This window comes from Diprion similis, chromosome 8, assembly GCF_021155765.1.
Source record: "Diprion similis isolate iyDipSimi1 chromosome 8, iyDipSimi1.1, whole genome shotgun sequence".
Classification (NCBI taxonomy): Eukaryota; Metazoa; Arthropoda; class Insecta; order Hymenoptera; family Diprionidae; genus Diprion; species Diprion similis.
Genome location: NC_060112.1, coordinates 27,462,534 through 27,532,057, shown reverse-complemented (window position 1 = coordinate 27,532,057; position 69,524 = coordinate 27,462,534). Strand labels below are relative to the sequence as shown.

The 69,524-nt window shown below is 55.0% G+C and overlaps 4 protein-coding genes across 4 annotated transcripts; 3 read left to right on the top strand and 1 right to left on the bottom strand.

Moving 5' to 3' along the window:
* The first annotated feature begins 21,936 nt into the window (after positions 1-21,936).
* Positions 21,937-30,157, top strand: LOC124409153. Its single transcript, XM_046886569.1, has 4 exons — positions 21,937-24,304; positions 24,375-24,909; positions 27,588-28,219; positions 28,401-30,157. Exons 1-4 carry the CDS (start codon positions 21,937-21,939, stop codon positions 30,155-30,157), a joined length of 5,292 nt encoding a protein of 1,763 aa, XP_046742525.1.
* Positions 30,158-31,712: 1,555 nt separating this feature from the next.
* LOC124409152 lies at positions 31,713-38,313 on the top strand. The gene is made up of 8 exons (XM_046886568.1): positions 31,713-33,128; positions 33,179-36,540; positions 36,589-36,978; positions 37,116-37,149; positions 37,192-37,202; positions 37,306-37,357; positions 37,629-37,702; positions 37,746-38,313. Exons 1-8 carry the CDS (start codon positions 31,713-31,715, stop codon positions 38,311-38,313), a joined length of 5,907 nt encoding a protein of 1,968 aa, XP_046742524.1.
* A 9,631-nt stretch (positions 38,314-47,944) lies between these two features.
* LOC124409151 lies at positions 47,945-54,493 on the top strand. The gene is made up of 6 exons (XM_046886567.1): positions 47,945-48,015; positions 48,285-48,351; positions 48,468-48,617; positions 48,735-48,820; positions 48,978-51,075; positions 51,158-54,493. Exons 1-6 carry the CDS (start codon positions 47,945-47,947, stop codon positions 54,491-54,493), a joined length of 5,808 nt encoding a protein of 1,935 aa, XP_046742523.1.
* Positions 54,494-54,502: 9 nt separating this feature from the next.
* On the bottom strand, positions 54,503-55,126 carry LOC124409150 (basic salivary proline-rich protein 1-like). Its single transcript, XM_046886566.1, has 3 exons — positions 55,003-55,126; positions 54,784-54,935; positions 54,503-54,739 (listed from the first exon to the last, which is right to left on the bottom strand). Exons 1-3 carry the CDS (start codon positions 55,124-55,126, stop codon positions 54,503-54,505), a joined length of 513 nt encoding a protein of 170 aa, XP_046742522.1.
* Between the last annotated feature and the right edge of the window lie 14,398 nt (positions 55,127-69,524).

Below are 69,524 nucleotides of genomic sequence, written 5' to 3'. Positions count from 1 at the left end.
AGAGACACCTCGAGGAAACCACAGGGCTGAGCGACAGACAGTATGGCTTTCGGGCAGGAAGGTCCACGCTGGATGCCATCACTGAGCTGCAAACCATAGCTAGAGACCAGCTTGAGAAGAAGGGAATGTGCCTGGCGATAAGTTTGGACATTAAGAACGCGTTTAACACGGCGGGCTGGCCGGAAATAATCCTGGCACTGAAGGCGAAGAGGGTACCCGACTACCTTATTCAGACTGTGGAGGATTACCTCACAGAACGCAGCTTGGCATACGCAACACCTGACGGGAACGAAACAATAACTGTCAGCAGAGGTGTGCCACAGGGGTCGGTGCTAGGGCCGCTCCTGTGGAACATTATGTTCGACGACACCCTCCAGCCAGGCGGGGGCATGCCAGAGGGAACGCAGACCATATGCTACGCTGACGATACACTGATCATCACAACAGGTACCGCAGTCAAGGACATGGAGGAAAGAGCCAATCAGGCCGCAGACACAGTGGTGCAAAGGATACAAGGTAAAGGGCTCACTGTGGCACACCAGAAGACGGTGGCAATTCTGTTCGCCAAGCGGAGGAGAAAGAAACCACCCAGGCTGCGCGTCATGGGTGAGACGGTGAGGTTAAGCAACACAATGCGATACCTCGGGGTCGAGATCGACGGGGCGCTGACGCACGGGACGCACGTACGAATGGCAGCTGAGAAGGCGGCATCAGTGGTGACGAGGCTAGGGCAATTAATGCCGAACGTCGGTGGACCCAAACAGGTGCGACGAAAGCTATTGGCGACGGTTGCTATCTCGGTAGCGCTGTACGGAGTACCGGTATGGGCAGGCGCAATGAAGAGGGCAGTCCACGCTGACACGCTTAACCGCGCCCTGAGAACGGCAGCAATGAGGACGATCAGCGCCTACCTCACAACCTCACTGGAGGCAGTACAAGTTATTGCGGGGATCCCCCCCGCAGAGCTACTGGCAATAGAGCGCAGCAACCACTGGACCCAGGCCAAAGAGACACAGAAGGCGCAGGGCGGCGCGTCTCTGAACAATCGCGACAAAAGAAGAATACGTAAACAGCACCAGGATACGACATTGGAGAAGTGGCAAGAAAGATGGGAGAAAACAAGCAAAGCGGAATGGAGTAGGCGGCTCATTCCCAACATCCGAGAATGGACAGAGAGGAAACACGGGAGCGTCACGTATCACCTCACACAAGCATTGAGCGGACACGGATGCTTCAACGCATACCTGTACCGATTCAAAAGAAGAACAAACCCTAATTGCGACCACTGTGACAGTGAGAAGGACGACGTTGAGCACACGGTGTTTGAATGCCCGAAATGGAGTGCAGCGCGAAAAAACGGATTGACGGCACGAGGCGTACAACTTACACCCGACACCCTTGTTCCCGAGATGCTCAAGGGCAAAGAACAATGGAAGAGGATCGCTGACACGATCACGCTGATAATGAGAGAGAAAGAGGAAGTGGAAAGACGTACCCAAACGGAAAACCGTCAACAGGACACGATACAGAACCGAACAGGAGAGGGGGTTAGTACATAGCACTTAGCACTTAGTACACACACATAGATACACATAGAGATAGACAAATCGAGACAGAAAGTACGATGGATAGACAGAAGCGTGACAGACGGAAACGAGATAGACAGTAATGAGATAGAGAGCAGAACCCAGCGTCTAACACCTAACGCCCCGGGGTAAGTGCCTTCCTCTTGTCCCCAGAGCCAGGTAACTGCCTCGGGTCGCAGCCGTAGCCCGTCCCAAGCACTGATCTCTACTATAGACTGGATAGGGTATAGGCCGAATTTCGTGTGAGCATTAGAAGACATTTGTTTGAAGGCTGAGTGACACCTTCTGGCGCAAAATTTAAACGGGTCCGTGGACAGACAGATCGAAAGCGTTCACCATTGACGTTGCCTTGGCGTATCTGGCGACCGATTAATTTTCGTCCCAGCAATAATTAATAATTCTTTCAATAAAATGGTGAACAAATGTTGCTACTGTGGAAAACAGGCAAACAAAGATGCATCTAACAGAACATTTCACGTGTAAGTATTAAACTCAAATATATTGTTGTGTAATTATATTGCTTCTGTCATTTCTGGGAAAAATAGGTTATGTCAAATTGGCTTGCTTCAAATTATGCTGCTTGAGATTTGTTTCAAAGTACTATTTTCATGTATCCGTTCACTAGTAGCATGATGTATACATTCAATCTTTTCATATTATGGTATAACATGATTCAAACATTAAATGTGGAGGTTAAGAGGCCACCTCTTTTGTGACAAAATTATGATAGTTGCTTAAATAAAGTTTTCACTATAGATTTCCATTAAATCAACCGGAACTGCTGCAATCTTGGTTGCAAAATATGGATATGGGCTGCAACTTCAGACCAACAAAAGGCATGAAACTGTGCTCTGATCATTTTTCTAACGAATGCTTGCGAAAAGCAGGAGTTAATGTAACCTTAGTTGACGGAAGTGTTCCAACTCTGTTTGGAAGTTACAAATCAGTATGTGCCTATTGTTCCGTAAAAAGAAGACATGGAGATCATCGTTCTTTTCACAAGTAATTCTCATTTTACATTAATTCCATTAAGTACTATAGAGATCAGGCAATATGGATTTTTTCTTATCAGTACCTCAGATACATTTCGTAATAATTCTAATCAAATAAGAACATATTATTTCAAATTTTGTTTGCTTTCAGATTTCCTCTACGCAGTCCTGTACTTCTACAAAAATGGTTGGAAGGTATGGGAATGAAGAATTATCTCCCTAGCGAAGCCAGTTTGCTTTGTTCCGATCACTTCGAGCAGACTTGTTTTAGGCCTTCAGGAAATGGAAATTGCCTGCGTTTGAGAAATAGTGCAATTCCTACAATATTTGTACCCATGATACCTGAAGGTTAGACATGATTCAATGTCTGTGTCGGTTTAGTATTTGTAATTGATATATTTTCAAAAGACTGAAGGAATTAATTCATATAACAGTAGTTTATAACAGCATGCATGGCGGAAAAAACATTTTTTATGAATACCTACCCTTTTTAATCTGCTAAGTTTCATTATATCTTACAGAAACGCATGTGGTAACAGCGAAAAGAAAGCCTGATTTATTGCATGAATCACCTGCGGCTAAACGCTGCCGACTGGACACTCAATGTGAACCAGCAGTACAACCAGCGGAAAGTTGTTCCCTTCCAAACACTCCAAGACATAACAGGCAGCCGGCAACACCTACAACTGTGCGGCATATTACTCGGATAACCAAGCATGATCACCAATACGATAATTCACCTAATACCACGAAAAAGAAACTGATGTTATCAAGTAAAAAAATTAAGCAATTGCAGGAAGAACTTAGGACTCATAAGCAACGGATTAAGAGATTGAACAACAAGATTTCATCGTTGAAAGATATCGTAAGTGAACTGCGCAGGTCTCGAGCACTACCAGAAGCAGGACTTGCTTGCTTAGATTCAATCGCTGAAGATGATGTATCTCAATTCCTAAAGCGTTATATGCGAAATCAAAAAAATATAAAACATGACGAACCATCTGCTAAAAAGCGACAATGGAGGTGCAAACGTAGAAATCCAGGATTAGGCATATCAAGAGAAAAATACCCACCGGCCCTGAGGAGTTTTGCTATGACTCTACATTTCTATTCGCCTGAGTGCTATGGGTTTGTACGTAGAAAGTTTTGTAATGCTCTGCCAGATCCTGCCACCTTGAGGTCGTGGTATTCTACAATTAATGGTGAACCAGGTTACACATCTGAAAGCTTTGAAGCTTTGAAACTCAAAGTCACTGAAGCAAAAAAAGCTGATAGAGAAGTTTTGGTAGCATTCATGTTAGATGAAATGGGGATAAAAAAGGGTATGCAAACTACTTCCAACGGAACAGTCAGAGGGTATGTAGACTTAGGGACTGATATGGAAACATCAGGCTTAGTACCTTTAGCTAAAGATGCGTTGGTAATGATGGTGGTTTCGATAGATGGGAAGTGGAAAATTTCCATAGGTTATTTTTTTATTACTGGGATCGATTCGGTAACACATTCAGGACTTATTACTGACGGCTTAATTCGTCTCCATGAAATTGGAGTTAAAGTAGTCTCGATAACCTTAGATGGCCCATCACAACATTTCGCAACTATGCGTTTGCTCGGGGCTAATTTTGACATGCCCAACCCAAAACCTTTTTTCTCGCATCCCTCCACCGGTGACAAAGTCTTTGTCATTTTTGATGCTTGTCACATGCTGAAGCTTATAAGAAACTGTCTCGGTGATCTAAAAATTTTGAAAGACTGCGAGGGAAATTTGATTGAATGGCGGTTTGTGGAGGCTTTAGCTTCTTTGCAAGAACAGGAAGGACTGCGTGCTGGAAACAGACTTAAAACGGCTCATGTTCGGTATCACACAATGAAAATGAAAGTAGCTTTGGCTGCTCAAACTTTAAGCAGCAGTGTGGCAGATTCAATTTCATTTTGCGATAACTACTTAGGTTTGCCAGAATTCAAGGGGAGTAAAGCCACTGTAAGATTTATACAATGCATTGATAGATTGTTTGACTTTTTAAACTCACGAAATCCTTTGGCTAATGGTTACAAAGCTCCTCTACGTCCGAGTAATGAGATTTTTTGGAGGCCACGAATCACAGAGGAATTGACTTACTTGAAACAAATGACAGACATTACTGGTAAGGCTATGTGGAAAACACCGAGATATGTTCCATTCATAGGGTTTGTTACTGCAGTAATGTCTGTGATTGAAATATTTGATCTCTATGTCAAATCAGAGGGCTCACAATTGAAATATTTATTAACATATAAGTTGAGTCAGGACCACATCAAACTTTTTTTTTGTGCCATCAGAAGTTGTGGTGGGTGGTGTCCAAACCCCACTTGTATGCAATTCGTGTCAGCGTATAAGAGATTGCTGGTACATCACGAAGTCACTGCTACGAACGGTAACGCTGAAGCGATGGATAACACTAGGGTCCTCACTGTATCTTCTGGTGCTTCAAAGCGTAAATCAGTAGACCAGTATGATGTAAGTGTGTATGACAGGGTAAATAATATCAGGGTTGCAAAAAAATATGGCCTCGATGTTGAATCTGAGCATGATAGTGAACCGGATGAATTCCTCAGTGAATTTCTTCAATTTCATAATAAACTACCAGATAGTCTTTCAAATTTTTCAAAAGCATGTGTGGCAAACATAGGTGGTTGGGTAGTTAAAAAACTAGTCGATGAACGCAAACCTATCGTCAAATGTGAAAAGTGCCGAGACGCGCTTTTTCAAAAGTCACAGATCGTCGCAGAGTTCAGTGATAATGCTCTTGTACAAGCAAAAACTAGAGGGGGCTTATTATTTCCTAGTGAATCTGTCGTGTCCATATGTCAGCACTCTGAACAATTATTACGAATAGGTTTAAATGAAAATAGATGTATGACGCCTAGAGAGTCAAATTTTCCAGCCTTACTTTGTGCAAAAGTCATGCAAGATCTACTCCAAATACCTGGACAATTATTTCCATCACTGAATAATCATGTTTTTGATGACACACTTGAAGAGCTATCAAATCATATATATTTATTGACGAAGCAGGTGTGCAAGACATATATCAAGTTACGACTTTTTGCCGCAACCAACTTAGCCTCAGAGGCTGCAGTTGGAGCAAAGCTCCGTCATCACATGACTCGCCAAATAGTTTGGAAGAGTCAGTAAACAATTTAGTAGTGTATATATGACTGTGCAATAACTTATAATTTTAAAAATGAAGAACTATTACGTACTATGACGAGAAATACTTTGTAACAAGTAGATTTAAGAAGCCGTCTGATATTAATCAATCTAATGATAATTATACCTGTGATAGTAATAAAAAACTGCGAACAGAATTTATAAAATGACTCGGTAGAGGGGAAAACATTATAAAATGTCACTAAACATGAATAGTAAAACGCAATGCAATTAGACATTAATATCGGTAGTTTATATTGTCAATCCTAATTATAAACCGTATATATAATGTTAAATTGCATTACGTTTTACTATTCATTTTCAATAACATTTTATAATGTTCTACTCTCTACCGAGCTCGGGATGTAGTAATTCTGTTATGCATTCAAACTTGTTCTTTTACAGATCACAAAATTCGGGCTACAGTTCCATCTGACATCTTTAGAAGACAACGAGGACAATGTCGAGCAGAATCAATCAGGGATATCGATATTAGCCGAATATAACAAAAGTTAATAATATACAATCATACAATCAATTTTTTAATTCAAATCATACATCAAATTTTCAAATCAATTTGTAATATAATCATTCCGTTATGCTGTACAAGAATTTGCAAATTTAAAAAATTAATTCATACATCAAGTTTTCAAATCAATTCGTCATATAATCATTCCATTATGCTTTACAAGAATTTGACAAATTTCAACAATTTATTCATATATCAAATTTTCAAATCAATTTGTCATATAATCATTCCATTATGCTTTACAAGAATTTTACAAATTTCAACAATTTATTCATACATCAAATTTGACGTCATATAATAAATAAATTGATGAAAAAATGACTAAATGAACAAATAAATGAATGTAGAAATATCAATATATGAATTGAACAATCAATTATTCACTCACACGTTTAAATCGTACACTCAACATAATTATCTATAAATTAAACAATGAATTATTCTCTCACATTTCTATTATGCAATCAATATATTATTATACAATTTCTACAAATTGTGCTAATTGACAATCATATGATGAATTTTATAACCAAGATATACGTGAATAAATATATGTAAAATAAGTTGAATTCTATATTTAATCATGCAAGTAAATTATTCAATTGATTTGAAAACGGATAATTTTAGTCGTATTTAAAGAGAAATATGTTTATCATTTCGATGGTAATTCTGCTCAAAACTTAAACAAATACATTATAGGGCAAAAATAGAACATCCTGACTGATGTATTTGGTAGACGGTTTTTGTATTTTTTTATAACAATATTAATGTCCAAGAAATGAAAATTCATAAATCAAAGTTAGCCACGGGGATTACCAATTATATCACTATATTCAGTACATTTTTGCTACTTTTTTGGCTATTAATATTGACTATGTGTCTGTAAGGTTTCATTTCCTTGATTATTCGTCGTATGCGACTGAAGATAGTTCAAGATAATCACACAATATTTTTATGGTATACGTGTATTAACCTGATGTTTCGTATAACGTTTAGTAGACCCGTTTAAATTCACCGCCAGAAAGTGTCACTCTGCCTTCAAACAAATGGCTTCTAATCCTCACAGCCAATTGTAGCTGAGAAGCCGTGCATACCCTATCCAGTGTATAGTAGAGATCAGTGGTCCCAAGCCGTGGTTGTGAAATGCAGAGGGGCCTAGCCTGCCTAACCTTTTCCCCCTCCCAGCCCGGCAAAGTGGTGTCCGGACGAATGCCGAGAAGGCGATACCCGGGCACCACGCTAGGTGCACTCCAAGCCTAGTGGGTCATGGGATCAAAAAAAAAAAAAGGTTAGGTTAGGTTAGGTTCCCCACGAGGCTGTTTCCTTGTCGTGGTGTGGGGCTTAAGCCTTTCCGTGCTGATCCTGTGGAGCAATGCTGGCGAGGTTCAACCAAGCTAGTCTGGTCCACGGGGGAGCGGGGGGCGACTGAACGACAGCCAAAAGTGTGAATGAGTGCGCGCATGGTGATGAGTGAATGAGACGCGGTCGTGCCTTCGGCGGATATTCCTCGGAGACTAACCAAGGAAGGAGTAGTAGCCGACTGACCGGGGCCGGAAGTGAAGTTTGTACCTTTACCGGGCTGCGGTGGCGTACTGCCACGGGCCCAAAGTGGGAAAACCGCTCCTCGAAGCTGCTGGAGCCTAGCCGGGGGTTGAACCTGGGGGCGCGGGCGTGTGTGTGGAGGATTACTTGGTCCGTATTTCCTCATACCCGAAGTCCGGTAGGGTAAATCCGGCAAAGTCTGAACCGGCCGGTGGCCTAACCTGTTTCGGATTAGCAGGGGAATCCCCGGTCGGAGGACCGAATGTGTCAGGGACAGGGGGGATCGCATGGATAGGACCGACCAACCGACAAGCCGACAGCGGCTTCTATGCGGAGGGGGCTAGGGTAACTTCAGGCGGGGATAGACGCTGCACCGAGGTGTAGCTGCCATGATGGCCGAACCGTCTTAAGCTTTAAAATCAAATAATATGGATAATAACAAAACAAACACAAACGTAGGAGAAAGGCAGATGGAGGAGTTTGCTGGAGATCCCTTCGCAAGAAGGGCTAGCATCGGGAGGTCACCGCCGTCAACACCTACGGCGGACCTGGTTTCCTTCGCTGAAGCGGTAGTCCCGAGGGCCATGCCGAGTAAGGGAGCAATCCCAAAAGCAAGGTCGGAGGGAAAGATTCACTGGGGTGGGCCGTTCGCAGGAATGGCGATGACCCTCAGCTTAGGGAGGGCGTCCGAGAAGTCCCCGGCCTCTGCAGAAGGAGACGAGCAGAGGAAGGCACGTGAGGCTGTCGCTGCTCTTGCCAGGGCGATTGAGGAGATGTGCCGCTTTACCAGGGAGCAAAAGAACGCTCATGCTTCCCTGAAGGAAGGACTTAGCAAGGCGGCACTGCTGGTGAGGCAGGTGGAGAGAGGGTGGCGCTGGGCGGAGAAGGAGCTCAGCAGATCCGGGGACACCGCCGAACGAGCAACGGCGTCGACGTCCACTCAGACGGAGGCAGAACTGGAAGGTGCTCTTCCGCAATCGGCCCGGGAAACGGATAGATCAACCGGCGGGGCGAAGAGGAAGCAGACCTCCCCATGTACCGGCGCAACAGAAAAGCGCCCATGTCCGGAGGCAGCCTTGATGGAGGAGGGGGCAGCTGAGGCGGCTCGCCCGACTGAGAACGGGGTGGGCTGGACGGTAGCGGCCAAGAGAGTCCGGCCTAAGAGGAAAGGAGGGGTTTCCGCACCGCAGAGGCAGAAGCCGCAACAACAACAGCAGCAGCAGCAGGCACAGCAGAGCAAGGGCCAGCAGGGTGTGCTAAAGATCGGCGGCCGGCGGCAGGTGAGGCCGGATGCGGTCCTCATTAAGACGACGGGTGGCGCGGCCAACTACGCCGAGGTCCTCAAGAAGATCAAGCGGCAGGTGGACCCTGAAAAAACCGGGGCCCAGATTGCCGCGGTAAAAAAGACCAGGGGGGGAGACGTCCTGGTCGAGCTGAAGCGGGGCAGCAGTGGAGTCCAGGCCCTGAGGGACGCAGTGGCGGGGGCACTAGGGCAAGGCAGCAAGGTGGCAGCCCTTGAGCCTATGCTCACAGTTGAGGTCAGAGATCTCGACGATGTCACCGAGGCTGGCGAAGTGAAGGAGGCGCTGACCAGCACCCTACGAGTCGAATGTGCTGGAGAAGTGAGGATAAGGAGAGGGTACAATGGGACCCAGGTCGCATTAATACGGCTCCCGGAGCGAACGGCCAGAAGGATCCTGGCCGTTGGTAAGGTCAAGGTAGGCTGGTGTAGCGGTAGGATACGCGAACGAGTCACCGTGGACAAGTGCTTCCGGTGCCAAGGATACGGCCACCGGAGCGGGGAGTGCGTGGGCGTGGACTGCTCCAACGCGTGCAGGAGATGCGGTAAGGCGGGTCACAAGGAAAAGGACTGCCAGGACAGCCCAAGCTGCGTACTGTGCAGCAGGAATAACTGGAGGGCCGACCACTTTACAGGGAGTGGAAGATGCAGGGCGTTCAGGGAAGAACTGACGAAAGCGAAGGTGAGGCACAACAGGAACTCGGCCCTGGAGACCCGGAGGACTGGTGGCAGGGAAGATACTGGGCAGGAAGCAGCGCTTCTTTCTCCCAGCAACCGCGAGGTGGAGTTCCGAAGGAGGGTCGGATCAGTGTGGGCACAATGCCTCGCGTAATAGACAGCTCCGCACGTAGCAGGACGCCTGGTGCACGCATACTCCAGGTCAACCTGAACAGGAGTCGAGCCGCCCAGGACCTTCTCGCGCAGACCGCGGCGGCTTTGGGGGTAAGCATCCTGCTGGTATCCGAGCCTAGCAGCACGGGCAAGGCAGGACTGTGGATGCCCGACCGTAAGGGGGACGCGGCGATTGCAGCAACGCGAAACTTCACTGGCAACATAACACCGGGTGGAAAAGGTGAGGGCTTTGTATGGGCTGAAATTAACCAGACCTATGTTTTCAGCTGCTATTTTTCGCCCAACGCGAGGATCGAGGACTTTGAGAGGCAACTTGACGAGCTGGAGGCGCAGGCCAGAGCAGTGGGTAACATAATCCTCATAGCGGGCGACTTCAACGCGAAGTCACCTTTGTGGGGGTCTGAGAGATGGGACGACAGGGGCCGAATCGTGGCGGACTTTCTAGCCAGGCTTGACCTCTTCCCAATCAACACGGGGGAAGCTCCGACCTGGAAGAGAGCGGCTACTGGCTCGAAGTCTGTCATTGACATCACGGTTGGCAGCCCTAGCGTGGCAGCCGAGATGCGCGAATGGAGAGTCCTGGAGGAAGAGAGCTTGAGCGACCACAGCTACATCTACATGGAGTGGGCGCTCAGCCCGGGCAACCGGACGCAGCGAGGAAGCGGAGGCTATCTAGGGACAACAGGCTGGGTCTCCAGGAAGCTCGACAAGGCGGCCATGGTGACCTGCCTCGCCGAGGAGAAGCGGAAACGCGGGAGCCGTCCAACAGATTCCGGCGACTCGGAGGTCGATGCGCTGATGAATACCATCACTAGGGCATGCGACGCAGGTATGCCAAGAAGGAAGCCCCCTCGAGGCAAGCTCGCCGCGTACTGGTGGACCGATCGGATCGCCCAGCTGCGACGGGAATGCGTAAGCGCCAGGAGACGAGCTCAGCGCGCCAGAGCTAAAGGCGGGGTTGCGGACGCCAGCATGGCAGCTTACCGGACGGCGAAGCGGGACCTCAGAGACGAGATCAAAGCCAGCAAGGCCAGGTGCTGGGAGGAGCTCTTGCAGGCGGTGGATGAGGACCCGTGGGGGCTGCCGTACAAACTGGTCACCAAGAAGCTGGGAGTGCTTCGGCAGCCGGTCGACCCGGTGACCGTTGAAAACATATTAACCGAGTTGTTTCCGGTCCACAGGCAGTCGGAGAGGAGCTCCCTCGGGACGGCCGTAGCTGGCCCCCACCCCGAGCCCTTCTCCTTGACGGAGCTGTACCACGCAGCTAGGAGGATCAGCGGAGGCAAGGCACCTTGCCCCGACGGCGTACCTGGGGAAGCCCTGGCAGTGGTCGCGGAGAACTACCCGGAGGCACTGCTCAGGGCGTTCAACGAGTGCCTACAACAGGGGATTTTTCACCCGAGGTGGAAGCGGCAGAGGCTGGTCCTGCTACCGAAGGGACAGGCCAAAGAGGGAAGCGAGCAAAAATACCGGCCCATCAGCCTGAACGATGTGACGGGGAAGCTGCTTGAGAGGCTTCCGCATGCCAGGCTGGAGGCCGCCCTCAACGCGTCAGGGGGCTTAGTTGACAACCAGTACGGCTTCCGAAGGGGCAGGTCCACGACCCACGCCATCGACGAGGTTGTTGACATCGCGAGGAGGGCTAACGAGCGTAAAGGTCGCTTCGCTACCCCCTGCTTGATGGTGCTTTTGGACGTCAAAAACGCCTTCAATGCAGTGGGGCACCAAGTCATACTGGACGCGCTGGAAAGGAGGAATGGCATGCCGGCGTACCTCGTCGGGATGGTCGGGAGCTACCTGGAAGACAGGCTGCTTCTGTACCGTACCAGCGAGGGAGAAAAAACCCGTCGGCTTTCAGCGGGTGTGCCGCAGGGGTCGGTCCTCGGGCCGCTGCTGTGGAACGTGGCGTACGACGACCTTCTCCGCATGAAAATGCCGGATGGAGTAACCACCGTGGGCTTCGCAGACGACGTGGCGCTGGAGGTGACGGCAAGGACGACTGGCCTCCTGGAGGCCAAGACCACGGAAGCAGTCAACAGTGCCTGGGCATGGCTGACTGAGAGAGGACTGGACCTAGCAGAAAAGAAGACGGAGATAGTGGTGCTCACGCGGCGGAACACGCTGAAGGTCAACCCTATTTCGGTCAAGGGGCACGAGGTCGCGCCTACGGGTAGCGCCAAATACCTTGGAGTGACCATCGATGCTAGGTTGAACTTCGCTGAGCACGTGCAACAGGCTGCCAGCAAGGCAATGGGTGTGGCCGCGGCCATCGGAAGGCTTATGCCCAACATCGGGGGCCCGGCTAGCGGCAGAAGAAGGCTCCTGGCGAGCGTCACCTACTTCGTGGCGCTGTACGGAGCTCCGGTGTGGGCCGACGCCCTGAACGTGCAAAGTAACAGGAGCAGATTGGAGGCTGCAGGGAGGGCCTGCGCCCTCCGGGTGGTATCAGCGTACCGCACGGTCTCGACGCCGGCTGCCATGGTGCTAGCGGGACTAATTCCGCTCCACCTCCTGGCTGCTGAGCGCAAAAGAATATCAGACGCGGAGACGGGAGGCGGGAGGCTGAGTAAGCTGGCTAGAGCCAGGCTCAGACGCGACGAACGGGAGCAGACGGTCAAGAAATGGGACGAGGAATGGAGCGCGGAGGACAAGGGGGCATGGACGAGGGTCGCAATACCCTCTGTCATGCCCTGGTTTGACAGGGGACACGGCCGGATGAATTTCCACCTCACACAGGGGTTAACTGGCCATGGATGCTTCGGTGCGTACCTACATCGCATTGGAAGGGAAGAGACAGCAAAGTGCCACCACTGCGGCGAGGCCTTGGACGACGCAAACCATACCTGGTTTGTATGTAAAGCCTGGAACATGCAGAGGGAAGATATGTGGAGGGCCACGGGACGCGTCCAGGGTATCCAGGACCTAGTGAAGGCGATGCTCGAAGGCCCAGTGAAGTGGAAAGCCGCGGCTGACTTCACCGAAGCAGTGCTGCGCGCGAAGGAAGAGGCTGAGCGAAGGAGAAGAAGGGAAGGCCGGACAGTGGGTCAGCAGGCTAACGGCGCGGCCTTGCCTCAATCGCAAAGAATGTGCAGCACGAGCACCTGGGGAGCAAGCCCGGGTGACCCAGAACATCCGGAGACATCGCCGGCGCTGGCCACTGGCCGACGGACTCGACCTGGAATGCGCTGAGCCAGCAATTGCGCCAGCATAGCTGACAGCGAGGGCACAGAAGTGCAATGTAGGCAAGTAAATTAACAAAGCGAGTGAATAACCTTTGTTTCTGTATTTAGGACGATGGAGCGTATCGCTGACGATAATGCAACTCCAAGAAGAAGGTGGCAGTACCGCCAAGGCGAGCAGCGCAGCACAGCGCAAAAATGGCCGACAGCGCACGACAGTGATGGCCGACAGCGGACGGCAGCGATGGCCGAAGAAGCGAGGCAACGCCCCAACGTCGGGCGGAGCGGCCAGCCGCTGACCGGCTACCGAGCGCCGACCAAGGCGGCACGGGGGCAGCACCTCACGGGTGACCGAGGCAGCGCTAGGCGACTGACGTCACGCGCAAGCGGGGCCCGGGCTGCCGAGGCGACGCCGCCGCTGGAATGCGCCGAGTCAGCGGAAACCGCGTGGGCAGCGCAGTGCAACACGCGGCGCGACTAAGATATAACGCAAGGGGACAGGTGTAATTAAATGCAATTAAGAGCGATTTAATTAACTAACTCACGGAGTAACAATCTGTGAGGTGTTTGGAGGGTTAGATTTAACATAACGGGACAGGTGTAATTAAAAATTAACTAATTAGTACTTGACAAAGCAGCAATCTGCGAGGCGAAGTGAGCATTAGCTATAACGTGAAGGGACAGGTGTAATTAAACACCAATTATAATTCACAGAGCAGCGATCTGTGAGGTGTAGCAAGTGACAGTCATTAGTGAGCGCCAGTATAACGCGCATGGACAGGTGTAATTAAACTGTAATTAAACAGTAATTGAGTAATTAATTCACAGAGCGGCAATCTGTGAGCTGTATTGTGGGTTAGATTTACTGAGTGACAGTATAGCGAGCACGCCAAATAAGTATGGCTTAACGATTGGTGAAATTAGTAGAAGAGACAAGTGGTGAAAATACGTGCACAACGTATTAAGCCGCGGATTGACGAGCGGCTCAACTGCCGGCGAACCGACGACGCGCGCGAAGGAATGTGCGGAGTCAGCGGTCAGTGACCGGAGTCCGGCCGACTAACTGATCGCCTGACCCACATCCGGCGTAAACAATGACAACAAGGTTGCGTAAGCACGTGGACACGGAGGAAGCATGGGCACGCGAGTAGCGGCATAACAAGGCGTAGGTGAAGAGGCTGGATGAGGACCAGGGGGAGGAACCAGAGCATACTACGGGCCACGTGTAAGTGTAGCATAGTATACCGGGACCATCTCTAGAAACTATACAGCAACTGCGCATGCGCGAGTTTAAATCCGCCGTCCGTGCAGTCTGGCCACCCCGAATTTCAGCTGTCAACCTTTGTTTTTGTCGGCCATGTAGTTCATACGCTATTTTGAGGTTAGAGTGTCAAATAATCGAGGTAGTGACTCGCAAAGGCTTGGGAAGTATTTGTCATTGCGCCAGAAAGTTGATTCTTGAAAGAACGGTCGGAATTTAATGCTAATGCTCTTTTACAATTCGTCTTAATCGAGTGAAACAAGAAATCTGTTTAAATGTTTGGTGCTTGGAAGAAACAAAGCAGGTAAGTAGGGACAATTTATTCAATCATTTTCATTACTTCATACATTAAGAATAAAAATGACATTTTTTTCTATCAACAGACAATGCAGTAAGAATAATTGCATCTCTGCTATTCGCTGATATCTGCTCCCCCTATTCAATTCATGACACATGCAAACATTATCACTTCTTTTGTTGGTTGTTGGAAGAAGTTGTGGGTCTTACAGTTTCTTTTAATTTCATATCGCGTGCAACATATCTTTTAATCAACTTTGTCACTCTCTGGTAATTTCAGAAGGTAACATTAGATTTGATGATTCTTGATTGTTCAAGAAATTGGAATATCTTACCGTTAATAACACAACTGTGAATCTCTTTTTCTAGAATTTAGTTCAACAAAATTGTTGTTACGACTACAGAAAATTACCCAATAATTATTCGAGTTCATTTTGTGAATTTTCAGCAATGTTCGATTAAATAAATGAAAGGAACCTAATACTAAAATCAAAATATTTCATTTACTGGAATAATTTCTGAATTTCATGTTGGTGCAGTTCGAAACAAAGAAAATCTATTCCGAAGAGTAAAACTGAGGAACATTCTGTGACCCAATTTGAAAATAGACATTTTCAAAATGTACCTCAGTATCACAATTACCTTTCAGGATAACCATGTTTTAAAGAAATGTTCAGATCAATAATATGAAGATATTAACTTATCAAATTCAAGATTCTAGCCCTTGTTCCTTTGAAACAAATGAATACCTAATTTTGAACGAAGTTCATGAAAACATTTTCTCAAATAATCTCCTACTTGCTGTTATTTAAGAACAATAGACTCAAACCTAAATCCAATAAAGTATCTTCTTCATAGTGCTCGGAACATCATCCGGTAACATGAATATGCGGAAGGAATTCCTATGTCGCTGAAACCGTTATAAAATTCCTTGTTTTCAACTTGTGCCACTAGATAACTTTTGCGTTGCGAGTTCCATTTCCAATCTCAGGATGAGATTTTTTTGTTTCGGACAGTGTTAATATGGGATGCAGAAGTAATTGTAATAAATGTAGATTCACAAACTTTCAGTCTAAGTGAAGGACCATGGTAAGAGTGTAAAATTGAATCTGGTTTCAAGCTATCGAGAAGTTACCGGATAACTCCCTGATAGAGATTCATAATAAAAAAGTTAGCCAGCAAGTAAATCCTACTGTAGACCAAGTGATCATTTGTAACGTGTACTAGTAAGTGAATGCATTCTGTAGACGTTGCTGGAGTTGAACGAGACTGAAGCATGGATGATAGCTGCAACTAGCTAGTCAGATGATACCGTCAATTAATATTGGCTTCAAAGATATTTTCTACTGAAGTTATCCAACATTGTTAGATTGAGATTGGTTCAATTTACCTATCAAAACTCATTCGTAGAATCTGATTCAAGACTTGAAACACTATTCATCTGAATTGAATACCAAGAGAGTAAGAAATAAAATATCAAAACTAAAAAGAATAAAATTTGAAAAGAAATGCGAGCTAATAATACCGCTTGGATTACAATGGTGCACGGAATGATTCCTCGGCAAAATTAATTAGTAGCAACTGTTGAAAAACAAACTTATTACTATTGGCTCGATCAATCTAAAATGATCGAATATTTAGAAATCATGATCTGTGGCGTGTCGTGCTCTTTAGTTTTGTCTCAACTGATGTTCAGAAGGTGGCGACGACCTGAAGAAATTCCCTTGGGTATCTGTTGCCTGATGAAACAACGGAACAATCAGGGTCGATGGTTGGAATGGTGGCACCAATCGAGAAATCAGGGTCCTTGCCATCAACGTTTGGACCATTAGGTAAGGTATGATTTTCCTCCCATTAACCACACTTGAAACTTTGAGCCTACCAAAAAAGACGAATTTTATCATTAAATACACGTGAAAATATTGTCATATGCAAAGATCACAGAATCAGAAATTTACTTACACGCTTCGATGCCTGACAACTTTAGTCCCACTTCGATGATGGATTGTTTCCTATCTGAAAATATTAGAAGGTATCATGATCAGTTAGGAGCTTCTAATATTTTTGGACACAACTGATTTGTAAAAAATTGCATGAAAAATGAACGTTATTGTAACTCATTGCCATGTGACATCAACTGACTCCACGTTCGAAAATTACAATCACGAGTTACCGATCGTTGGATATCGTTTCAGGTGATGCGTTTGTAAGTTCCATTTATTGACTTTGAATTGTTAATTTTTCTTATAGTCCATATTTTCCCGAAATCAACAAAATTCATCGAATCGCGAATGTCACATCATGCTCGCGAGGTTATCAAAATTTGTTTATCCGAACCGCTGAACACGCGGTAATTAAACGTCGCCGTTCTCATCGCGGAACCATTTCCATGTTTTCCCACGTAATGATAAGGAAGGATATCGATTTCTTAAACTGAAAGTCAGAAACAGATCACCACGTGGTATTTAGCCAGACAATAGTACGTATCATAATTCTGTGCATACTGAAAAACACCCGCGAGGGCGCGAAAATCACGCAGCTACCACAATCTGATTGGATGAGACCAACGTCGCGACCGATATCAGCCAATCAAATCATCTATCTGTAAAGTTTCCCAACTTCTCCACCCGCGAATATAAACTCTCCCGCGCGCGTAAACTGGCCACTTTGCAAAAAGATTGCACGTGGTGAACCTCGTGTTTGATAAGTATCGTAATCCTTTTGTGAAGTTTTTTACAGGTTGAAAATGCCTAATTACAAGTTTTCTGTTCAAGAAAAAGTGGAGCTGGTGAAGCATCACCATCAAGGACTGACGTACCGGGAAAATAGAGATCATTTCGCGGCTGCCCACCCGGATCGACCGATACCGTCCATCGCGACAATCAGGAACATGGTCCTGAAGTTTGAGCAAACTGGGAGTGTCGACGAGAGGACGAAGAAAGTGGTCCAGCCAAACCGGCAACTAAGTTGGGATACCAAGCTGGACATCTGCTTGACCATCGAAGAGGATCCCTTCAAGCCAACCAGCCATGTTGCACAGGAGCTTGAGATTTCCAAGGCGTCGGTCAGAAGAGTGCTGCGTGAAGCTAAGTACAAATCGTACAAGTTTCAAGTACATCACGAACTCTTGGTTGGTGATGGCGATAATCGTCTTCGCTTCAGCCAAGAGATGATGGAACGTCTGAATGCAGATGAGGGCTTGTTGAGTCGCATTTGTTTCTCCGATGAAAGTACGGTGATACTTCTCGGAAAACCCAACAGGCAGAACACCAGAGCCTGGTGCCGAAGCAACCCTCGTCTGTTCATTCAGGCCGGCACGCAGTACCCGTTGAAGCTCAACGTCTGGCTCGGCGCCATTGGTAATCGGCTGATCGGGCCATTTTTCATCGATGGGAACCTCAACGGTGAAAAGTATCTTCGGTTACTTAGGGACCACATCGTACCAGCTCTTAGGCTGATTGAAGAAATCGTGAGTGTACCTTATCGTGTGAGGGGGGCCTTTTTATTAGCAGACTCCCTGTGATTTTGAAATAAATACTTGTTATGCTTACTAAAAGTAACGTGTCTTTTTCTGTATTTTAGGGCGAACCTGTTTGGTTTCAGCAGGATGGAGCCCCGGCTCACTTTACACGAGCCGTCCGGGATTACCTCGACCAAGAGTTCCCTGGACGTTGGATCGGTAGAGGAAGCCCGGAGGTGGAATGGCCAGCTCGTTCCCCTGATCTCGCCCCTCTGGACTATGGCTTGTGGGGCCATTTGAAAAATGTTCTCTATGCACAAGGTAGAATTGAAGGCCTTGCAGCACTGCAAGCCAGAATTTTGGACATTCTGCAGAACCTGTCGCCAGATGTTATATCGAACACAACAAATGCATTTTACGATCGGCTCGGTTACTGCGCTGCAGCTGCTGGAGGGCATTTTGAGCATTTATTGAAAGGGAACCAGTGGCCAGATGATCATGGGTGATCAGTAGGGAAGTTGAGATTGGTCTCCTTGAGTTGTAGGACGATTGTCCGGTAAGTTATCGTTTTGTTTACTTTTTCCTTCAATAATACGAGTTAGACTGTAAAATTGACTGCTGTTCTTTTTCTGTTTTTGGATGTCTGGTCAACCCTTCTTTGTTAACTGAACATCGACTGTGGTACATTGGAGTTGCGTAAACTTTGTCAACTATTCAACGGAGTCAGCGAGGATTTTTTTAGGGTATTGCATCAGGTACGTCTACTGTGACTTGCTACTTTTTGTACTCCTAAGCTTTGTGTTCAAGATACCCAATTTTTTTTTATTTCTCGTTACTGATTTTATTTATTTATTTCATGTTTATCGGTACGGATTACTGGCTTCGGGACCACTGCACTGTAACAAATCTACTCCGGAGGCACCTTCTACTGAGATTCAACGATCCATTTATTTTTATCACGGAAGTGAAGATTGGTCTCCTTGAGCTATGGGATGATTGTCCTGTACGTTATTGCGTTGTTTCCTAATTTTTCTTTAGTAACATGAGTTACACTGTGAAATTAACTGTTGTCCTTTTTATCTTTTCGTACTTGGATGTCTGGTGAACTCTTCTTTGTTAACGGAACATCGACTGTTGTACAATGGACTTGCATAAACTTTGTCAACTATTCAACGGAGTCTTTGAGGGTTTTTGAGGGTATTAGGACATTTGTCAAGTACGTTTGCTGTGATCGCTAACTTTTTGTGCTCCTAAACTTTGTGTTTACAATCAATAATTAATTTTTATTCCTTGTTACTGATTTAATTACTCATTTCATGTTCATCGGCACTGATAACTGGTTTCTGGAGTACTGCACTGTAAGAAATCTACTCCGGAGCTACCTTCTACTGGGTTTCAACAATGTACTTATTATTAATTTTATGTGAATAAAGAATCTTTTTGAGATAAACAATATTTTCACTTACCTGCCTCAGTTTGTCTAGACTCCCACTCGTTGATGACGTTTCACATTTTATTTCAGATTTCTTCAATAAATAACTAACCCAATTTCTGCAGCTTTTGATATTTGTTTCTCCATTCGAGCCTTTATTATGTCGATTGAATATCTTCGAATATCGACGACGGTATTGTTGAATGACACTATTCTTAGACAATTCTCGCGAAATAGGAATAAATATTAACATAACCTCAATCCGCTACTTTAGGCGCGAGAGATTCACAGCCTTGTCATATTTTTTGTATGTTGGTCCCCTTGGTTTGCTGACGAAAATTACGCCGCGGGGCAATTTCGCTGACCAATGAGATTGAATTATTTGGCGCATGCGCAGTTGCTGTTTAGTTTCTAGAGATGGTCTCGGTATAAGCATGACATCTGCTTTGTAAGGGCGGGCTACCTCCGCGACGTCGGAACTGGCGAGCCGGTGAGGGGGGACATTTCCCGGGAGTTTGAAAAAATACTGCGGCTGTCCCAAAAACATGCCGAAGCTCTCCGGGCGATGTCACCCCCCACGGGTGTCGCGGCAGCCCGTCCTGCCACGAAGGGCGTGACAGTTCGCATGACGTACGGCGACGTCAACTACCTGGGTAACAACAAAGCCGTACTGTACCTGAGGCGGCGGCGTGGAGGGCAGCAACGTCTTGTAAACTCCACCAGTCCGCTGAAAATGCACCCCCCGGGCAACGACCTAGTTGTGCTTGACGGAGTAGTGTTTACCGCACCGTGCGAGTGCGACAGTCCGGACGAGCACGCGAGGGTGTTCCCACAGCACAGAACCACGGTCGCCGAAGGGGTGACCTGTGCAAACGGTAAACTGGCGCGCCTGCGTGGCGAGGGTGCAGGCTGCTGGGAGGGCATGTGTGTTCTGCATGGCAACAGCGAGGTGACAAAGCCGGACGTGAGGACGGCTAGCAGAATGCTGTGCAGAGCCCAAGGCTCATCTAAGAAGGACTGACGAGGGATGGAAGGGGTGATCTGGACGCTATGCGCATCGAAAACCCCCCAAAGTAGTGATAAGGTAGTGTTGCATGACTAAGGGCAATGGTGGACAGGTGTAGGTAATAGTATAGTTAAGTGTAACTAGAAATAAGGCATGTGTGGTGATGGACTAAAAGTGTAGGTGGGGCAGGAGAGACGTAACGCTATGCGCAAAAAACTCTGCCCACGCTGAGTGACGTACGTAACAAAGGAAGGGCTGACTGAGGCGTGACTGTCGGGTTAAGATGGCTCACGCCACGCTGAGGGAGGCGGAGAGAGGCCACGAAGAACTGGCCGGCCATAGGGGTGAAGCGAAGTAATGCGAAAGCGGTTCCACTTCGCCCTGGGCGAGGGCGGCGGCGGAGGGGTTTTAGCCGGTAAAAATCCGGCACTATCCGAGGACAACCAGAACATCCGGATGTCTTTTGAAGATTTCCTCGTCGCCGCCAAAACAAAAAAAAAAAAAAAAAAAAAAAAGGTTAGGTTAGGTTAGGTTAGGTTAGGTTAGGTTAGGTTAGGTTAGGTCAGGTTCCCCCACGTGGCTGTCACCTTGTCGTGGTGCGGGGGCTCGAGGCTCTCCGTGTTGAGCCCTAGGGGCGATGCCGGCGGGACTGCAAGTCCCGGTAGGTTCAACCAAGCCGGTAAGACCCTGGGTGGAGCGGAGGGTGACTAACGACAGCTGTGTATGAATGGTGGGTGTGTGAATGAATGATTGAGTGAATGAGATGTGGTCGGGGCCCTGAGGGATATTCTCCAGAGACTAATCAAGGGAGGAGTAGTTGCCGACCGACCGGGGCTGCGAGTGACGTTAGTACCTTTCAACGGACCGCTGTGGCGGACTACGGGTAAACGCAAGTCCAGGAGACTTGTTCTCCTGGCAAAGGTCCCAGGAAACCACATGTCCAAAGTGGGAGAACCGCTCCTCGCGGCTGTCTGGAGCCAATCTGGGGGTTGAACTTATGGTCCCGGGCGCATGTATGGAGGATTACCTGGTCAATATTTCCTCATATCCGACGTCCAGTAGGATAAATCCGGCACCGTCTTACCTGGCCGGCGGTCTACTCTGCCTCGGATTAGCAGGGGAACCCGTCGGCTGGGCGACGTTATAAAGATTAGGGACTGGGGGGTTCGCACGGATAGGGAGACCACTCGACAAACCGATTAGCGGCTTCCGTGCGAGGGGTAGGAGTCTTTCCGGCGGGGATAGATCCCACACCGCGGTGTGGCTGGCATGATGCCGTAACCGTCGTAAACTATATTTTTTTTTGCATGATGGATCTTTTCAAACCCAAATCTAGAGTAGGAGCAGGGAGCAGTACGAAGGCTGGCGGCACGGAGGGACCGGCGGAGGAAGGAACCGATGGGAGTGCCTGGATCGTTACTGATGGTGGCGCCGACATGGGTGGGAGGGACGAAGCGCTGTTCACGGCGTCCGAGGCGACACCTCTGCCTCAAAGGGGCAAGCGGAAGGGTGAAGAGTTAACTCCCCCGGAGGTAAGGCGACCCTCTGACAAAGAGCTTTTCAAGCCCGTCAGAGGCGGTGCTAAGACAGGGGTAGGACACCGTGGGCTAGGTCACCCTGCGGACGTGGCGTCCAGTACAGACGACGAGGCTCCGGACGCCAAGGGATCAGGAGAGGAGGCAGAAGTGCGGGAGTCGCACGGACTTTGTCCTAAGGGGAAAAAGCGGCGCAAAGCCACATCCCATGGCAGCGCGCTTCTGAGAGAGGACTCGGGGGCGATCGATGCGGGGTCTGAGGGCAGCTGGCAAGGGCCGGTCACTAGGGGAAGGGGGGCCTTGAGCCCCTTGACGTTAGCACCGGCGCCGCGACCTACAGGGCCAATTACGCAGAGGACGGCCACGCTTAGCGGGGAGGAGTCCCCAGATGGGATCGGCCTCGCTGAGCACCGAATGAAAACGGCAGCAGACCTGGGTGCGCAGATCAGGGACTGGTTGGATGAGATTGAGGGCATAAGGATGCGCTGCAAATCTCTTCAAGGGCGGCTGAGCGGCGGCATCAAAAAGAGAGTCGCTTGGGCGAAAGATGCCCTGCTGACGCTCACAGCCAAGGCGGAGGCATCTGGGGACCCGGATGATATGCGAGCGCGCATGATGGAGCAGGCTGCGCAGCTACAAGTGGCGCACAGGGAAAGGGACGAGGCCAGGCGGGAGCTGGCGGAGGTTAGAAGGGAGCTCGAAAGGGCTAGAGGGCAGGCCGTGGATCGGAACGTGACGACCTTTGCGAGTGTCACTAGAGGAACGGTAGCTGAGAGAGCAGTCGTGCATACGGGGCCGGAATCCCGAGGGCGTGCCTTCCCTCCCCTCAACCTGAGGGTGACAACGGAGGGATCCGGGCTGGAAACCGAGCCCCCGACGCCGGCCACCGGCGGCACGTCGGCATCGGAACCCCGCCTAACCGCGGCGGAGCTCGAGCTCCTGCCAGTGAGCGCAAGGGCCAGGGAGGAGGCCATCGAAAGACAGCTCTCCGCGATCCGGGAGGTATGGGTAGGACTCGAGAAGGTGTCCGCGCGGCTACAGCGCCTGGAAGGCGGGAGTATGGGGAAGAACCCCCAACAGCTTCGGGCCGAACCCGAACCCCTTGCGGAGGGGGGTGAGGCTAGGGCGGTGCTCGGGGCGGACCGAGCACCAGCCTCCAACGGAGGGCGTTATGCACGGGAGTACAGTAGTACCCAGGACGCGGCGACCCCCAGCGTCAGTGGAACGGCAGCCCACGCAGCCGGAGATCCTGAGAAGGAGCGCCGCAGGAGCAAGAAGGAGACCAGCAGAACGGCCACTGGAGGAGAGAGAGCCACGGCTGACGTCGGGAACCCCAAACAGGGTGCAAGTGGGAAAACCGGGGTGCCACCGAGGAACGGTGACGCCAGTACAGGGGGACCTAAGGCGCCCAGAACGGCGGCAGTCGCCATAACCGGGTTGACAGGGGAAATCCCGTACGGGGACATCCTGAGGAAGGCCCGGCAAAGGCTAGAGCGCGACCAAGTGGACATCCCGTACACAAAAGTTCGGAGAGCTGCGAACGGAGGGGTCCTGCTGGAGATTTCCGGTCCGGCCAAGGCTCAAAGGGCCGACGAACTAGCAGCACAGCTGGATAAGGCGGTCCGAGAGGAATTTGGCGACAAGGTACGTGTCACCAGGCCCACCCGTAAGGCCGAATTGCGGGTCAAAGACCTGGACGACTCGGCCACAGTGGAAGAGGTCCAACAGGCCGTAGCCAGCGAAGAGGGGTGTAGACCACAAGAGGTCAAGGTTGGGCCACTCCGCCAGATGGCGAACGGCCTTCTTAGTGCGTGGGTACAGTGCCCAGTTGAGGCGGCCACTCCGGTGACCCGCGGAGGAAGGATTCGCGTTGGATGGGCAAGAGCAAGGGTAGAACTGCTTGAGGTCCACCCAACGCAGTGCTTCCGGTGCTGGGGCTTCAGCCACATCGGGGCATCGTGCCGGGCAGCGGCGCCACGCAGCAGGGCATGTTTTAGGTGCGGTATCGAGGGCCACCAGGCTCGAGCCTGTACGGCGCCCCCGAGGTGCGTGATCTGCGCCGAGGGAGGCAGGGACAGCGCACACAGGATAGCGTCCGGGCGATGCCCGGCAGCGAGGGAACGGGATCGGACGCCCGCGGCAGGTACGAGCGATAATGCCCAGAATACTTCAGGGTAATCTTAACCGCAGCTGGCGGGCCCGTGACCTGCTAGCGCAGTTCGCGGCGGAGGCGGGAGTGGACATCTGCCTCATCTCAGAGCCACCTCTGGCCCCGGATACACCGCGCTGGATTAGCAGCGCCGACAGACGGGCGGCGATAAGCTGGGGGGCAGGAGAGTGCAGACAGGGGTGCCGGCCCAGCAGAAGAGGGCGAGTATTCGTGTCGGTCACATATGGGGAGATGACAGTGATCTCGGTGTATATCTCCCCCAATGTATCAAGAGAGAAGTTTACAGCCTCCCTCGACGAACTAGGGCAGGCCGTGCGCTCGGCGAGTAGTGATCGAGGGGTGCTGGTGGGCGGGGATTTCAATGCCCGCTCAGCAGCATGGGACCCCACGGGCAGGAACAACAGGAGAGAGCAGCTCGAGATCTGGGCGGCATCCCTGGGGCTGTGCCTCCTGAACGACGGGGCCACGCCGACGTGCGTCAGACCCCAGGGCTGCTCGGTGGTGGACACCACTTGGGCCTCGCCTGGGCTGGCAGCTCGCGTTACAGGATGGCGGGTGCTAACAAACGTGGAGAATCTGTCAGACCACAGATATACCGGGACCATCTCTAGAAACTAAACAGGAACTGCGCATGCGCCAAATGATTCAATTTCATTGGTCAGCGAAATTGTCCCGCGGAGTAATTTTCGTCAGCTAACCAAGGCGACCAACGTACACGAAATGTGACAAGGCTCTGAATATCTCGCGCGTAAAGTAGCGTATTGAGGTTATGTTGATATTTATTCCTACTTATCGTGAATTTTCTAAGAAAAGTGTCATTCAGCAATACCGTAGTTGATATTAGAAGATATTTAATCGACACAATAAAGGCGCCAATGGAGAAACAAATATCAAAAGCTACAGAAATAGGATCAGTTATTTATTGAAAGAAGAAATCTGAAATTAAATGTGGAACGTCATCAACGAGTGGGAGTCTAGACAAACTGAGGCAGGTAAGTAAAAATATTGTTTATTTCAAACAGATTCTTTATTTACATAAAATTACAAATAAATGGATTGTTGAAACCCAGTAGAAGGCTGCTCCAGAGTAGATTTGTTACAGTGCAGTGCTCCGGAAGCCAGTAATCAGTGCCAATGAACATGAAATATTAAAATAAAATCAGTAACAAGGAATAAAAGAAATAGTGTATCTTGAAACACAAAGCTTAGGAGTGCAAAAAGTAGCAATTCGTTTGTCTGTCGCAATTTATTGAAGATTAGTGGTATTCAAAACAATTAGAAGCTCTTGTCTGATGATAATATCTTTTAATATTTTCAGGTGGGAAATAAACATCATCGAAGCGAGACTAAAGTTGTTAGGCGTTGAAGCGTGTAAGTAAATTTCTGATGCTATGATATTTGCATATTACAATATTTTCACATGTATTCAATGATAAAATTCGTTTGTTCTGACAGACTTAAAGTTTCAAGTTTGGATAATAGGATGAAAATCATACCTTACCTGATGGTCAAAACGTTTTGGTGGCTAGGACCCTAATTTCTCGATTGGTGCCACCGTTCCAACCATCGAACCTGGTTGTTCCGTTGTTCCATTAGACAACAGGTATCCGAAGGAATTTCTTCTGGTCATCGCCACCTTCTGAACATCAGTCGTGGCAAAATTGAAGAGCACGACACGCTACAGATCATGGTGTTTGAATATTCCATTATTTTAGATCTATCGAGCCAATAGTAATAAGTTTGTTATTCAACAATTGCTGCTAACTAATTTTACAGAGCAATCATTCCGTGCACCATTGTAATCCAAGCAGTATTATTGGCCCACATTATTTTTCAAATTTTATTATCGGCAGTTTTGATATTTTATTTTTCACTCTCTTGGTATTCAATTCAGATGAATAGTGTTTCAAGTGTTAAATCAGATTCCAAGGATGAATTTTGATGTGTAAACTGAACCAATCTCAATCTAAAAATGTTGGATAACTTCAGTTGAAAATGTCTTTAAAATCAATATTAATCGACAGTATCATCTGACTAGCTAGTTGCAGCTATCATCCGTGCTTGAGCCTCGTTCAACCCCGGCAAGGTCTAAGGAATGCATTCACTTACTAGTACACGTTACAAATGATCACTTTGTCTACAATAGGACTTACTTGCTGGCTAACTTTTTTATGATGAATCTTTATCAGGGAGTCATCCGGTAACTTGTTGAAAGCTTGAAACCAGATTCAATTTTATACTCTTACAATGGTCCTTCATTGAAACTGAGAGTTTGTGAATCTCCATTTATTACAATTAATTCTGCATCCCATGTTAACACTGTTCGAAACAAAAAATGTCATCCTAAGATTGGAAATGGAATCTGCAATGCAAAAGTTATCTAGTGGCACAAGTTAAAAACAAAGAACCTTATAACGGTTTCTGCGACAGAGGGATTCCTTCCGGATATTCATGTTACTGGATGATGTTCGGAGCACTATGAACAAGATATTGTATTGGATTTAGGTTTAAGTAAATATTTTCATGAACTTCAGTGAAAATTAGATATTCATTTGTTTCAAAGGAACAAGGGGTACAATGTTGAATCCGATAAGTCAATATTTTCATATGAATGTTCTGAACATTACTCTAAAACATGATTATCCTTAAAGTTAATTACTGAGGCACATTTTGAAAATGTTGATTTTTAACTTGTGTCACAGAATGTTTCTGAGTTTTACTCTTCGGATTAGATTTCTTTAGATTAGATTTGAAATTGAAAGAAACCGTAAGATCTACAACTTTCTTTTCCAACCAACAAAAGTGGCCGATGATCTCTGCATGTGTCACGAATTGAATGGGAAGAGAAGACATCAGCGAACAGCAGAGATGCTATTATTTTGGCTGTATTTTCTGTTGAAAGAAAAAAATTTCATTGTTATTCTTAATGTATGAAGTAATGAAAATGATTGAATAAATTGTCCCCACCTACCTGCTTCGTTTCTTCCAAGCACCCAACATTTGAACAGATTTCTTGTTTCAATCGAATAGGACGAATTTTCAAAGAGCATCAGCATTAAATTCCGACCGTTCTTTGAACAATCAATTTTCAATAACAAATGCTTCCCAAGCCTTTCCGAGTGACTATCTCAATCACTTGAGATTCTAACCTCAAAAATGCATGTGAACTACATCGCCGACAGAAACAGAGTTTGACAGCAGGGTCTCGGGGTGGCCAGACTGCACGGACGGCGGATTTAAATTCGCGCATGCGCAGTTCCTGTTTAGTTTCTAGAGACGGTCCCGGTATAGTCTGCGAGGTGACGGACCAGGCCCAGGCATATGCACCCCCCGCTGAAGGGGTAGTGGGACGGCGCTGGAACTATAACCAGTTCGAGCCAAGTAAGTTCAGCGAAGCCCTGGAACTGCACCTGGCATGGGGACCAACGGGCGCCGAAAAGAACACGGCGGAAGGACTGGCCAAGTGGATCGGTCAGGCAGTGAGGGACGCCTGCGATGCAGCAGCACCCAGAGTCCGACCTCGCCCCCGGAGGCGAGCGGTCCACTGGTGGTCCGAAGAAATCGCAGAGCTTCGTAAGGCCTGCGTTCGGGCGAGGCGACTTCGGTCAAGGACCAACCCCGCCCGTAGGGCGGACTCACCAAGGGATGACGAATACAAGGCCGCGAAAAAGAGACTGAAGGATGGAATCAAGGCGGCGAAGGCCCGCGCCTGGCAGGACCTTGTCAAGACGGTTGAGGAGGACCCTTGGGGAAGGCCCTACAAGGTCGTCCTCAACAAGCTACGTGGACCGTCCGGCAGCCTCACCGAGACACTGAACCCGGATACAACCGAGCGGCTACTGACCTCCCTCTTCCCACAAGGCCCACAAAGGCCCCCGCGGGACCGCGGCGAGCAAGGGGCAGCGGGGGAGGGGGGGGGACGAGGACGAAGAAGTCTGGAGGGATGAGTGGGCGGTTAGCCTGGAGGAAGTCCGGGTGGCCCTCAAGAAGGGTGGGGAAAAGAGCACGGCTCCGGGGTGGGACGGCGTGAAAGGCAGAGTCTGGGCGGGGGTCCCGGACCCTTTGTTAGGGCTCATAGCGGAATGCTACACCCGCTGCCTTTGCGAGGGCAAGTTCCCACGAGAGTGGAAGACGGCGCGCTTAGTGCTGATCCCTAAGGGAGGAGAAGTAGCGGGAGCTGCGCTTCCGAAGGTCAGGCCCATTTGTCTGCTGAATGAGCTCGGCAAGGGCCTGGAAAGGGTCCTGGCGGGCCGTCTGAAGGATTGGGTGCGTACCAACCACGAGGCTGGACTGGCGGATGGCCAATTTGGCTTCCGGGAAGGACGGGCGACAAGCGATGCCCTGCTGCGGGTGCGGGACTTTGCGAAAAACGCGTTGGCGAGGGGCGATACGGCAATTGCCGTTTCGCTGGACATCGCCAACGCATTCAACAGCGTGCCGTGGGAGACGATTAGGGCAGCCCTGCGCAGAAAGGGTATCCCGGGGTATTTACGCAGGATCGTAGGGTCCTACCTCAGCTCACGCGAGGTGGTGTACCCCGCACCGGGAGGAGCGACGGGACGATGGCAGGTGTCCGCTGGGGTTCCCCAGGGGTCGGTGCTGGGCCCACTCCTGTGGAACCTCAGCTTTGACGGGGTGTTACGGGTCCACAGAGAGCAGGGGTGTGACATAATCTGCTATGCGGATGACACCCTTGTCCTCAGTTCAGCGGCGAAAATAGCTGACGCGATTGTCCTTGCGAACGTGCAGGTCACCACGGTGGTGCGGCACATACGGCGAATGGGGCTGACGGTCTCGGCTGCAAAAACCCAGGCGATGGCATTTGGTGGGGGCCGCAGACGACCCAGCGGGGGGGCACCGTGCCTGAGGGTAGAGGGTGAGCTGGTAGAACTGGGAAGGTCAATCAGATATCTAGGGGTCACACTAGACGGAAAGTTGACTTTTCAGGACCACTTCGACGAAGTGGAAACCAAGGTGGCGAGGCTGACGAGAGCCCTGTTTAGGCTGATGCCCAACCTGGGGGGCCCCACGGAACCCAGAAGGCGTTTATACGCCAGTGTATTGCACTCAGTAGTGCTGTACGGTGCGCCGGTCTGGGGCGACGAGGCCATCTCTAGGCGTGCGGAGCGGACGCTGCAGCGCATCCAGCGCGCTATCAATATAAGGGTAGCAGCGGCGTACCGTACGGTGTCGCTAGTGGCTGGGTCCCTACTCGTAAGGGCCCCACCACTGGCCCTGGTGGCACGGGCACGGGCTCGAACTTTTACCCGCTTGAGGGAGCGACAGAATGCGGGGGAAGTCGTCGACGAAGGGGTAAGGCTGACCATGCTAGCGGAGGAAAGACGAGCGGTGCACGCGCAATGGAGGGAGGACCTAAATAGGCCGGGACTGCCGAGCGGCCCACTAAGGGAAGCAATCCAGGGGGCCTGGGAGGGGTGGATTGCCAGGAAACACGGGGCCATGACGTTCCGGCTCTCGCAAATCCTGACGGGCCACGGATGTTTCGAGGGGTTCCTACATAGGATTGGTAGGGCAACGGACCCCTCGTGCAAGCACTGCGGGGGGGAAATTGACTCGGTAGAACACGCAATAGCGGAGTGTCCAGCATGGAAAGCTGAGCGGGAAGAGCTACAGAGCGCGATCGGGCTGGGGTTAGGTTTGGGAGACCTGGTCCATGCGATGGCCCGGGACAAACAGGGGTGGGCGGCTGTGGCTAAGTTTGCGGAAAGGGTCATGACGGCCAAAGAGGTGGCGGAGCGCGAGCGCCAACAGCAAGGGGCGCAAGCAGCAGAACAGCTGTCAAGCGATACTGCCTCCGGAGGCTGATCGCAGAACCACCATGCAAAGGGCGGCGGGGTATCAGGGTGGGCAACGGCGGCACGGCCGCTGTCTATTTTGACGGGAAGGGGCCTAGTTGGGCCGGCGGGGTTGGGGTGCTGGTCGGCCTCCGCCCCGTCCCTCGGGACGGGCCGGGGAGGGCGTGGAGCGGCACAGCTGGTGTCAGTCTAGGGTCGCTAGGTGCTAGGGTTGGCTAGGGTTAGGGCCGCTCCGCTGCGCCCTCTCTTCTTCTTCGGCCCGTTCCCCTGGGACGGTGGACGGATGGCCGGACTGCGCCGCGCTCCCCCGGTCCCGCAGGTACGAAGCGTCGGGCGAAAGCTCGACTTACAGCGGTAACCCCTACGGCGCTGGGCGGCTCCATGATAATGGAGCGTCAGCTGCAGCTGGGAAAGGGGGCTATCCGTATTCAGGGGGGTTGCGCCCCTCTGGCGAAGAGTGGGCGAGGGTTTCCTACGGGGGAAAGGGGATAGCGCAAATCCGGGGAGAAAGAGGGGGTGACGCGAAAGCGAAAGGGTGCAGGGGGGTTCCCCGAGGTTATGCCTCGAGCGGTTCCGGGGAGCCCCCCCAGTCGCACCAGGGTGGGCGCTGGTTTTTTAGTGGGTGTGAGTCCCACACTACCCTGAGGCCTGTTGCGCCAGGTCTCAGGATGTGCATAAGGCATTTTTCCAGCGATATCAAAAAAAAAAAAAAAAAAAAAAAGGTTAGGTTAGGTTAGGTTAGGTTCCCCACGAGGCTGTTTCCTTGTCGTGGTGTGGGGCTTGAGCCTTTCCGTGCCGATCCTGCGGAGCAATGCTGGTGAGGTTCAACCAAGCTAGTCTGGTCCACGGGGGAGCGGGGGGTGACTGAACGACAGCCAAAAGTGCGAATGAGTGCGTGCATGGCGATAAGTGAATGAGACGCGGTCGTGCCTTCGGCGGATATTCCTCGGAGACTAACCAAGGAAGGAGTAGTAGCCGACTGACCGGGGCTGAAAGTGAAGTTTGTACCTTTACCGGGCTGCGGTGGCGCACTGCCACGGGCCCAAAGTGGGAAAACCGCTCCTCGAAGCTGCTGGAGCCTAGCCGAGGGTTGAACCTGGGGGCGCGGGCGTGTGTGTGGAGGATTACTTGGTCCGTATTTCCTCATACCCGAAGTCCGGTAGGGTAAATCCGGCAAAGTCTGAACCGGCCGGTGGCCTAACCTGTTTCGAATTAGCAGGGGAATCCCCGGTCGGAGGACCGAATGTGTCAGGGACAGGGGGGATCGCATGGATAGGACCGACCAACCGACAAGCCGACAGCGGCTTCTATGCGAAGGGGGCTAGGGTAACTTCAGGCGGGGATAGACGCTGCACCGAGGTGTAGCTGCCATGATGGCCGAACCGTCTTAAGCTTTAAAATCAAATAATATGGATACCAATAAAACAAAAACAAACGTAGGAGAAAGGCAGATAGAGGAGTTTGCTGGAGATCCCTTCGCAAGAAGGGATAGCATCGGGAGGTCACCGCCGTCAACACCTACGGCGGATCGGGTTTCCTTCGCTGAAGCGATAGCCCCGAGGGCCATGCCGAGTAAGGGAGCAATCCCAAAAGCAAGGTCGGAGGGAAAGTTTAACTGGGGTGGGCCGTTCGCAGGAATGGCGATGACCCTCAGCCTAGGGAGGGCGTCCGAGAAGTCCCCGGCCTCTGCGGGAGGCGATAAAGCAAAGAAGGCAAGGGATGCAGTGACTGCCCTTGCTAAAGCGATCGAAGAGATGAACCGCTTCACCAGGGAGCACAAAAACGCTCACGCCTCCCTGAAAGAAGGTCTCAGCAAGGCTGCTCTGCTGATGAGGCAGGTGGAGCGAGGGTGGTGCTGGGCGGAGAAGGAGCTCAGCGGTCTCAGGGGTACCGGCGAACGAGCGACGGCGTCGACGTCTACGCAGACGGAGGCGCAACCACGCACGGCTGAGCGGGAAGATGCCCGCCCGCGATCGGACCAAGAAATGGACGGCCTGACCGGGGGCGCGAAGAGGAAGCAGACCTCCCCGTGCGCTGGCGCGACGGAAAAGCGCCCATGCCCTGAGGCAGTTCTGATGGAGGAAGGGGCCGCGGAGGCGGCCAACTCCACAAAAACAGAGGAGGGCTGGACCGTAGCGACCAAGAGGGTCCGGCCCAAGAAGAAGAAGCGCGGGGCTACCGAACCCCCGACGCAGCTGCAAAAGCCGCAACAGCAGGTGCAGCAGCAGGCACAACAACAGAGGGGCCAGCAGGGTGCGCTGAAGATCGGCGGCCGGCGGCAGGCGAGGCCGGACGCGGTCCTTATTAAGACGAGCGGGAGTGCCAACTACGCCGAGGTCCTCCGAACCATCAAGCGGCAGGTGGACCCTGAAAAAACCGGGGCCCAGATCACCGCGGTGAAGAAGACCAGGGGTGGCGACGTCCTGGTCGAGCTGAAGCGGGGCAGCAGCGGCGTCCAGGCTCTAAGGGACGCTGTGGCTGGGGCACTGGGGCAAGGCAACAAGGTTGCAGCACTTGAGCCTATGCTCACGGTCGAGGTCAGGGACCTTGACGATGTCACCGAGGCTGCCGAGGTAAAGGAGGCACTGTACAGCACCCTCCAGGTCGAGGTCACTGGGGAAGTAAGGATGAGGAGAGGTTATAATGGGACCCAGGTTGCATTACTACGGCTCCCGGAGCGAATGGCCAGAAGGATCCTCGCCGTAGGCAAGGTCAAGGTAGGCTGGTGTGTCTGCAGGATACGCGAACGAGTCGCCGTGGACAAGTGCTTCCGGTGCCAAGGCTACGGACACCGAAGCGGGGAGTGCGTGGGCGCGGACTGCTCCAACGCCTGCAGAAGATGCGGCAAGGCAGGCCATAAGGAAAAGGACTGCCAGGCCAGTCCAAGCTGCTTGCTTTGCAGCAAGAACAACTGGAAGGCCGACCACTTTACAGGGAGTGGAAGATGCAGGGCCTTCAGGGAAGAGCTGTCAAAAGCTAAGGTGAAGTATAACAGGGCAACGGCCCTGGATACCCGGAGGACTGGTGTCAGGGAAGGTGCTGGACGGGAAGCGGCACTTCTTTCTCCCAGCAACCGCGAGGTGGAGTTCCGAAGGAGGGTCGGATCCGTGTGGGCACAATGCCTCGCGTAACAGACAGCTCAGGACACGGCGGGACACTTGGCGTGCGGATCCTCCAGGTGAATCTCAACAGGAGCCGAGCCGCCCAGGACCTCCTCGTGCAGACCGCGGCGTCTCTAGGGGCCAGCATTTTGCTTGTGTCCGAACCCAGCGGCGCGGGCAAGGCAGGTCCGTGGATGCCCGACAAGAGAGGCGACGCAGCGATCACGGTGACCAGGAACTTCTCCGGCAGCGTGACGCCGGGCGGCCAAGGAGAAGGCTTTGTCTGGGCAGGAATTAATCAGACCTGTGTTTTCAGCTGCTACTTCTCGCCCAACGCAAGGATTGAGGTCTTCGAGCGGCAACTCGACGAACTGGAGGAGCAGGTCAGGGCTGCAGGTAACAGGATCCTTATAGCGGGCGACTTCAACGCGAAGTCACCTCTGTGGGGATCGGCGACCTGGGACGTCAGAGGCAGAATGGTGGCGGAGTTCCTGGCTAGGCTGGACCTCTCACCAATAAACACGGGGGAAGCTCCGACCTGGAGAAGAGCGGCCACTGGCTCGGAGTCGGTCATCGACATCACGGCCGGTAGCCCTGGCGTCGCGGCGGAGGTGCGCGAATGGAGGGTCCTGGAGGAGGAGAGCTTGAGTGACCACCGGTACATCTACATGGAGTGGGCGCTCAGCGCAGGCAACCGGACGAAGCAAGGTGGCGGGCGCGATCCAGCGACAGCAGGCTGGGTCACCAGGAAGCTCGACAAGGCGGCCATGGCGACCTGCCTCGGTGAGGAGAAGCGGAAACGCGGGAGCCGACCAACAGACATCGGCGATTCGGAAGTCGACGTGCTGATGCATACCATCATTAGGGCATGCGACGCAGGTATGCCAAGAAGAAAGCCCCCACGAGGCAAGCCCGCAGCGCACTGGTGGACCGATCGGATCGCCCAGCTCCGACGGGAATGCGTAAGCGCCAGGAGACGGGCTCAGCGCGCACGAGCTAAAAGCAGGGACGCGGACGCCAGCATGGCAGCCTACCGGATGGCGAAGCGGGACCTCAGAAACGAGATCAAAGCCAGCAAGGCCAGGTGCTGGGAGGAGCTCTTGCAGGCGGTGGATGAGGACCCGTGGGGGCTGCCGTATAAACTAGTCACCAAGAAGCTGGGAGTGCTACGGCAGCCGGACGACCCGGTGACCGTGGAAAACATATTAACCGAGTTGTTTCCGGTCCACAGGCAGTCGGAGAGGAGCATCCTCGGGGCAGCCGCAACTGGCCCCCACCCCGAGCCCTTCACCTTGACGGAGCTGTACCACGCAGCTAGGAGGATCAGCGGAGGCAAGGCACCTGGCCCCGACGGCGTGCCTGGGGAAGCCCTGGCAGTGGTCGCGGAGAACTACCCGGAGGCACTGCTCAGGGCGTTCAACGAGTGCCTACAACAGGGGAGTTTTCACCCGAGGTGGAAGCGGCAGAGGCTGGTCCTGCTACCGAAGGGACAGGCCAAAGAGGGAAGCGGGCAAAAATACCGGCCCATCAGCCTGATCGATGTGACGGGGAAGCTGCTTGAGAGGCTCCTGCATGCCAGGTTGGAGGCCGCCCTCGACGCGTCTGGGGGCTTAGCTGACAACCAGTACGGCTTCCGAAGGGGCAGGTCCACGATCCACGCCATCGACGAGGTCGTTGACATCGCGAGGAAAGCTAACGAGCGGAAAGGTCGCTTCGCTACCCCCTGCTTGATGGTGCTTTTGGACGTCAAAAACGCCTTCAATGCAGTTGGGCACCAAGTCATACTGGACGCGCTGGAAAGGAGAAACGGCATGCCGGCGTACCTCGTCGGGATGGTCGGGAGCTACCTGGAAGACAGGCTGCTTCTGTACCGCACCAGCGAGGGAGAAAAAACCCGTCGGCTTTCAGCGGGTGTGCCGCAGGGGTCGGTCCTCGGGCCGCTGCTGTGGAACGTGGCGTACGACGACCTCCTCCGCATGAAAATGCCGGATGGAGTAACCACCGTGGGCTTTGCAGACGACGTGGCGCTGGTGGTGACGGCGAGGACGACTGACCTTCTTGAGGCCAAAACCACCGAGGCAGTGAGTAGCGCCTGGGCATGGCTGACGCAAAGAGGACTGGACCTGGCGGAGAAGAAGACGGAAGTGGTGGTGCTCACGCGGCGCTACACGCTGAATGTCAACCCGATCCAGGTCAAGGGGCACGAGGTCACTCCCACGGGAAGCGCGAAGTATCTCGGCGTGACCATCGACGCCAAGCTAAACTTTGCTGAGCATGTCCAGCAGGCAGCCAGCAAGGCAATGGTTGTGGCGGCGTCCATTGGGAGGCTAATGCCCAATATTGGGGGTCCGGTCAGCGGCAGGAGAAGACTCCTGGCCAGCGTCACCTACTCCGTGCCGTTGTACGGGGCTCCGGTGTGGGCCGACGCCCTAAGCACGCAGAGAAATAGGAGCAGACTTGAGGCGGCGGGAAGGGCCTGCGCCCTCCGAGTGGTGTCAGCATACCGCACGGTCTCGACGCCGGCCGCCATGGTGCTAGCGGGACTAATCCCCCTTCACCTCCTGGCTGCTGAGCGCAAAAGAATATCAGACGCGGAGACGCGAGGCGGGAGGCTGAGTAAGCTGGCTAGAGGCAGGCTCAGACGCGACGAACGGGAGCAGACGGTCAAGAAATGGGACGAGGAATGGAGGGTGGAGGACAAGGGGGCATGGACGAGGGTCGCAATACCCTCTGTCATGCCCTGGTTTGACAGGGGACACGGCCGGATGAATTTCCACCTCACACAGGGGCTAACTGGCCATGGATGCTTCGGTGCGTACCTACATCGCATTGGAAGGGAAGAGACAGCAAAGTGCCACCACTGCGGCGAGGCCTTGGACGACGCAAACCATACCTGGTTTGTATGTAAAGCCTGGAACATGCAGAGGGAAGATATGTGGAGGGCCACGGGACGCGTCCAGGGTATCCAGGACCTAGTGAAGGCGATGCTCGAAGGCCCAGAGAAGTGGAAAGCCGCGGCTGATTTTACCGACGCAGTGCTGCGCGCGAAGGAAGAGGCTGAGCGAAGGAGAAGAAGGGAAGGCCGGACAGTGGGTCAGCAGGCTAACGGCGCGGCCTTGCCTCAATCGCGAAGAATGTGCAGCACGAGCACCTGGGGAGCAAGCCCGGGTGACCCAGAACATCCGGAGACATCGCCGACGCTGGCCACCGGCCGACGGACTCGACCTGGAATGCGCCGAGCCAGCAATTGCGACAGCATAGCTGACAGCGAGGGCACAGAAGTGCAATGCAGGCGAGTAAATTAACAAAGCGAGTGAATAACCTTTGTTTCTGTATTTAGGACGATGGAGCGCATAGCTGACGATAATGCAACTCCAAGAAGAAGGTGTCAGCACCGCCAAGGCGAGCAGCGCAGCACAGCGCAAAAATGGCCGACAGCGCACGACAGTGATGGCCGACAGCGTACGGCAGCGATGGCCGAAGAAGCGAGGCAACGCCCAAACGTCGGGTGGAGCGGCCAGCCGCTGACCGGCTACCGAGCGCCGACCAAGGCGGCACGGGGGCAGCACCTCACGGGTGACCGAGGCAGCGCTAGGCGACTGACGTCACGCGCAAGCGGGGCCCGGGCTGCCGAGGCGACGCCGCCGCTGGAATGCGCCGAGTCAGCGGAAACCGCGTGGGCAGCGCAGTGCAACACGCGGCGCGACCAAGATATAACGCAAGGGGACAGGTGTAATTAAATGCAATTAAAAGCAATTTAATTAACTAACTCACGGAGTAACAATCTGCGAGGTGTTTGGAGGGTTAGATTTAACATAACGGGACAGGTGTAATTAAACATTAACTAATTAGTACGTGACAAAGCAGCAATCTGCGAGGCGAAGTGAGCATTAGCTATAACGTGAAGGGACAGGTGTAATTAAACACTAATTATAATTCACAGAGCAGCGATCTGTGAGGTGTAGTAAGTGACAGTTATTAGTGAGCGCCAGTATAACGCGCATGGACAGGTGTAATTAAACTGTAATCAAACAGTAATTGAGTAATTAATTCACAGAGCGGCAATCTGTGAGCTGTATTGTGGGTTAGATTTACTGAGTGACAGTAAAGTGAGCACGCCAAATAAGCATGGCTTAACGATTGGTGAAATTAGTAGAAGAGACAAGTGGTGAAAATACGTGCACAACGTATTAAGCCGCGGATTGACGAGCGGCTCAACTGCCGGCGAACCGACGACGCGCGCGAAGGAATGTGCGGAGTCAGCGGTCAGTGACCGGAGTCCGGCCGACTAACTGATCGCCTGACCCACATCCGGCGTAAACAATGACAACAAGGTTGCGTAAGCACGTGGGCACGGAGGAAGCATGGGCACGCGAGTAGCGGCATAACAAGGCGAAGGTGAAGAGGCTGGATGAGGACCAGGGGGAGGAACCAGAGCATACTACGGGCCACGTGTAAGTGTAGCATAGTATATAAGCATGACATCTGCTTTGTAAGGGCGGGCTACCTCCGCGACATCGGAACTGGCGAGCCGGTGAGGGGGGACATTTCCCGGGAGTTTGAAAAAATACTGCGGCTGTCCCAGAAACATGCCGAAGCTCTCCGGGCGATGCCACCCCCCACGGGTGTCGCGGCAGCTCGACCTACCACGAAGGGCGTGACAGTTCGCATGACGTACGGCGACGTCAACTACCTGGGTAACAACAAAGCCGTACTGTACCTGAGGCGGCGGCGTGGAAGGCAGCAACGTCTTGTAAACTCCACCAGTCCGCTAAAAATGCACCCCCCGGGCAACGACCTCGTTGTGCTTGACGGAGTAGTGTTTACCGCACCGTGCGAGTGCGACAGTCCGGACGAGCACGCGAGGGTGTTCCCACAGCACAGAACCACGGTCGCCGAAGGGGTGACTTGTGCAAACGGTAAACTGGCGCGTCTGCGTGGCGAGGGTGCAGGCTGCTGGGAGGGCATGTGTGTTCTGCATGGCAACAGCGAGGTGACGAAGCCGGACGTGAGGACGGCTAGCAGAATGCTGTGCAGAGCCCAAGGCTCATCAAAGAAGGACTGACGAGGGATGGAAGGGGTGATCTGGACGCTATGCGCATCGAAAACCCCCCAAAGTAGGGATAAGGTAGTGTTGCATGACTAAGGGCAATGGTGGACAGGTGTAGGTAATAGTTTAGTTAAGTGTAACTAGAAATAAGGCATGTGTGGTGATGGACTAAAAGTGTAGGCGGGGCAGGAGAGACGTAACGCTATGCGCAAAAAACTCTGCCCACGCTGAGTGACGTACGAAACAAAGGAAGGGCTGACTGAGGCGTGACTGTCGGGTTAAGATGGCTCACGCCACGCTGAGGGAGGTGGAGAGAGGCCACGAAGAACTGGCCGGCCATAGGGGTGAAGCGAAGTAATGCGAAAGCGGTTCCACTTCGCCCTGGGCGAGGGCGGCGGCGGAGGGGTTTTAGCCGGTAAAAATCCGGCACTATCCGAGGACAACCAGAACATCCGGATGTCTTTTGAAGATTTCCTCGTCGCCGCCAAAACAAAAAAAAAAAAAAAAAAAAAAAAAAAAAGGTTAGGTTAGGTTAGGTTAGGTTAGGTTAGGTTAGGTTAGGTTAGGTTCCCCACGAGGCTGTTTCCTTGTCGTGGTGTGGGGCTTAAGCCTTTCCGTGCCGATCCTGTGGAGCAATGCTGGCGAGGTTCAACCAAGCTAGTCTGGTCCACGGGGGAGCGGGGGGTGACTGAACGACAGCCAAAAGTGTGAATGAGTGCGTGCATGGCGGTGAGTGAAAGAGACGCGGTCGTGCCTTCGGCGGATATTCCTCGGAGACTAACCAAGGAAGGAGTAGTAGCCGACTGACCGGGGCCGAAAGTGAAGTTTGTACCTTTACCGGGCTGCGGTGGCGCACGGCCACGGGCCCAAAGTGGGAAAACCGCTCCTTAAAGCTGCTGGAGCCTAGCCGGGGGTTGAACCTGGGGGCGCGGGCGTGTGTGTGGAGGATTACTTGGTCCGTATTTCCTCATACCCGAAGTCCGGTAGGGTAAATCCGGCAAAGTCTGAACCGGCCGGTGGCCTAACCTGTTTCGGATTAGCAGGGGAATCCCCGGTCGGAGGACTGAATGTGTCAGGGACAGGGGGGATCGCATGGATAGGACCGACCAACCGACAAGCCGACAGCGGCTTCCATGCGAAGGGGGCTAGGGTAACTTCAGGCGGGGATAGACGCTGCACTGAGGTGTAGCTGCCATGATGGCCGAACCGTCTTAAGCTTTAAAATCAAATAATATGGATACTAATAAAACAAAAACAAACGTAGGAGAAAGGCAGATAGAGGAGTTTGCTGGAGATCCCTTCGCAAGAAGGGATAGCATCGGGAGGTCACCGCCGTCAACACCTACGGCGGATCTGGTCTCCTTCGCTGAAGCGATAGCCCCGAGGGCCATGCCGAGTAAGGGAGCAATCCCAAAAGCAAGGTCGGAGGGAAAGATTAACTGGGGTGGGCCGTTCGCAGGAATGGCGATGACCCTCAGCCTAGGGAGGGCGTCCGAGAAGTCCCCGGCCTCTGCGGGAGGCGATGAAGCAAAGAAGGCAAGGGATGCAGTGACCGCCCTTGCTAAAGCGATCGAAGAGATGAACCGCTTCACCAGGGAGCACAAAAACGCTCACGCCTCCCTGAAAGAAGGTCTCAGCAAGGCTGCTCTGCTGATGAGGCAGGTGGAGCGAGGGTGGTGCTGGGCGGAGAAGGAGCTCAGCGGTCTCAGGGGTTCCGGCGAACGAGCGACGGCGTCGACGTCCACGCAGACGGAGGCGCAACCACGCACGGCTGAGCGGGAAGATGCCCTCCCGCGATCGGACCAAGAAATGGACGGCCTGATCGGCGGGGCAAAGAGGAAGCAGACCTCCCCGTGCGCTAGCGCGACCGAAAAGCGCCCGTGCCCAGAGGCAGGTTCGATGGAGGCAGGGGCTGCGAGGGCGGCCAATTTCACCCAAGCGGAGGAAGGCTGGACGGTAGCGGCTAAGAGGGTCCGGCCCAAGAAGAAGAAGCGCGGGGCTACCGAACCCCCGACGCAGCTGCAAAAGCCGCAACAGCAGCAGCAGCGGCAGGCACAACAACAGAGGGGCCAGCAGGGTGCGCTGAAGATCGGCGGCCGGCGGCAGGTGAGGCCGGACGCGGTCCTTATTAAGACGAGCGGGAGTGCCAACTATGCCGAGGTCCTCCGATCCATCAAGCGGCAGGTGGACCCTGAAAAAACCGGGGCCCAGATCGCTGCGGTGAAGAAGACCAGGGGTGGCGACGTCCTGGTCGAGCTGAAGCGGGGCAGCAGCGGCGTCCAGGCTCTTAGGGACGCTGTGGCTGGGGCACTGGGGCAAGGCAACAAGGTTGCAGCACTTGAGCCCATGCTCACTGTGGGGATCAGAGACCTCGACGATGTCACTGAGGCTGGCGAGGTGAAGGTGGCGCTTGCCAGCATACTACAAGCCGAACTCGCCGGGGACGTGAAGATGAGGAGGGGCTACAATGGGACCCAAGTCGCATTGATACGGCTCCCGGAGCGAACGGCCAGAAGGATCCTAGCGGTAGGCAAGGTCAAGGTAGGCTGGTGTGTCTGTAGGATACGAGAACGAGTGACCGTTGACAAGTGCTTCCGGTGCCAAGGCTACGGACACCGGAGCGGGGAGTGCGTGGGCGTCGACTGCTCGAGCGCCTGCAGAAGATGCGGTAAGGCGGGCCACAAGGAGAAGGACTGCCAGGCCAGCCCAAGCTGCATGCTCTGCAGCAGGAACAACTGGAGAGCCGACCACTTCACTGGGAGTGGGAGATGCAGGGCCTTCAGGGAAGAGCTGTCGAAGGCGAAGGTGAAGTATAACAGGGCAACGGCCCTGGAGACCAGGAGGACTGGTGACAGGGAAGGGGCTGGACAGGAAGCGGCGCTTCTGTCTCCCAGCAACCGCGAGGTGGAGTTCCGAAGGAGGGTCGGATCCGTGTGGGCACAATGCCTCGCGTGATGGATAGCCCCGGACGTAGCGGGATGCCAGGCGCACGCATACTCCAGGTCAACCTGAACAGGAGTCGAGCCGCCCAGGACCTCCTCGCGCAGACCGCGGCGGCTTTGGGGACAAGCATCCTGCTGGTATCCGAGCCTAGCAGCGCGGGCAAGGCAGGACTGTGGATGCTCGACCGTAAGGGGGATGCGGCGATCGCAGTAACGCGGAACTTCACCGGCAACATAACACCGGGGGAAAAAGGTGAAGGCTTCGTATGGGCTGAAATTAACCAGACCTATGTTTTCAGCTGTTACTTTTCGCCCAACGCGAGGACCGAGGACTTTGAGAGGCAACTCGACGAGCTGGAGGTGCAGGCCAGAGCAGCGGGTCACAGAATCCTCATAGCGGGCGACTTCAACGCGAAGTCACCTTTGTGGGGGTCTGAGAGATGGGACGACAGGGGCCGAATCGTGGCGGACTTCCTAGCCAGGCTTGATCTCACCCCAATTAACACAGGGAAAGCTCCGACCTGGAGGAGAGCGGCCACTGGCTCGAAGTCGGTCATTGACATCACGGTCGGCAGCCCTAGCGTGGCAGCCGAAATGCGCGGATGGAAGGTCTTGGAGGAAGAGAGCTTGAGCGACCACAGCTACATCTACATGGAGTGGGCGCTCAGCTCGGGCAACCGGACGCAGCGAGGAAGTGAAGGCGATATAGGGACAACAGGCTGGGTCACCAGGAAGCTGGACAAGGCGGCCATGGTGACCTGCCTCGCCGAGGAGAAGCGGAAACGCGGGAGCCGACCAACAGACATCGGCGATTCGGAAGTCGACGTGCTGATGAATACCATCACTAGGGCATGCGACGCAGGTATGCCAAGAAGGAAGCCCCCTCGAGGCAAGCCCGCAGCGCACTGGTGGACCGATCGGATCGCCCAGCTCCGACGGGAATGCGTAAGCGCCAGGAGAAGGGCTCAGCGCACACGAGCTAAAAGCGGGGACACGGAGGCCAGCATGGCAGCTTATCGGACGGCGAAGCGGGACCTCAGAAACGAGATCAAAGCCAGCAAAGCCAGGTGCTGGGAGGAGCTCTTGCAGGCGGTTGATGAGGACCCGTGGGGGCTGCCGTACAAACTGGTCACCAAGAAGCTGGGAGTGCTTCGGCAGCCGGACGACCCCCTGACCGTGGAAAACATATTAACCGAGTTGTTCCCGGTCCACAGGCAGACGGAGAGGAGCACCCTCGGGACGGCCGTAGCTGGCCCCCATCCCGAGCCCTTCACCTTGACGGAGCTGTACCACGCAGCTAGGAGGATCAGCGGAGGCAAGGCACCTGGCCCCGACGGCGTGCCTGGGGAAGCCCTGGCAGTGGTCGCGGAGAACTACCCGGAGGCACTGCTCAGGGCGTTCAACGAGTGCCTACAGCAGGGGATTTTTCACCCGAGGTGGAAGAGGCAGAGGCTGGTCCTGCTACCGAAGGGACAGGCCAAAGAGGGAGGCGGGCTAAAATACCGGCCCATCAGTCTGATCGATGTGACGGGGAAGCTGCTTGAGAGGCTTCTGCATGCCAGGTTGGAGGCCGCCCTCGACGCGTCTGGGGGCTTAGCTGACAACCAGTACGGCTTCCGAAGGGGCAGGTCCACGATCCACGCCATCGACGAGGTCGTTGACATCGCGAGGAAAGCTAACGAGCGTAAAGGTCGCTTCGCTACCCCCTGCTTGATGGTGCTTTTGGACGTCAAAAACGCCCTCAATGCAGTGGGGCACCAAGTCATACTGGACGCGCTGGAAAGGAGGAACGGCATGCCGGCGTACCTCGTCGGGATGGTCGGGAGCTACCTGGAAGACAGGCTGCTTCTGTACCGTACCAGCGAGGGAGAAAAAACCCGTCGGCTTTCAGCGGGTGTGCCGCAGGGATCGGTCCTCGGGCCGCTGCTGTGGAACGTGGCGTACGACGACCTCCTCCGCATGAAACTGCCGGATGGAGTGACCACCGTGGGCTTCGCAGACGACGTGGCGCTGGTGGTGACGGCGAGGACGGCTGGCCTCCTGGAGGCCAAGACCACGGAAGCAGTCAACAGTGCCTGGGCATGGCTGACTGAGAGAGGACTGGACCTAGCGGAAAAGAAGACGGAGATAGTGGTGCTCACGCGCCGGAACACGCTGAAGGTCAACCCTATTCCGGTCAAGGGGCACGAGGTCGCGCCCACGGGTAGCGCCAAATACCTTGGAGTGACCATCGATGCTAGGTTGAACTTCGCCGAGCACGTGCAGCAGGCTGCCAGCAAGGCAATGGGTGTAGCCGCGGCCATCGGAAGGCTTATGCCCAACATCGGGGGCCCGGCTAGCGGCAGAAGAAGGCTCCTCGCGAGCGTCACCTACTCCGTTGCGCTGTACGGAGCTCCGGTGTGGGCCGACGCCGTGAGCGTCCAAAGGAACAGGAGCAGACTGGAGGCTACGGGAAGGGCCTGCGCCCTCCGGGTGGTGTCAGCGTACCGCACGGTCTCAACGCCAGCCGTAATGGTGCTGGCAACGCTGATACCGCTCCACCTCCTGGCGGCAGAGCGGAAAAGGATAGCGAACGCGGAGGCCGGAGGCGCAATACGCAACAGGCCCGCCAGAAACAGACTCAGGCGCGAGGAACGGAAACGTACACTCGAGGAATGGGACAAGGAGTGGAGCGAGGAGGACAAAGGGGCCTGGACGAGGACTGCGATACCCTCGGTAATACCCTGGGTGGACCGGAAACATGGCCAAATGGACTTCCACCTCACCCAGGGGCTGACAGGCCATGGATGCTTTGGGGCGTACCTCAAGCGCATCGGCAAGGAGGGCACGGCGAAATGCCATCACTGTGACGAGGCCTCAGACGACGCTAACCACACCTGGTTTGTATGCGAGGCCTGGAATACGCAAAGGGAGGAAATGTGGAGGATCATGGGACGCGCCGAGAGCATCCAGGACCTGGTAAGGGCGATGCTTGAAGGCTCAGAAAAGTGGAAAGCAGCGGCTGACTTCGCCAGTGCAGTGCTGCGCGCGAAGGAGGAGGCCGAAAGAAGGAGAAGAAGTGAACGACGCGCCACAGCGTAAACAGGTAAGAGGTGGCGGGATTCATATTCTTTTATTGACCGACTGGTGGAGGTGACAAAGGTGATGGTGTTGGCGAGCGAAGGGGTGCACGGGACACTTAGTGCAAAGTCACCCTTGAGCCGCCCTAAGCTTGCTTTGTAAAACAATATGACAAATGCAGTGCAATAGTAGTGTAGTGTAGATAGGGCTAACTTAAGGTGCACGCAGGTGGTGGAAAGACAGGTCACTTGTAAAAAGTCGGCCCAGCGCCGAGCATGCTAGGTTAAGGACGAGTCTGAGTGACGAACTAAAAAGAGTGCGAGCGGGGCAGAGGACATTGGACGGTACGCGCGTGATCCTGCCCACGCCGAGCGACGTATGATGGGAAGGGAGGGCTGACTGAGGCGTGACTGTCGGGTTAAGATGGCTCACGCCACGCTGAGGAAGGCGGAGAGAGGCCACGAAGAACTGGCCGGCCACAGGGGCGAAGCGAAGTAATGCGAAAGCGGTTCCACTTCGCCCTGGGCGAGGGCGGCGGCGGAGGGGTTTTAGCCGGTAAAAATCCGGCACTATCCGAGGACAACCAGAACATCCGGATGTCTTTTGAAGATTTCCTCGTCGCCGCCAAAACAAAAAAAACAAAAAAAAAAAAAAAAAAAAAAAAAAAGGTTAGGTTAGGTTAGGTTAGGTTAGGTTAGGTTAGGTTAGGTTAGGTTAGGTTAGGTTAGGTTAGGTTGAATGGAGGGTCCTGGAGGAGGAGAGCTTGAGTGACCACCGTTACATCTACATGGAGTGGGAGCTCAGCGCAGGCAACCGGACGAAGCAAGGTGGCGGACGCGATCCAGCAACAGCAGGCTGGGTCACCAGAAAGCTCGACAAGGCGGCCATGGTGACCTGCCTCGCCGAGGAGAAGCGGAAACGTGGGAGCCGACCAACAGATATCGGCGATCCGGAAGTCGACGTGCTAATGAATACCATCATCAGGGCATGCGACGCGGGTATGCCAAGAAGGAAGCCCCCTCGAGGCAAGCCCGCAGCGCACTGGTGGACCGATCGGATCGCCCAGCTCCGACGGGAATGCGTAAGCGCCAGGAGGCGGGCTCAGCGCGCACGAACTAGAAGCAGGGACGCGGACGCCAGTATGGCAGCCTACCGGACGGCGAAGCGGGATCTCAGAAACGAGATCAAAGCCAGCAAGGCCAGGTGCTGGGAGGAGCTCTTGCAGGCGGTGGATGAGGACCCGTGGGGGCTGCCGTACAAACTAGTCACCAAGAAGCTGGGAGTGCTTCGGCAGCCGGACGACCCCCTGACCGTGGAAAACATATTAACCGAGTTGTTTCCGGTCCACAGGCAGACGGAGAGGTGCATCCTCGGGACGGCCGTAGCTGGCCCCCACCCCGAGCCCTTTACCTTGACGGAGCTGTACCACGCAGCTAGGAGGATCAGCGGAGGCAAGGCACCTGGCCCCGACGGCGTGCCTGGGGAAGCCCTGGCAGTGGTCGCGGAGAACTACCCGGAGGCACTGCTCAGGGCATTCAACGAGTGCCTGCAGCAGGGGATTTTCCACCCGAGGTGGAAGAGACAGAGGCTGGTCCTACTACCGAAGGGACAGGCCAAAGAGGGAGGCGGGCAAAAATACCGGCCCATCAGTCTGATCGATGTGACGGGAAAGCTGCTTGAGAGGCTTCTGCACGCCAGGTTGGAGGCCGCCCTCGACGCGTCTGGGGGCTTAGCTGACAACCAGTACGGCTTCCGAAGGGGCAGGTCCACGATTCACGCCATCTACGAGGTCGTTGACATCGCGAGGAAAGCTAACGAGCGTAAAGGTCGCTTCGCTACCCCCTGCTTGATGGTGCTTTTGGACGTCAAAAACGCCTTCAATGCAGTTGGGCACCAAGTCATACTGGACGCACTGAAAAGAAGGAACGGCATGCCGGCGTACCTCGTCGGGATGGTCGGGAGCTACCTGGAAGACAGGCTGCTTCTGTACCGTACCAGCGAGGTAGAAAAAACCCGCCGGCTTTCAGCAGGCGTGCCGCAGGGATCGGTCCTCGGGCCGCTGCTGTGGAACGTGGCGTACGACGACCTCCTCCGCATGAAAATGCCGGATGGAGTAACCACCGTGGGCTTCGCAGACGACGTGGCGCTGGTGGTGACGGCAAGGACGACTGGCCTCCTGGAGGCTAAGACCACGGAAGCAGTCAACAGTGCCTGGGCATGGCTGACTAAGAGAGGACTGGACCTAGCGGAAAAGAAGACGGAGATAGTGGTGCTCACGCGCCGGAACACGCTGAAGGTCAACCCTATTCCGGTCAAGGGGCACGAGGTCGCGCCCACGGGTAGCGCCAAATACCTTGGAGTGACCATCGATGCTAGGTTGAACTTCGCCGAGCACGTGCAGCAGGCTGCCAGCAAGGCAATGGGTGTAGCCGCGGCCATCGGAAGGCTTATGCCCAACATCGGGGGCCCGGCTAGCGGCAGAAGAAGGCTCCTCGCGAGCGTCACCTACTCCGTGGCGCTGTACGGAGCCCCGGTGTGGGCCGACGCCGTCAGCGTCCAAAGGAACAGGAGCAGACTAGAGGCTGCGGGAAGGGCCTGCCCCCTCCGTGTGGTGTCAGCGTACCGCACGGTCTCAACGCCAGCCGTAATGGTGTTAGCAACGCTGATACCGCTCCACCTCCTGGCGGCAGAGCGAAAAAGGATAGCGGACGCGGAGGCCGGAGGCGCAATACGCAACAGGCCCGCCAGAAACAGACTCAGGCGCGAGGAACGGAAGCGTACACTCGAGGAATGGGACAAGGAGTGGAGCGAGGAGGACAAAGGGGCCTGGACGAGAACCGCGGTACCCTCGGTAATACCCTGGGTGGACAGGAAGCATGGCCAAATGGACTTTCACCTCACCCAGGGGCTTACAGGCCATGGGTGCTTTGGGACGTACCTGAAGCGCATCGGCAAGGAGGACACGGCGAAATGCCACCACTGCGACGAGGCCTCAGACGACGCTAACCACACCTGGTTTGTATGCGAGGCCTGGAATACGCAAAGAGAGGAAATGTGGAGAATCATGGGACGCGCCGAGAGCATCCAGAACCTGGTAAGGGCGATGCTCGAAGGCTCAGAGAAGTGGAAAGCTGCGGCTGACTTCGCCGGAGCAGTGCTGCGCGCAAAGGAGGAGGCTGAAAGGAGAAGAAGAAGTGAACGACACCCCTCAACGTAAACAGGTAAGCGGTGGCGGGATTCATTTGACTTTGCATTTTTGCTGATTGGTGAAGGGGACAAAGGTGATGGTGTGGGCAAGCAAGGGGGTGTACGGGACAACTAGTGCAAAGGCACCCTTAAACAGCCCTAGGCTTGCTCAGTAAAACAATATTTGGCGAGGAGCGCATGTGACAAATGCAGTGCAGTAGTAGTAGTAGTGCAGTGTAGATAGATCTTAAGGTGCACGCAGGCGGTGGGTGGACGGGACACTTGTGCGAAGTCGCCCCAGCGCTAAGCATGGTAGGTTAAGGACAAGACTGGGTGACAAACTCAAAAGAGTGCAAGCGGGGCAGAGGTCGTTGGACGCTACGCACGTAATTCTGCCGACGCTAAGTGACGATTAGAGGATAAGGAAGGGCTGACTGAGGCGTGACTGTCGGGCTAAGATGGCTCACGCCACGCTGAGGAAGGCGAAGAGAGGCCACGGAGAACTGGCCGGCCACAGGGGCGAAGCGAAGTAATGCGAAAGCGGTTCCACTTCGCCCTGGGCGAGGGCGGCGGCGGAGGGGTTTTAGCCGGTAAAAATCCGGCACTATCCGAGGACAACCAGAACATCCGGATGTCTTTTGAAGATTTCCTCGTCGCCGCCAAAACAAAACAAAAAAAAAAAAAAAAAAAAAAAAAAAAAAAGGTTAGGTTAGGTTAGGTTAGGTCAGGTTAGGTTAGGTTAGGTTAGGTTAGGTTCCCCCACGTGGCTGTCACCTTGTCGTGGTGTGGGGGCTCGAGGCTCTCCGTGGTGAGCCCTGGGGGCGATGCCGGCGGGACCTTGGTCCCGGTAGGTTCAACCCAGCCGGTAAGGCCCTGGGTGGAGCGGAGGGTGACTAACGACAGCCGTGTATGAATGGTGTGTGTGTGAATCAATGAACGAGTGCATGAGATGTGGTTGGGGCCCTGAGGGATATTCCTCAGAGACTAATCAAGGGAGGAGTAGTTGCCGACCGACCAGGGCTGCGAGTGACGTCAGTACCTTCTAACGGACCGCTGTGGCGTACTACGGGTAAACGTAAGTCCAGAAGACTTGTTCTTCTGGCAAAGGTCCCAGGAAACCACATGTCCAAAGTGGGAGAACCGCTCCTCGCGGCCGTCTGGAGCCAATCTGGGGGTTGAATTTGGGGTCTCGGGCGCATGTATGGAGGATTACCCGGTCAGTTTTTCCTCATATCCGACGTCCGGTAGGATAAATCCGGCACCGTCTTACCCGGCCAGTGGCCTACCCTGTTTCGGATTGACAGGGAAATCCCTGGTCGGGAGACGCTAAAGACGTAGGGACGGGGGGTTCGCACGGATAGGCCGACCACCGACAAGCCGACAGCGGCTTCCGTGCGAGGGGAATAGGTTCTTTATCGGCGGGGATAGATGCCACACTGCGGTGTGGCTGGCATGATGCCCGAACCGTCGTTAATCTTTACAATGTTACAGAATGGATTCTTTTTTCAAACAACCAACCGAGGCGAGGAAGGAGGGAGCGGTACGTGGACGACCGAGTGGGAGAGGCACCCGAGGTCGTACGGCGGTCAGGGGCATCACCTGGCCACCTAGCGACAGTGGAGGCGAAGCTGGGGTCTCGGCCCTAGCCACCACGTCGGAAGCCGTAGGCGCGAAGGAGGCGCAGGAGACGGAAGGTGCAGGGGAACGCCACACATCCCCGCAGCAGCAGCGTGAGCAGCTGCGCTGTAAGCGCAAGGGGGCGGAGCTGACCCCACCCGCGTTGCTGGCGGCCTCGGACGAGGAGCTATTCATACCGCGCAAGCCCGAGGGTTCCGGGGAAGGGACTCCGCGGGTGACAACGGTGCAAATGGCAGGGCAGCGGCCAGGGAGCCCGATTCAAACGGAAGAAGAGGAGGAGGAACGCGAACGCCTCGGCGCCCGACCTAAGGGCAAGAAGAGGCGCACTGCGGCGAGCAGAACAACGTGCCCTGAGGACGACTCGGAGGCCTGGGAAGCTGGCTCGGAACGTAGCGTCCATGGAAACAGGGGGAAGGCCGGTATTCCCTCAACGGTGGGGGAAAGAGGTGGGACTGCGTTCGACTCCCCGGAGGAGACCCCGCAGGGTGTGGGCCTTATCGAGCACAGGGTCATGTCGGCGGCCGACCTCGGCGCCCTTATCAGGGAATGGCTTGATGAGATTGATGACATCAGGATCAGGTGTAGGTCCATGCAGGGGAAGCTAAGCGGTGATATGAAGAAAAGGGTGGCATGGGCTAGGCAGGCCCTTCTCACGCTCACCTGCAAAGCGGAGGGAGCAAGCGAGCCATCGCTTCTGCAGACCCGAAACTCGGAACTGGAAGCCCAGTTGCAGAAGGCCCACAGGGAGAGAGACGAGCTCCGGCGGAAGCTGGAGGAACGCCAGCAGGAGGTAGGCAGGCCCTATACCGACCTGCAGCGCCGTAGTGCGGGCACGTATGCCCAGGCCGCAGGTGGGAGCCCTTCGGACACACCCGGTGGCCGGACAACAAGGGACCCCAACCGAACAGGTACCCTCGACTTGGCGGCAGCCAGGAGGGGGGCTGAGACCGCCAGCGAGGGGCCACCGACGGCCACGTCAGCTGGTGCCTCCGAGTTCGAACTCCGCCTGACGGGGTCCGAACTGAGGATGGTGCCGGATGGCGACAGGGCCATAAGCGAAGAGCTGGCCAGGCAGTCCGCTGCCCTGAAGGAGGTACGGAACGAGGTCAGCAGGATCTCTCGCATGCTCCTCAGTGACGGCAACGGAGAAGGAAGGGCTGGTCGAAGAGCCGGTGCTCCCGCGAGAAGCACCAGCGACGCACAGACCGTACCCGACGAACCCGCAGTGCTACTCAGCACGGCGCAAGCCACGGAGGGTGGCAGCCAGACAACCTCGGCCACCCTGGGGGGTGTACAAGAGCCCATGGAAACCGGTGAGGAGGTCTGGGTAGAGGTGGGCACTACTGGAGGAAAGAAGAGTAGGAGCAAGCCCACGGATGGAAGGGCCCGGGAACCCGGAAAGACCCCGACAGGGCCTCCGCATAACGCTACAACGGCGACGGAGGCGCGCACAAACGGGGAGAAATCCCAGGTGCCCCGCCGCAGGGCACCAAGGACAGCTGCAGTAGCGATCAAGGCCAAAGACAAGGGCCCGGGCTACGCAGAGATATTGAAGTTCTCCCGCGGGAGGGTCGAACTTGCCGACCTGGGCATTGGGGAGACGAGGCTGCGACGAGCGGCCAATGGGGGGGTCCTTATCGAGATCCCCGGCCCGGACAACTCCAAGAAAGCGGATAGCCTAGCAGCGGAGCTGTCCACCGTGATCGGCGAAAAATACGGCGATGCGGTCCTGGTGACAAGGCCCGTCGTCAAGGGAGAACTAAGGGTCCAGGGCCTGGACGACTCGGTGTCCACCGAGGAACTGACAGGCGTCATTGCGGGACTGGGGGGTTGCGATCCGGGGGAAGTCCGTACTGGAGCCCCGAGGAGACTACCTAACGGACTTTTCAGTGCATGGGTCCAGTGCCCCCTAAGGGCTGCTTCAGCGGTGGCGGCCAAGGGCAAGTTCAGGGTTGGGTGGACTACTGTCAGGGCAGAACTGCTGGAGGCCCGGCCGAAGCAATGCTTCAAGTGTTGGGATTTCGGACACATAGGGAGCGCATGTAGGGCCACAACGGCGCGTGGCGCTGCCTGCTACAGGTGCGGCGCTGATGGCCACCGGGCACGTGACTGCACGGCCGCCCCTAAATGCGCGGTCTGCGAGGGGAAGGGAAGAAGCAGCGCGCACAGGATGGGTTCAGCGCGCTGTTCAACTGCGATGGAGCGGGGTCGGGGGCCCGCGTTTAAAGAAAGCGAGAATGGCCAGGTTTCTCCAAATCAACCTGAACCGTAGCCGTGGGGCCCAAGACCTGCTGAGCCAGTCTGTTCTGGAGGGGGGGGTTGATGTGTGCCTTATCACAGAGCCTCACACCGTCCCGCCCGCGGGCAGCTGGCTGGGCAGCGTGGACGGCCTAGCGGCCGTTCACTGGCGGACGGATGGACACACAAACGGGTGTGCGCTACTGAGGAGGGGAAGGGGATACGTCGTCGTCAGATGCGGAGACATAGTCCTCGTATCCGTATACATATCCCCTAACGTTTCCCTGGATGAGTACTCCGCATACCTGGACGACCTAACGTCGGCTATCCAGTCGACGGGGGCCAATGGCAGGGGGGTTGTAGTTGGAGGCGACTTCAACGGGCGATCTAGGATGTGGGACCCCAGCGGGGTAAATCAGAGGGGGGAACTCCTGGAGGGGTGGGCAGCGTCGTGCGGCCTGTGCCTACATAACGACGGCAGGACACCAACGTGCGTCAGACCGCAAGGATCGTCCGTGGTGGACCTGACGTGGACAACGCCGAGTTTGGTACCAATGGTCCAAGAGTGGCGGGTCCTGGAGGACAGGGAGTCACTCTCCGACCATCGGTACATCACCTTTAGGATCGGCAGCTCTGGACGCGGAGGACATAGGGGTAGGGCAAGTCACGCGCGATGGAGCTGGAGCAGGTTCGACCCCAGCCGGTTTGCCGAAGCTTTAGCGCCTGCACTCGCCTGGGGCCCGACGGGAAGGGACCGGGAAACAGCGTCAAGCCTGACGGCCTGGGTCGAACGGACCATGTCCGAGGCGTGCGACGCGGCTGCCCCGCGGGCACGTAACAGGGGCCGCAGAAAGGCGGCATTCTGGTGGAACGAGGAGCTAGCCGCCATGCGAAGGGCGTGCGTGGTAGCCAGGAGGCGTCTCACCAGGGCAAGGCGGACCGCTGGCAACTCCTCCTCGCAGGAGATGGAGGACGCCTACCGGACCGCGAAGAAGAGGTTTCGGGACAGCATTAAGGCGGCTAAGGCTAGGGCATGGGAGGACCTCGTGGGTTCCGTGGACTCGGATCCATGGGGCCTCCCCTACAAACTAGTGCTGGGCAAGCTCCGGACCTCCCAGAGGGGGTTGACGGAGACTCTGGACGAAGACACCCTGGGAACTCTTCTTGGCGGCCTGTTCCCGAGAGGCGAAAGATGCGCGCTCAGGTCACTGGAAGGGCTGGACTGGAACGAAGAGTGGAGGGTCACGGACGAAGAGGTCCGGACGGCGATCAGGAGGGGTAGTGCACGCAACGTCGCCCCGGGGCCGGATGGCATCAGGGTGGCAGCCTGGTCCAAGGTCCCGGAAGAAATGGTCGCGCTCGTTGCGCGTAGCTTCACTCTCTGCCTAAGGAAGGGGACCGTACCGCGGTCATGGAAAAGGGCCCGACTGGCTCTGATCCCCAAGGGGGGCGCACCAGATGGGCCGATCCCAAAAGTGAGGCCGATCTGCATCCTCAACGAGCTGGGGAAAACCTTCGAGAGGGTCCTTGTAGGTCGGCTAGGAGGATGGGTCGAGGAAAACGCCAGACCCCGCCTCTCGGAGGACCAGTATGGCTTCCGGGAAGGAAGAGCAACCAGCGACGCACTGATAAGGGTGCGCCGCTTCGTCGAGAACGCCACAAAAAAGGGGGGCTGTGCGCTGGCCGTGTCGTTGGATATTGCCAACGCATTCAACAGCCTCCCGTGGCCGGTTATTGGTTGGGCGCTTAGCGATAAGGAGGTACCTGAGTACCTGCAGCGGGTGCTGCAGGCGTACTTGAGTGACAGGTACATTGAGTACCCCGATAGCAGCGGCGAAATCCGGAGTATGGAGGTGACCGCTGGGGTCCCACAGGGGTCAGTACTTGGCCCTCTGCTGTGGAATCTGACCTTCGATGAGGTACTGCGGACTGGGGGGGAGACGGGCTGTGCTGTGGTCTGCTACGCAGACGACACACTAGTGTTGAGCTCCGCAGAGGAGCCGTCGACGACGGTAGCCCTGGCGAACACCCTAATAGCAAGGGTATGTAGGGTTATAGCGCGCCTCGGCTTAACGGTGGCAGCGGCCAAGACGGAGGCCGTCCTATTCAGGCAGAAACGAAGGGGAGGCATCGTGACCGCCCCGGACGTTAGGGTCGGTGGAAAGGTCGTACCGTTGACGGGATCGATGAAGTATTTAGGGGTGCGGCTGGACCCGCACCTGTCCTTCAGGGGGCACTTTCAAGCCTTGGACGCCAGGCTGGGTGCAGTGACAAGGGCGCTAGGGCGGCTGATGCCCAACCTGAGGGGGCCATCCGAGGCAAGACGCCGACTTTATGGAGGTACAATGTCCTCGGTGCTTCTATACGGGGCACCCGTGTGGGGGGACGTCGCAGAAGCGTCAAAGCCGATCAGGCGGGGGATTGAAAAGTTCCAAAGAAGGATCTGCGCGAGGGTCGTCGCGGCATACCGGACGGCATCGTTTACCGCAGTGACGCTCCTGGCAAGATCACCTCCGCTCTACCTGGTGGCCGGGGCGTACTCACGGGCGTTTGCCAGGATTTGCCGCTCCCGGCGGGATGGGACATGGTCTCAGGGGCTCTCCAAGGCCATCAAGGAGGAAGAGCTGGGGACAGCGCGGGAGAGATGGAAAAGGTCTCTCGAAGGGCCAAGCCTCCCCAGTAGCAGGCTGAGGAGGGCTATTCTGGCGAACTGGGAGGGGTGGCTTGACAGAAGACATGGCAACCTCACTTTCAGGGTGACCCAGCTGCCGACAGGTCACGGCTGTTTCGCCGAATTCCTAAACAGGATCGGAAGAGCAGAGGAGCCGACCTGCTGGCACTGTGAGGAGGCGGTGGACACAGCGAGCCACACGCTAGAGGACTGTACCGCCTGGGAGGGGGAGAGAAACGCCCTACGCGAGACCATTGGGGACGATCTCACCCTTGACGGGGTGATCCGGGGAATGGTATCGTCAGAAGATGGGTGGGCAGCGGTTACCCGCTTTGCGGAGCGGGTAATGGCTGCCAAGGAACGGGTAGAAAGGGAGCGACAGCACTCGGCAGCGCTATCGGGACGCAGACGGGCTGGGCGCCCACGCGCTAGAGAACGCGACGAGGGCGAACACGGGTAGGGTGGGTCATTACCCACAAAGGTAGGGGCCTGAAAGGACCGGGGGGTCAGGCTGCTGGCGGGCCTCCCTTTCGCCGCCTGGGGTGGGGCCGGGGGGGGCACGGGGCGTCGTAGGTTGCGATAGATAGCTGGGGCTAGGTTTACTAGGTTGGCTGGTATCGCCCCGTACGCCTCTTCTTCTTCCCTGGCCCCTGCCTCTTGGTGGCGGGATGGGACGGTTCCGCCGGAGCTCTGTTCTGCCTGGCACCTGCAGGAAGTAGCCGTCACGTCCTACTTAGCTAGGAACGCAACGGGGGGCGGAGGGGCCGCCGCCCGCTGGGCGACTCCGTCGAAGGGCGGAGTGTCAGCCACAGCGGTAACCGGGACCCCTCCGAACAGGAAGGAGCACGAGGAGGAGAAACCGCGTGCAAAGACGTTGAGGAGGAGAATAGGAGGCGCAACTCCTGAAACAGCTAACGGGAAAGGTAGCGCGAAAGCGCGAAGGTGCCGAGGGGTTTCCTGAGGTCATGCCTCGCGGTGGTTCCGGGGAGCCCCTCAACCCCGCACCGGGGTGGCCGCTGGTTTTTTTAGTGGGTGTGAGTCCCACACTACCCTGGGGATTCTTGCGCGAATCCTCAGGGTGTGCATAAGGCATTTTTCCAGCGATATGAAAAAAAAAAAAAAAAAAAGGTTAGGTTAGGTTAGGTTAGGTTAGGTTAGGTTAGGTTAGGTTAGGTTAGGTTAGGTTAGGTTAGGTTCCCCACGAGGCTATTTCCTTGTCGTGGTGTGGGGCTTAAGCCTTTCCGTGCCGATCCTGTGAAGCAATGCTGGCGAGGTTCAACCAAGCTAGGCTGGTCCACGGGGGAGCGGGGGGTGACTGAACGACAGCCAAAAGTGTGAATGAGTGTGTGCATGGCGAGGAGCGAATGAGACGCGGTCGTGCCTTCGGCGGATATTCCTCGGAGACTAACCAAGGAAGGAGTAGTAGCCGACTGACCGGGGCCGAAAGTGAAGTTTGTACCTTTACCGGGCTGCGGTGGCGCACTGCCACGGGCCCAAAGTGGGAAAACCGCTCCTTGAAGCTGCTGGAGCCTAGCCGGGGGTTGAACCTGGGGGCGCGGGCGTGTGTGTGGAGGATTACTTGGTCCGTATTTCCTCATACCCGAAGACCGGTAGGGTAAATCCGGCAAAGTCTGAACCGGCCGGTGGCCTAACCTGTTTCGGATTAGCAGGGGAATCCCCGGTCGGAGGACCGAATGTGTCAGGGACAGGGGGGATCGCATGGATAGGACCGACCAACCGACAAGCCGACAGCGGCTTCTATGCGAAGGGGGTTAGGGCAACTTCAGGCGGGGATAGACGCTGCACCGAGGTGTAGCTGCCATGATGGCCGAACCGTCTTAAGCCTTCATTCAATTTAATATGGATTCTTCAAACAAGCATAAGGAGGTGGGAGAACATCTGGAGGAGTTTCTGGGAGATCCCTTCGCAAGAAGGGACAGCATCGGAAGATCACCGCCGTCAACGCCGACAGCGGAACTGGTCTCCCTTGCCACTGTAGCGGACCCAAGGGCAACGTCGGAAAAGGGAGCTATCCCTAAAGCAAGGTCGGAGGGAAGGGCGATGAGAAGCGGGCCGTTTGCGGGCATTGCGATGGCCTTCAGCTTAGGGAGGACGCCGGAAAAGCCCTCGGCGCCCGTCGTTGTCGGGGAGGAGAAAAAGGCGAGGAACGCGATTACGGCCCTCGCCAAAGTCATCGACGAGATGCACCGCTTCACTAGGGAGCACAAGAACGCCCATGCCTCGCTAAAGGACGGGCTCAGCAAGGCTTCCCTGCTAATGAGACAGGTCGAGCGAGGGTGGCGCTGGGCGGAGAATGAGCTCAGCAGTTCTGGGTGCACCGCCGAACGAGCGACGGCAACGACGTCTACCCAGACGGAGGCGCAACCCGGCACGGCAGGGCAGAATGATCCCCCTCCGCGTTCGTCCCAGGAAACGGACGGGACAATAGGCGGGGCAAAGAGAAAACAGACCTCCCCGTGTGCCGGTGCAACGGAGAAGCGCCCATGCCCGGAGGCAAGTCTGATGGAAGGGACCGCGGGGGCGACCAGCTCCACTCAAGCGGAAGGAGGCTGGACGGTAGCGGCCAAGAGAGTTCGGCCCAGGAGGAAGAAGCGCGGGGCTGCTGGACCCCCGGAGCAGACGCAACAGCAAGAGCAGGCGCAGCAGAGCAGGGGCCAGCAGAACGCACTGAAGATCGGCAGCCGGCGACAGGTGAGGCCAGACGCGGTCCTCATCAAAACGACAGGCGGGGGGGCCAACTACGCCGAGGTACTCAAAACCATCAAGAGGCAGGTGGACCCAGAGAAAACCGGGGCCCAGATCGCCGCGGTGAAAAAGACCAGGGGAGGCGACGTCCTGGTCGAGCTGAAGCGGGGCAGCAGAGGGGTCCAGGCTTTAAGGGACGCAGTCGCGGGAGCACTGGGACAACGCACCAAGGTTGCCGCCCTAGAGCCGATGCTCACGATAGAGGTCAGAGACCTTGACGACGTCACTGAGGCTGGCGAGGTGAAGGCGGCGTTAGCCAGCATCCTCCAAGCCGAACTCACTGGGGATATGAAAATGAGGAGGAGCTACAACGGGACTCAAGTTGCACTGCTACGGCTCCCGGAGCGAACGGCCAGGAAAATCCTGTCCGTAGGTAAGGTCAAGGTAGGCTGGTGTATCTGTCGAATACGCGAACGAGTCACCGTTGACAAATGCTTCCGGTGCCAAGGCTACGGACACCGGAGCGGAGAGTGCGTGGGCGCAGACTGTTCGAACGCATGCAGAAGGTGCGGCAAGGCAGGCCATAAAGAGAAGGAATGCCAGGACAGCCCTAGCTGTGTGCTGTGCAGCAGGAATAGCTGGAGGGCCGACCACTTTACAGGGAGTGGGAGATGCAGGGCGTTCAGGGAAGAACTGACAAAGGCAAAGGTCAGGCACAACAGGGACTCGGCCCTGGAGACCCGGAGGACTGGTGCCAGGGAAAGGGCTGGACAGGAAGCAGCGCTTCTTTCTCCTAGCAACCGCGAGGTGGAGTTCCGAAGGAGGGTCGGATCCGTGTGGGCACAATGCCTCGCGTGATAGACAGCTCCGGACGTAGCAGGACGCCTGGTGCACGCATACTCCAGGTCAACCTGAATAGGAGCCGAGCCGCCCAGGACCTCCTCGCGCAGACCGCGGCGGCTTTGGGGATCAGCATCCTACTGGTATCCGAGCCTAGCAGCACGGGCAAGGCAGGACTGTGGATGCCCGACCGCAAGGGGGATGCGGCGATCGCAGTAACGCGGAACTTCACCGGCAACATTACACCGGGTGGAAAAGGTAAAGGATTCGTATGGGCCGAAATTAACCAGACCTATGTTTTCAGTTGTTACTTTTCGCCCAACGCAAGGATCAAGGACTTTCAGGGGCAACTCGATGAGCTGGAGGCGCAGGCCAGAACAGTAGGTAACAGAATCCTCATAGCGGGCGACTTCAACGCGAAGTCACCGGTGTGGGGGTCTGAGAGATGGGACGACAGGGGCCGAATCGTGGCGGACTTCCTAGCCAGGCTGGATCTCTTCCCAATCAACACGGGGGAAGCCCCGACCTGGAGGAGAGCGGCCACTGGCTCGAAGTCGGTCATTGACATCACGGTTGGCAGCCCTAGCGTGGCAGCCGAGATGCGCGAATGGAGGGTCCTGGAGGAAGAGAGCTTGAGCGACCACAGCTACATCTACATGGAGTGGGCGCTCAGCTCGGGCAACCGGACGCAGCGAGGAAGCGGAGGCGACCTAGGGACAACAGGCTGGGTCACCAGGAAGCTCGACAAGACGGCCATGATGACCTGCCTCGCCGAAGAGAAGCGGAAACGCGGGAGCCGACCAACAGACATTGGCGGGTCGGAAGTTGACGTGCTGATGAATACCATCACTAGGGCATGCGACGCAGGTATGCCAAGAAGGAAGCCCCCTCGAGGCAAGCCCGCAGCGCACTGGTGGACCGATCGGATCGCCCAGCTCCGACGGGAATGCGTAAGCGCCAGGAGAAGGGCTCAGCGCACACGAGCTAAAAGCGGGGACACGGAGGCCAGTATGGCAGCTTATCGGACGGCGAAGCGGGACCTCAGAAACGAGATCAAAGCCAGCAAAGCCAGGTGCTGGGAGGAGCTCTTGCAGGTGGTTGATGAGGACCCGTGGGGGCTGCCGTACAAACTGGTCACCAAGAAGCTGGGAGTGCTTCGGCAGCCGGACGACCCCCTGACCGTGGAAAACATATTAACCGAGTTGTTCCCGGTCCACAGGCAGACGGAGAGGAGCACCCTCGGGACGGCCGTAGCTGGCCCCCACCCCGAGCCCTTCACCTTGACGGAGCTGTACCACGCAGCTAGGAGGATCAGCGGAGGCAAGGCACCTGGCCCCGACGGCGTGCCTGGGGAAGCCCTGGCAGTGGTCGCGGAGAACTACCCGGAGGTACTGCTCAGGGCGTTCAACGAGTGCCTACAGCAGGGGATTTTTCACCCGAGGTGGAAGCGGCAGAGGCTGGTCCTGCTACCGAAGGGACAGGCCAAAGAGGGAAGCGGGCAAAAATACCGGCCCATAGCTTGATCGATGTGACGGGAAAGCTGCTTGAGAGGCTTCTGCATGCCAGGTTGGAGGCCGCCCTCAACACGTCTGGGGGCTTAGCCGACAACCAGTACGGCTTTCGAAGGGGCAGGTCCACGATCCACGCCATCGACGAGGTTGTTGACATCGCGAGGAAGGCTAACGAGCGTAAAGGTCGCTTCGCTACCCCCTGCTTGATGGTGCTTTTGGACGTCAAAAACGCCTTCAATGCGGTGGGGCACCAAGTTATACTGGACGCGCTGGAAAGGAGGAACGGCATACCGGCGTACCTCGTCGGGATGGTCGGGAGCTACCTGGAAGACAGGCTGCTTCTGTACCGTACCAGCGAGGGAGAAAAAACCCGTCGGCTTTCAGCAGGCGTGCCGCAGGGGTCGGTCCTCGGGCCGCTGCTGTGGAACGTGGCGTACGACGACCTCCTCCGCATGAAAATGCCGGATGGAGTGACCACCGTGGGCTTCGCAGACGACGTGGCGCTGGTGGTGACGGCGAGGACGACTGGCCTCCTGGAGGCCAAGACCACGGAAGCAGTCAACAGTGCCTGGGCATGGCTGACTGAGAGAGGACTGGACCTAGCGGAAAAGAAGACGGAGATAGTGGTGCTGACGCGCCGGAACACGCTGAAGGTCAACCCTATTCCGGTCAAGGGGCACGAGGTCGCGCCCACGGGTAGCGCCAAATACCTTGGAGTGACCATCGATGCTAGGTTGAACTTCGCCGAGCACGTGCAGCAGGCTGCCAGCAAGGCGATGGGTGTAGCCGCGGCCATCGGAAGGCTTATGCCCAACATCGGGGGCCCGGCTAGCGGCAGAAGAAGGCTCCTCGCGAGCGTCACCTACTCCGTGGCGCTGTACGGAGCTCCGGTGTGGGCCGACGCCGTGAGCGTCCAAAGGAACAGGAGCAGACTGGAGGCTGCGGGAAGGGCCTGCGCCCTCCGTGTGGTGTCAGCGTACCGCACGGTCTCAACGCCAGCCGTAATGGTGTTGGCAACGCTGATACCGCTCCACCTCCTGGCGGCAGAGCGAAAAAGGATAGCGGACGCGGAGGCCGGAGGCGCAATACGCAACAGGCCCGCCAGAAACAGACTCAGGCGCGAGGAACGGAAGCGTACACTCGAGGAATGGGACAAGGAGTGGAGCGAGGAGGACAGGGGGGCCTGGACGAGGACTGCGATACCCTCGGTAATACCCTGGGTGGACCGGAAACATGGCCAAATGGACTTTCACCTCACCCAGGGGCTGACAGGCCATGGATGCTTTGGGGCGTACCTAAAGCGCATCGGCAAGGAGGGCACGGCGAAATGCCATCACTGTGACGAGGCCTCAGACGACGCTAACCACACCTGGTTTGTATGCGAGGCCTGGAATACGCAAAGGGAGGAAATGTGGAGGATCATGGGACGCGCCGAGAGCATCCAGGACCTGGTGAGGGCGATGCTTGAAGGCTCAGAGAAGTGGAAAGCCGCGGCTGACTTCGCCAGTACAGTGCTGCGCGCGAAGGAGGAGGCCGAAAGAAGGAGAAGAAGTGAACGACGCGCCACAGCGTAAACAGGTGAGAGGTGGCGGGATTCATATTGTTTTTTTTCTAGTATTGACCGACTGGTGGAGGTGACAAAGGTGATGGTGTTGGCGAGCGAAGGGGTGCACGGGACACTTAGTGCAAAGTCACCCTTGAGCCGCCCTAAGCTTGCTTTGTAAAACAATATTTAGCGTGACAGCGCATGTGACAAATGCAGTGCAATAGTAGTGTAGTGTAGATAGGGCTAACTTAAGGTGCACGCAGGCGGTGGAATGACAGGTCACTTGTAAAAAGTCGGCCCAGCGCCGAGCATGTTAGGTTAAGGACAAGACTGAGCGACGAACTGAAAAGAGTGTGAGCGGGGCAGAGGACATTGGACGGTACGCGCGTGATTCTGCCCACGCCGAGCGACGTATGATGGAAAGGAAGGGCTGACTGAGGCGTGACTGTCGGGTTAAGATGGCTCACGCCACGCTGAGGAAGGCGGAGAGAGGCCACGAAGAACTGGCCGGCCACAGGGGCGAAGCGAAGTAATGCGAAAGCGGTTCCACTTCGCCCTGGGCGAGGGCGGCGGCGGAGGGGTTTTAGCCGGTAAAAATCCGGCACTATCCGAGGACAACCAGAACATCCGGATGTCTCTCGAAGATTTCCTCGTCGCCGCCAAAACAAAAAAAAAAAAAAAAAAAAAAAAAAAAAAAAAAAAAAAAGGTTAGGTTAGGTTAGGTTAGGTTAGGTTAGGTTAGGTTAGGTTAGGTTTGCCAGGACAGCCCGAGCTGCGTACTGTGCGGCAGGAATAACTGGAGGGCCGACCACTTTACAGGGAGTGGAAGATGCAGGGCCTTCAGAGAAGAGCTGACGAAGGCGAAGGTGAGGCACAACAGGGACTCGGCCCTGGAGACCCGGAGGACTGGTGTCAGGGAAAAAGCTAGCCAGGAAGCAGCGCTTCTTTCTCCCAGCAACCGCGAGGTGGAGTTCCGAAGGAGGGTCGGATCCGTGTGGGCACAATGCCTCGCGTGATAGACAGCTCCGCACGTAGCAGGACGCCTGGTGCACGCATACTCCAGGTCAACCTGAACAGGAGTCGAGCCGCCCAGGACCTACTCGCGCAGACCGCGGCGGCTTTGGGGGTTAGCATCCTGCTGGTATCCGAGCCTAGCAACACGGGCAAGGCAGGACTGTGGATGCCCGACCGTAAGGGGGATGCGGCGATCGCAGCAACGCGGAACTTCACTGGCAACATAACACCGGGTGGAAAAGGTGAGGGCTTCGTATGGGCTGAAATTAACCAGACCTATGTTTTCAGCTGCTACTTTTCGCCCAACGCGAGGATCGAGGACTTTGAGAGGCAACTTGACGAGCTGGAGGCGCAGGCCAGAGCACTGGGTAACAGAATCCTCATAGCGGGCGACTTCAACGCGAAGTCACCTTTGTGGGGGTCTGAGAGATGGGACGACAGGGGCCGAATCGTGGCGGACTTTCTAGCCAGGCTTGACCTCATCCCAATAAACACGGGGGAAGCTCCGACCTGGAAGAGAGCGGCTACTGGCTCGAAGTCGGTCATCGACATCACGGTTGGCAGCCCTTGCGTGGCAGCCGAGATGCGCGAATGGAGGGTCCTGGAGGAAGAGAGCTTGAGCGACCACAGCTACATCTACATGGAGTGGGCGCACATCAGCTCGGGCAACCGGACGCAGCGAGGAAGCGGAGGCTATCTAGGGACAACAGGCTGGGTCTCCAGGAAGCTAGACAAGGCGGCCATGGTGAACTCCCTCGCCGAGGAGAAGCGGAAACGCGGGAGCCGACCAACAGATACCGGCGACTCGGAGGTCGACGCGCTGATGAATACCATCATTAGGGCATGCGACGCAGGCATGCCAAGAAGGAAGCCCCCTCGAGGCAAGCCCGCAGCGCACTGGTGGACCGATCGGATCGCCCAGCTCCGACGGGAATGCGTAAGCGCCAGGAGACGGGCTCAGCGCGCACGAGCTAAAAGCAGGGAGGCGGACGCCAGCATGGCAGCCTACCGGACGGCGAAGCGGGACCTCAGAAACGAGATCAAAGCCAGCAAGGCCAGGTGCTGGGAGGAGCTCTTGCAGGCGGTGGATGAGGACCCGTGGGGGCTGCCGTATAAACTAGTCACCAAGAAGCTGGGAGTGCTACGGCAGCCGGACGACCCGGTGACCGTGGAAAACATATTAACCGAGTTGTTTCCGGTCCACAGGCAGTCGGAGAGGAGCATCCTCGGGGCAGCCGCAACTGGCCCCCACCCCGAGCCCTTCACCTTGACGGAGCTGTACCACGCAGCTAGGAGGATCAGCGGAGGCAAGGCACCTGGCCCCGACGGCGTGCCTGGGGAAGCCCTGGCAGTGGTCGCGGAGAACTACCCGGAGGCACTGCTCAGGGCGTTCAACGAGTGCCTACAACAGGGGAGTTTTCACCCGAGGTGGAAGCGGCAGAGGCTGGTCCTGCTACCGAAGGGACAGGCCAAAGAGGGAAGCGGGCAAAAATACCGGCCCATCAGCCTGATCGATGTGACGGGGAAGCTGCTTGAGAGGCTCCTGCATGCCAGGTTGGAGGCCGCCCTCGACGCGTCTGGGGGCTTAGCTGACAACCAGTACGGCTTCCGAAGGGGCAGGTCCACGATCCACGCCATCGACGAGGTCGTTGACATCGCGAGGAAAGCTAACGAGCGGAAAGGTCGCTTCGCTACCCCCTGCTTGATGGTGCTTTTGGACGTCAAAAACGCCTTCAATGCAGTTGGGCACCAAGTCATACTGGACGCGCTGGAAAGGAGAAACGGCATGCCGGCGTACCTCGTCGGGATGGTCGGGAGCTACCTGGAAGACAGGCTGCTTCTGTACCGTACCAGCGAGGGAGAAAAAACCCGTCGGCTTTCAGCGGGTGTGCCGCAGGGGTCGGTCCTCGGGCCGCTGCTGTGGAACGTGGCGTACGACGACCTCCTCCGCATGAAAATGCCGGATGGAGTAACCACCGTGGGCTTTGCAGACGACGTGGCGCTGGTGGTGACGGCGAGGACGACTGACCTTCTTGAGGCCAAAACCACCGAGGCAGTGAGTAGCGCCTGGGCATGGCTGACGCAAAGAGGTCTGGACCTGGCGGAGAAGAAGACGGAAGTGGTGGTGCTCACGCGGCGCTACACGCTGAATGTCAACCCGATCCAGGTCAAGGGGCACGAGGTCACTCCCACGGGAAGCGCGAAGTATCTCGGCGTGACCATCGACGCCAAGCTAAACTTTGCTGAGCATGTCCAGCAGGCAGCCAGCAAGGCAATGGTTGTGGCGGCGTCCATTGGGAGGCTAATGCCCAATATTGGGGGTCCGGTCAGCGGCAGGAGAAGACTCCTGGCCAGCGTCACCTACTCCGTGGCGTTGTACGGGGCTCCGGTGTGGGCCGACGCCCTAAGCACGCAGAGAAATAGGAGCAGACTTGAGGCGGCGGGAAGGGCCTGCGCCCTCCGAGTGGTGTCAGCATACCGCACGGTCTCGACGCCGGCCGCCATGGTGCTAGCGGGACTAATCCCCCTTCACCTCCTGGCTGCTGAGCGCAAAAGAATATCAGACGCGGAGACGCGAGGCGGGAGGCTGAGTAAGCTGGCTAGAGGCAGGCTCAGACGCGACGAACGGGAGCAGACGGTCAAGAAATGGGACGAGGAATGGAGGGCGGAGGACAAGGGGGCATGGACGAGGGTCGCAATACCCTCTGTCATGCCCTGGTTTGACAGGGGACACGGCCGGATGAATTTCCACCTCACACAGGGGCTAACTGGCCATGGATGCTTCGGTGCGTACCTACATCGCATTGGAAGGGAAGAGACAGCAAAGTGCCACCACTGCGGCGAGGCCTTGGACGACGCAAACCATACCTGGTTTGTATGTAAAGCCTGGAACATGCAGAGGGAAGATATGTGGAGGGCCACGGGACGCGTCCAGGGTATCCAGGACCTAGTGAAGGCGATGCTCGAAGGCCCAGAGAAGTGGAAAGCCGCGGCTGATTTTACCGACGCAGTGCTGCGCGCGAAGGAAGAGGCTGAGCGAAGGAGAAGAAGGGAAGGCCGGACAGTGGGTCAGCAGGCTAACGGCGCGGCCTTGCCTCAATCGCTAAGAATGTGCAGCACGAGCACCTGGGGAGCAAGCCCGGGTGACCCAGAACATCCGGAGACATCGCCGGCGCTGGCCACCGGCCGACGGACTCGACCTGGAATGCGCCGAGCCAGCAATTGCGACAGCATAGCTGACAGCGAGGGCACAGAAGTGCAATGCAGGCGAGTAAATTAACAAAGCGAGTGAATAACCTTTGTTTCTGTATTTAGGACGATGGAGCGCATAGCTGACGATAATGCAACTCCAAGAAGAAGGTGTCAGCACCGCCAAGGCGAGCAGCGCAGCACAGCGCAAAAATGGCCGACAGCGCACGGCAGTGATGGCCGACAGCGTACGGCAGCGATGGCCGAAGAAGCGAGGCAACGCCCCAACGTCGGGCGGAGCGGCCAGCCGCTGACCGGCTACCGAGCGCCGACCAAGGCGGCACGGGGGCAGCACCTCACGGGTGACCGAGGCAGCGCTAGGCGACTGACGTCACGCGCAAGCGGGGCCCGGGCTGCCGAGGCGACGCCGCCGCTGGAATGCGCCGAGTCAGCGGAAACCGCGTGGGCAGCGCAGTGCAACACGCGGCGCGACCAAGATATAACGCAAGGGGACAGGTGTAATTAAATGCAATTAAAAGCAATTTAATTAACTAACTCACGGAGTAACAATCTGCGAGGTGTTTGGAGGGTTAGATTTAACATAACGGGACAGGTGTAATTAAACATTAACTAATTAGTACGTGACAAAGCAGCAATCTGCGAGGCGAAGTGAGCATTAGCTATGACGTGAAGGGACAGGTGTAATTAAACACTAATTATAATTCACAGAGCAGCGATCTGTGAGGTGTAGTAAGTGACAGTTATTAGTGAGCGCCAGTATAACGCGCATGGACAGGTGTAATTAAACTGTAATCAAACAGTAATTAAGTAATTAATTCACAGAGCGGCAATCTGTGAGCTGTATCGTGGGTTAGATTTACTGAGTGACAGTATAGTGAGCACGCCAAATAAGCATGGCTTAACGATTGGTGAAATTAGTAGAAGAGACAAGTGGTGAAAATACGTGCACAACGTATTAAGCCGCGGATTGACGGGCGGCTCAACTGCCGGCGAACCGACGACGCGCGCGAAGGAATGTGCGGAGTCAGCGGTCAGTGACCGGAGTCCGGCCGACTAACTGATCGCCTGACCCACATCCGGCGTAAACAATGACAACAAGGTTGCGTAAGCACGTGGGCACGGAGGAAGCATGGGCACGCGAGTAGCGGCATAACAAGGCGAAGGTGAAGAGGCTGGATGAGGACCAGGGGGAGGAACCAGAGCATACTACGGGCCACGTGTAAGTGTAGCATAGTATATAAGCATGACATCTGCTTTGTAAGGGCGGGCTACCTCCGCGACGTCGGAACTGGCGAGCCGGTGAGGGGGGACATTTACCGGGAGTTTGAAAAAATACTGCGGCTGTCCCAGAAACATGCCGAAGCTCTCCGGGCGATGCCACCCCCCACGGGTGTCGCGGCAGCTCGACCTGCCACGCAGGGCGTGACAGTTCGCATGACGTACGGCGACGTCAACTACCTGGGTAACAACAAAGCCGTACTGTACCTGAGGCGGCGGCGTGGAAGGCAGCAACGTCTTGTAAACTCCACCAGCCCGCTAAAAATGCACCCCCCGGGCAACGACCTCGTTGTGCTTGACGGAGTAGTGTTTACCGCACCGTGCGAGTGCGACAGTCCGGACGAGCACGCGAGGGTGTTCCCACAGCACAGAACCACGGTCGCCGAAGGGGTGACTTGTGCAAACGGTAAACTGGCGCGTCTGCGTGGCGAGGGTGCAGGCTGCTGGGAGGGCATGTGTGTTCTGCATGGCAACAGCGAGGTGACGAAGCCGGACGTGAGGACGGCTAGCAGAATGCTGTGCAGAGCCCAAGGCTCATCAAAGAAGGACTGACGAGGGATGGAAGGGGTGATCTGGACGCTATGCGCATCGAAAACCCCCCAAAGTAGTGATAAGGTAGTGTTGCATGACTAAGGGCAATGGTGGACAGGTGTAGGTAATAGTTAGCTAAGTGTAACTAGAAATAAGGCATGTGTGGTGATGGACTAAAAGTGTAGGCGGGGCAGGAGAGACGTAACGTTATGCGCAAAAAAACTCTGCCCACGCTGAGTGACGTACGAAGCAAAGGAAGGGCTGACTGAGGCGTGACTGTCGGGTTAAGATGACTCACGCCACGCTGAGGGAGGTGGAGAGAGGCCACGAAGAACTGGCCGGCCATAGGGGTGAAGCGAAGTAATGCGAAAGCGGTTCCACTTCGCCCTGGGCGAGGGCGGCGGCGGAGGGGTTTTAGCCGGTAAAAATCCGGCACTATCCGAGGACAACCAGAACATCCGGATGTCTTTTGAAGATTTCCTCGTCGCCGCCAAAACAAAAAAAAAAAAAAAAAAAAAAAAAAAAAAAAAAAAAAAAAGGTTAGGTTAGGTTAGGTTAGGTTATAGCCGTTGCCATCGGTGGACTTTTGGTTTTTGAGTGAACTTTTTCGGATTTTTTCCGCTCTTTCCGATGCCGCTATTTATTCCAAAATCTATCGGGCCGTTTTTGAGATTTTGAGGGGGGGGGGGGGCAAAAATGGGGGGGGGGGGGGGGGGGAGGGGGGGTGAGTGGGTCGGGTGCAGGATCCCCCCGCCCGTTATGTCCCCCATGGCCCCCTCCCCCCTCCCCCATTCGACCCCCCCCGGGGGGGGTGGGGTGGGAACGGTTGCTGGACCTATTTGGTCCTGGCATGAACTTTTCAGCCCTTGATTTATCGAAAAAAATGAGCCCCTAACCAACCCTCTCCGTAGATTGGTTCAAAAGATAGGCGTTTTTCGAAAAATATCACCCACCTAACCTGACCCGACCCAACTCAAAAAGTGATGGTCGGACGCATAAAAATTCTGCGCACCCGTTTCCGATGTCAGACTGACACCCCCCCTCAAAACCCCCCCCGCGGGGGGCGTGGGGGGGGGACCGTCGCTGGACCTAATTGGTCCAGACATGAACTTGGTAGAGCTTGATTTATCGAACAAAACGAGCCCTCAACGAACCCTCTCCGTAGAACGGCTTAGGAGATATGAATTTTTGAAAATTATTTTGCACCTTACCTAACCTATGTCGGAAACAACGGAAATTTTCTAAGTTTTTTTCCGAACTTTTCGTCACACAGAAACTTGTTTTTTAGGCGTTTCAAACGATTCTGAGCCGATCTGTACCTATTTCGCGGGAACTTTTTTTTTTTTTTTTGAACGCACAACCCCAAAAACTTTAAAATTTTTCGAATTTTGAAAAAAAAAAATGTTACCCAGAGACTTGTTTTCTACGCGTTTCGAACGATTCTGAGCCGATCTGTACCTATCTCGCGGGAACTTTTTTTTTTTTTTTTTGAACGCACGACCCAAAAAACTTTGAAATTTATCGAATTTCGAAAAAAAAATTAGTCACCCAGAGACTTGTTTTCTGGGCGTTTTGGACGATTCTGAGCCGATCGGTACCTATTTGTCGGGAACTTTTTTTTTTTTTTCCGAATTCCACCGCCCAACTCAAAAACTTCAAAATCGCCCCGGAAAATTCCGAAAAAATTCCAGTGAACCAGTGCGGTCATCGCGGTGAAAAAACCTCTTCAGAAGCATGTCGCTAAATCTCACGGTTCGGATTTTACAGCCGGCGTTTCCGCTTTCCCGGCGACCGACTTCCGATTCGACACCACCATCGCGTTTAGATGGCCATAATCAAGCGGGGACCCGCGGTAATTCAAATTTCAAGTCGATCGGATCGATTTCAGAAAAGTTAGGACAAGTTCGGCCCTCCGAGACATTGGAATACGGACGGTTGGAATAAGTTCGGCTTCCGGATTCTACGGCGGCCGAGAGGTTAGGAAGGGTTCGGCTCCCCGAAACCACAACACACACGGGGGTACGAACAACGCGAAAGGTGGTCGCGGCACCCGGAAGGTTGGAATAAGTTCGGCTTCCGGATTCTACGGCGGCCGAGAGGTTAGGAAGGGTTCGGCTCCCCGAAACCACAACACACACGGGGGTACGAACAACGCGAAAGGTGGTCGCGGCACCCGGAAGGTTGGAATAAGTTCGGCTTCCGGATTCTACGGCGGCCGAGAGGTTAGGAAGGGTTCGGCTCCCCGAAACCACAACACACACGGGGGTACGAACAACGCGAAAGGTGGTCGCGGCACCCGGAAGGTTGGAATAAGTTCGGCTTCCGGATTCTACGGCGGCCGAGAGGTTAGGAAGGGTTCGGCTCCCCGAAACCACAACACACACGGGGGTACGAACAACGCGAAAGGTGGTCGCGGCACCCGGAAGGTTGGAATGAGTTCGGCTTCCGGATTCTACGGCGGCCGAGAGGTTAGGAAGGGTTCGGCTCCCCGAAACCACAATGCACATCCATAGTTCCAAAACCGTACACTTTTCAACGGTACTTGTGATCAAGTTTTTTGACCGCGACAGCTTGCCCAATTTTTCAGAATTTTCTTAGATTTTTTCACTGATATTTTGAAATTTATGGAACAGGTACAAAAATAAAAAAAACGTCTTCGAAAGTTACCCTAGGTCGTCTCAGAATCGCCCGAAACGCCCAGAAAACACTTCTCCCCGTGACGAAAATTTCGAAAAAAACTTTGAAAATTTTCGAAGCTCCAGAGTAGGTTAGGTTAGGTTAGGTTAGGTTAGGTTAGGTTAGGTTAGGTTAGGTTAGGTTAGGTTAGGTTAGGTTAGGTTAGGTTCCCCACGAGG

Bases quoted from the DNA above. Each gene is read 5' to 3' on its own strand.
- LOC124409152 (XM_046886568.1), top strand. From the start codon at position 31,713: ATGCCGAGTAAGGGAGCAATCCCAAAAGCAAGGTCGGAGGGAAAGTTT. The intron at 33,129-33,178 runs GTGAAGTATAAC...GACTGGTGTCAG, and splicing joins AAGAGCTGTCAAAAGCTAAG to GGAAGGTGCTGGACGGGAAG. The intron at 36,979-37,115 runs GTGTAATTAAAT...GTGACAAAGCAG, and splicing joins GATATAACGCAAGGGGACAG to CAATCTGCGAGGCGAAGTGA.
- LOC124409153 (XM_046886569.1), top strand. From the start codon at position 21,937: ATGGATCTTTTCAAACCCAAATCTAGAGTAGGAGCAGGGAGCAGTACG. The intron at 24,305-24,374 runs GTACGAGCGATA...GTGACCTGCTAG, and splicing joins GGATCGGACGCCCGCGGCAG to CGCAGTTCGCGGCGGAGGCG. The intron at 28,220-28,400 runs GCGAGCAAGGGG...ACCCTTTGTTAG, and splicing joins AAGGCCCCCGCGGGACCGCG to GGCTCATAGCGGAATGCTAC.
- LOC124409150 (XM_046886566.1), bottom strand. From the start codon at position 55,126: ATGCCTTATGCACACCCTGAGGATTCGCGCAAGAATCCCCAGGGTAGT. The intron at 54,936-55,002 runs GCATGACCTCAG...TAGCTGTTTCAG, and splicing joins CTCCCCGGAACCACCGCGAG to GAGTTGCGCCTCCTATTCTC. The intron at 54,740-54,783 runs GTTGCGTTCCTA...TACTTCCTGCAG, and splicing joins CGGCGGCCCCTCCGCCCCCC to GTGCCAGGCAGAACAGAGCT.
- LOC124409151 (XM_046886567.1), top strand. From the start codon at position 47,945: ATGGCTCACGCCACGCTGAGGAAGGCGAAGAGAGGCCACGGAGAACTG. The intron at 48,016-48,284 runs GTAATGCGAAAG...TGGGGGCTCGAG, and splicing joins GGCCACAGGGGCGAAGCGAA to GCTCTCCGTGGTGAGCCCTG. The intron at 48,352-48,467 runs GTAAGGCCCTGG...GATATTCCTCAG, and splicing joins CGGTAGGTTCAACCCAGCCG to AGACTAATCAAGGGAGGAGT.